This window comes from Chiloscyllium punctatum, chromosome 30 (genome assembly GCF_047496795.1).
Source record: "Chiloscyllium punctatum isolate Juve2018m chromosome 30, sChiPun1.3, whole genome shotgun sequence".
Taxonomy (NCBI): domain Eukaryota; kingdom Metazoa; phylum Chordata; class Chondrichthyes; order Orectolobiformes; family Hemiscylliidae; genus Chiloscyllium; species Chiloscyllium punctatum.
The window spans coordinates 39,142,353-39,214,441 of NC_092768.1; the positions used below are offsets into that span (position 1 = coordinate 39,142,353).

Consider the following 72,089-nt stretch of genomic DNA (forward strand, 5'->3'; position numbering starts at 1 on the left):
GGTGTTCTGCAGTTTAATTATAGCCTGCTAGCTGTCTCACACTCGGTGTTCTGCAGTCCAACTATGGCCTGCGAGCTGTCTCACACTCGGTGTTCTGCAGTATAACTATAGCCTGCTAGCTGTCACATCCTCGGTGTTCAGCAGTATAACTATGGCCTGCGAGCTGTCTCACACTCGGTGTTCTGTAGTATAACTATAGCCTGCTAGCTGTCACATCCTCGGTGTTCAGCAGTATAACTTTGGCCTGCGAGCTGTCTCACACTCGGTGTTTTGCAGTATAACTATGTCCTGCTAGCTGTCCCACACTCGGTGTCCTGCAGTATTACTATGGCCTGCTAGCTGTCTCACACTCGGTGTTCTGCAGTATAACTATGGCCTGCTAGCTGTCTCACACTCTCTGTTCATGCAATATAACTATAGCCTGCTCGCTGTCTCACACTCGGTGTTCTGCAGTATAACTATGGCCTGCTAGCTGTCTCACACTCGGTGTTCTGCTGTATAACTATAGCCTGCTAGCTGTATCACACTCAGTGTTCAGCAGTATAACTATGGCCTGCTAGCTGTCTCACACTCGGTGTTCTGCAGAAAAAACAATGGCCTGCTTGCTGTCTCACACTTGGTGTTCTGCACTATAACTATAGCCTGCTAGCTGTATCACACTCGGTGTTCAGCAGTATAATTTTAGCCTGCTACATGTATCACACTCGTTGTTCTGATGTATAACTACGGCCTGCTAGCTGTCTCACACTCGGTGTTCTGCAGTATAACTATAGCCTGCTAGCTGTCTCACACTCGGTGTTCTGCAGTATAACTTTAGCCTGCGAGCTGTCTCACACTCGGTGTTCTGCAGTATAACTATGGCCTGCTAGCTGTCTCACACTCGGTGTTCTGCTGTATAACTATGGCCTGCTAGCAGTCTCACCCTCGGTGTTCTGCAGTATAACTATAGCCTGCTAGCTGTCTTACCCTCGGTGTTCTGCTGTTTAAATATAGCCTGCTACCTGTCTCACACTCGGTGTTCTGCAATATAACTATTGCCTGCAAGCTGTCTCACACTTGGTGTGCTGCTGTATAACTGTAGCCTGCTAACTGTCTCACACTCGGTGTTCTGCAGTCCAACTATGGCCTGCTAGCTGTCTCACCCTTGGTGTTCTGTCATAAAACTAGAGCCTGCTTGCTGTCTCACACTCGGTGTTCTGCAGTACAACTATGTCCAGCTAGGTGTCTCAACCTCGGTGTTCTGTAGTATAATTATAGCCTGCTAGCTGTCTCATCCTCGGTGTTCTGCAGTATAACTTTGGCCTGCTAGCTGTCTCACACTCGGTGTTCTGTCGTATAACTGTAACCTGCTAGCTGTCACATCCTCGGTGTTCTGCAGTATAACTATGGCCTGCTAGCTGTCTCACCCTTGGTGTTCTGTCGTATAACTATAGCCTGCTTGCTGTCTCACACTCGGTGTTCTGCAGTATAACTATACCCTGCTAGCTGTCTCACACTCTCTGTTCTGCAATATAACTATAGCCTGCTAGCTGTCTCACACTCGGTGTTCTGCAGTATAACTATGGCCTGCTAGCTGTCTCACACTCGGTGTTCAGCAGTATAACTATGGCCTGCTAGCTGTCTCACACTCGGTGTTCTGCAGAAAAAACTATGGCCTGCTTGCTGTCTCACACTTGGTGTTCTGCACTATAACTATAGCCTGCTAGCTGTATCACACTCGGTGTTCAGCAGGATAACTTTAGCCTGCTACATGTATCACACTCGTTGTTCTGATGTATAACTATGGCCTGCTAGCTGTCTCACACTCGGTGTTCTGCAGTATAACTATAGCCTGCTAGCTGTCTCACACTCTGTGTTCTGCAGTATAACTATGGCCTGCTAGCTGTCTCACACTCGGTGTTCTGCAGTATAACTATAGCCTGCTAGCAGTCTCACCCTCGGTGTTCTGCAGTATAACTAAAACCTGCTAGCTGTCTTACCCTCGGTGTTCTGCTGTTTAAATATAGCCTGCTACCTGTCTCACACTCGGTGTTCTGCAATATAACTATTGCCTGCAAGCTGTCTCACACTTGGTGTGCTGCTGTCGAACTGTAGCCTGCTAACTGTCTCACACTCGGTGTTCTGCAGTCCAACTATAGCCTGCTAGCTGTCTCACACTCGGTGTTCTGCAGTATAACTATGTCCTGCTAGCTGTCTCACACTCGGTGTTCTGCAGTATAACTATAGCCTGCTACATGTCTCACACTCGGTGTTCTGCTGTATAACTATAGCCTGCGAGCTGTCTCACACATGGTGTTCAGCAGTATAACTATGGCCTGCTAGCTGTCTCACACTCGGTGTTCTGCAGTATAACTATGGCCTGCTAGCTGTCTCACACTCTGTGTTCTGCAATATAACTATAGCCTGCAAGCTGTCTCACACATGGTGTTCAGCACTATAACTATGGCCTGCTAGCTGTCTCACACTCGGTGTTCTGCAGTATAACTATGGCCTGCTAGCTGTCTCACACTCTGTTTTCTGCAATATAACCATAGCCTGCAAGCTGTCTCACTCTCCGTGTACTGCTGTATAACTATAGCCTGCTAGTTGCCTCACCCTCGGTGTTCTGTAGTATAACTATGGCCTGCTAGCTGTCCCACACTCGGTGTTCAGCAGTATAACTTTAGCATGCTAGATGTCTCACACTCGGTGTTCTGCAGTAAAACTATGGCCTGCTAGCTGTCTCACCCTCGGTGTTCTGCTATATAACTATGGCCTTCTAGCTGTCCCACACTTGGCGTTCAGCAGTATAACTGTAGCCTCCTAGCTGCCTCACACTTGGTGTTATGCAGTATAACTATGGCCTGCTAGCTGTCTCACACTCGGTGTTCTGCAGAAAAAACTATGGTCTGCTTGCTGTCTCACACTTGGTGTTCTGCACTATAACTATAGCCTGCGAGCTGTCTCACACTCGGTGTTCAGCAGTATAACTTTAGCCTGCTACATGTATCACACTCGTTGTTCTGCTGTATAACTATGGCCTGCTAGCTGTCTCACACTCGGTGTTCTGCAGTATAACTATAGCCTGCTAGCTGTCTCACACTCGGTGTTCAGCAGTATAATCGTGGCCTGCTAACTGTCCCACACTCGGTGTCTGCAGTTTAACTATGGCCTGCTAGCTGTCTCACACTCGGTGTTCTGCAGTATAACCATGGCCTGCTAGCTGTCCCACACTCGGTGATCTGCAGTATAACTATAGCCTGCTAGCAGTCTCACCCTTGGTGTTCTGCAGTATAACTATAGCCTGCTAGTTGCCTCAAACTCGGTGTTCAGCAGTATAACTATGGCCTGCGAGCTGTCTCACCCTCGGTGTTCTGCAGTATAACTATAGCCTGCTAGCTGTCACATCCTCGGTATTCTGCAGTATAACTATGTCTTGCTAGCTGTCCCACACTCGGTGTCCTGCAGTATAACTATAGCCTGCTAGCTGCCTCACACTCTCTGTTCTGCAATATAACTATAGCCTGCTAGCTGTCTCACACTCGGTGTTCTGCAGTATAACTATGGCCTGCTTGCTGTCTCACACTCGGTGTTCTGCTGTATAACTATAGCCTGCTAGCTGTATCACACTCGGTGTTCAGCAGTATAACTATGGCCTGCTAGCTGTCTCACACTCGGTGTTCTGCAGTATAACTATAGCCTGCTAGCTGTCTCACACTCGGTGTTCTGCAGTATAACTTTAGCCTGCTACATGTATCACACTCGTTGTTCTGCAGTATAACTATAGCCTGCCAGCTGTATCACACTCAGTGTTCAGCAGTATAACTATGGCCTGCTCGCTGTCTCACACTCGGTGTTCTGCAGTATAACTATAGGCTGCTCGCTGTATCACACTCGGTTTTCAGCAGTATAACTTTAGCCTGCTACATGTATCACACTCGTTGTTCTGATGTATAACTATGGCCTGCTAGCTGTCTCACACTCGGTGTTCTGCAGTATAACTATAGCCTGCTAGCTGTCTCACACTCGGTGTTCTGCAGTATAACTATAGCCTGCTAGCTGTCTCACACTCGGTGTTCTGCAGTATAACTATAGCCTGCTTGCTGTCTCACACTCGGTGTGCTGCTGTATAACTATAGCCTGCTAGTTGCCTCAAACTCGGTGTTCTGCAGTATTACTATGGCCTGCGAGCTGTCTCACCCTCGGTGTTCTGCAGTTTAACTATAGCCTGCTAGCTGTCTCACACTCGGTGTTCTGCAGTCCAACTATGGCCTGCTAGCTGTCTCACCCTCGGTGTTCTGCAGTATAACTATGGCCGGCTGGCTGTCTCACACTCGGTGTTCTGCAGTATAACTATGTCTTGCTAGCTGTCCCACACTCGGTGTCCTGCAGTATAACTATGTCTTGCTAGCTGTCTCACACTCGGTGTTCTGCAGTATAACTATAGCCTGCTTGCTGTCTCACACTCGGTGTTCTGCAGTATAACTATGGCCTGCTAGCTGTCTCACACTCGGTGTTCTGCAGTATAACTATAGCCTGCCAGCTGTATCACACTCAGTGTTCTGCAGTATAACTATGGCCTGCTAGCTGTCCCACACTCGGTGTTCAGCAGTATAACTTTAGCCTGCTACATGTATCACACTCGTTGTTCTGCAGTGTAACTGTGGCCTGCTCGCTGTCTCACACTCCGTGTTCTGCAGTATAACTATAGCCTGCTAGCTGTCTCACACTCCGTGTTCTGCAGTATTACTTTAGCCTGCTACATGTATCACACTCGGTGTTCTGCAGTACAACAATGGCCTGCTAGCTGTCTCACACTCGGTGTTCTGCAGTATAACTATGGCCTGCTAGCTGTCTCACACTCGGTGTTCTGCTGTATAACTATAGCCTGCTAGCTGTCTCACACTCGGTGTTCTGCAGTATAACTTTAGCCTGCTAGATGTCTCACACTCGGTGTTCTGCAGTATAACTATGGTCTGCTCGCTGTCTCACACTCGGTGTTCTGCAGTATAACTATGGCCTGCTAGCTGTCTCACCCTCGGTGTTCTGCAGTATAACTCTGGCCTGCTAGCTGTCTCACACTCGGTGTTCAGCAGTATAACTATGTCCTGCTCGCTGTCTCACACTCAGTGTTCTGCAGTATAACTATGGTCTGCTCGCTGTCTCACACTCGGTGTTCTGCAGTATAACTATGGCCTGCTAGCTGTCTCACACTCGGTGTTCTGCAGTATAACTCTGGCCTGCTAGCCGTCTCACACTCGGTGTTCAGCAGTACAACTATGTCCTGCTCGCTGTCTCACACTCGGTGTTCAGCAGTACAACTATGTCCTGCTCGCTGTCTCACACTCGGTGTTCAGCAGTATAACTATGTCCTGCTCGCTGTCTCACACTCGGTGTTCAGCTGTATAACTATGGCCTGCCAGCTGTCTCACACATGGTGTTCAGCAGTATTAATGTAGCCTCCTAGCTGTCTCACACTCGGTGTTCTGTTGTATAACTGTAGCCTCCGAGCTGTCTCACACTCGGTGTTCTGTTGTATAACTATAGCCTGCTAGCTTTCGCTTCCTGATGAAGAAGCAGCACTTTCAATTCACTTCCCACAGCATCGTCTACTGCATTCCCTGCTCAGTATTTGCTCTCTCCCCTACACTTGGGGGTATGAAGCATAGACTGATGACCGCTTGACAGAATACTTGCACTCTGTTCACAGTGAAGGCCCTGAACATCCTGCCACATTAACACCCCACCCTGTTCCCTGGCCAACGTCTCTGTCTCAGTCACATCCTTTACAGATTTTAAGGAAGGTTGAACAGCCTACAAGGAGGTGTGACAAACCACAATTGGTCACAGAATTTAAATAAAAACAGGAAGTTCAGGGAAAACTCAGCATGTCTGGCAGCAGTTCTTAATATTTCAAGTTCAATATCACCCTTTGGAATGTGAGGTTGTGTAGGGATGGAACATGAGAACAAGGGTAGACATGCTGTTATCCTGGGAGGGATGGAGGGATGGGATAAGTGCAGAAATTCAGAAAATGGATCATACATGATTGAGGCCCCTGTCAACCACAAGCTTGGAGGAAAATTCATGGTTGAGGAAAAAGAACTAAATGACAGAGGCACCTCTGTGGAATGTGGCATCAACAGAACAGATGCAGTGGAGGTAGAGACTGGAATGGAATGGAATCCTTGCAGGAAGCAGTGTTCCGGGAAATGCAGTCGAGTTAATTATGGCAGTGGGTGGGCTTGTTATGGATATAGATGGAAAATTTCCCTTCAGAAATAGAAACATAGAAGTCCACCAAAGGAAGGGAAGAGTCAGAGATGTGTGCGGAAAGAGTGAGAGAATGATGGAATCGGTTACAAAAGTAATGAACTTTTCTAACTTCAGACAAAAGCAGGAAGCAACATCAAATATATCGTCAACGTCTCAAAGAAGGAATTTGGGTGGGGACTCAAATCGGACTGTGAAAAGGGAATGTTTCACATCACCCACAAGGAGCCAGCCAGTTGTGGCCAAACCTTTCACTTGGAGAAAGTGAGATGAATGAAAAGGGAACTTGTTCACACACAATGATCTCTGCCAGGTGAAGGAGCCTGGAGGTGGGTGACACAAATTGGGTGCATGGTCTGTCTTTACAGCTCAGATTCTATTTTGAAACAATCAATAATTAACACCGATACAGGACACTCTTTTGAATGGGAATCAGATCAGTCACAAACACAATGATTTCCAGTAAATATTGTGAGTTCAATTTGTGACATGATCAGTTTCATTCCACAAACTGGTCAATAAACAAACCTATGATAAAGGGATTGGATTTTGGTCAGTCTGACAGTTCCAGGGGTTTGAATTAGGAACCTGGAAGCAAACAAAACAGCAGCTGCTCCTGTCAGTATTATTGGTCTTAAAAAGGAAACAGAATCTCCAGCTGAAAGAACAAAAACCGAAAGAAACGTGGATGCAGGAAATCAGAAACAAAAACCAGAGATTGCTGGTAAAGGTCAGCAAGTCTGGCAGCATCTGGGAGAGTCATCAGAGCTAATGATTCAGGACCAGGGACCCTTCCTCTGAACTAATGGTAGTGAGGAAAATATTGGTTTTTATGCAGAAGATGGGGTGGGGGAGAAGGTAAGGATTAAAAACATGTGGAGAGAGAGCCTAAAGAGAGAAACAGTTGGACAGCCAAAGGACTGTATAGCAGTCAGCTTAGGAAACTGAATATCTATAAAGAGGGACTGTTAGTGGTTAAAAATAGGTTGTGTGTAATAGCAGACCATGTGATAACAAGGCCTGGTATGTTCTCCCTGGCCTGGGGCTGGGGGAAGACATAGGAGAACCTAAAACCTGGAAATCGTTGAACTCAGTATTGAGTCCAGAAGGCTGCAGGTCCCTAAGTGGATAAGGTGGTGTTGTTCTCCCAGCTTGCACTGAGCTTCACTGGAGCACTACAGCAAACCTGAGACAGATGTTGGCCAGGGAACAAGGCGGGGTGTTGTAATGGCAGGCAATTGGAAACTCAGACTCTTATTTTGCCGACAGAGCATAGGTGTTCTGCAAAGCAAGCACCCAGGCTGAACTTCATTTCCCACTCCATGCTTTATTTCCTCAGTGCAGTAGAGACCACACTGTGAACAACATATATACTCGGCTAGTTTGAATCCAGCACAGGTAAATCGCTACTTTACCTTGAAGGTGTGTTTCGGGCCTTGGATAGTGAGAAGGGAGGAAGTAAATGGGCAGGTGTTACACCTTCTGCAGTGACAGGAGAAGGTTCCATGGGTGTGTGGAAGGCCAGTGTTGAGAGTGAAGGTGGAATGAGCCAGGGTGTCCTGGAGGGAATGGGCCTTGGGGAAGGCAGATGACAGAGAGGGGGGCAATATGTGTCTGGTGGCAAAATCTGACTGGTACTGGTGGAAATAGCAGCTAATGATCCTTTGGATGTGGTTGCTGGTGGGATGCGAGGTGACAACAAGGGGATTCTTATTGCTGTTGTTCGTCAGAAGAGATAGGGTGAGGGCCAAAGTGTGGGTCAGACTTGGCTGAGGGTCCTCTCAACCATGGTGCTGAGGAATCAGTGCTCAGTTCAGGAATTAGGTGGATATTTTGGAGGCCACCTTATCAAAGCTGGCATCGACAGAGGAACTGGGAGAATGGAACAGAATCTTTACAAGAAGCAGGATGTGAGGATGTCTAGTCAAAGTAACTGTGGGAGTCGGTTGGTTTGAGGTGGATCTTGGTGTCCAGCTTATCACCAAACATGGAAACAGAAATGTGGAAAGACGGAAAGGGAGGAGTCAGTGAAAGACCAGAGGAAGGTGAGGACATGGTGGAAATAGATAAACATTTCCAATTTTAGATGAGAGCAAGAAGCAGCACCAATAACATTACTGATATACCGGAGAAAGAGTTGTGGGTGGGGGCTGGAATAGGAACATTCCTCAAACTCCATAAGGATACAGATATAACAGGGGCCCTAATGGGTACACCTCTTCCCTGAAAAAGTGAGAGGAGTAAAAGGAGAAGTTGCTCAGGGTGAGAACAAGCTGGGCCAGGCAGAGGGGAGTGATGGTGGATGGGGACAGTACCGGCCTTTTTTCCAGGAAGAGGTGCAGATCCCTGAGACCATCCTGATGGGGGATCGGCGTGGAAAGGGGTTGCTGCATCCCATGAATGGAAATTCCAAAACTGATGTAAAGTCTGCGAAAAATCGGGGATATAAGTGGGCAGGATCTGGACAAGGGAAGAAAAAAACTCAAATCGATGTCGGAAGAGATGAGTTCAATGGGACAGGAGCAGGTATTAACTCTGGGTCTGCCAGAGCAGTTCTGTCTATGGATTTTGCAAAGGAGACAGAAGCGAGCTGTGCAGAGTTGGGAGACAATGACTTTGGAGGTAGTCGTGGGAGGTGATCACTAGATGAAATGAGATTAGTGATTGAATCATAAAATCCTTATGGAAGCAGGCCATTCAGCCCATCGAATCCACACTTATCCTCTGAAGAGCACCCAACCTAGACCAACCTGCTTGCCACATTCCTGTAACTCTGCCTTTCCCGTGGCCAATCCAACTATCCTTACATTTTGAGGGCAGATTATGCATTATGGGAGAAACCGGAGCACCCGGAGGAAACATACACAAACACAGGGAGATTGTGCTCTCTCCACACAGACAGTCACCTGAGTGTGTAACTGAAGCCGGCCCGCTAGCATTGTGAGGGAGCAGTGCTAACCACTTGGCCACTGTGCTGCCCAACTATTGTGGAGACGGTAGCCTGATGTTCCATGTCGGGGTCATGGTCCAGGGGGCATTCAGAGGGAGCTTCATAATGTTGAGATCCATGTGCCAGGCAACAACACCACCACCCTTGTTAGCAGCCTTGAATACAAAGTCAGGGCTGGATCTGAGAGCATGGAGTGCCATCAGTTCAGAGGGAGAGAGGTTGGAATGAGCAAGGGGGCTGAAAAATTGCAGCACACAATGTCACATCAACAGTTCTTGATGAACAAGTGTAGGTAATAGACAAGACAGAGGGATTTAGGGGAAAGGAAAGTGTTGGAGATGAGTGAAAGGATCTGTGCGATGGGGACAGGACTCTTGTCCAAAGAAATGGGCACGAAGTTGAGGATGACAGATGAGGAATTTAATATCATGCTCGTGTCTGAAATTCATTAAGGTAGGGACTCAGAGGGATAAAACTGAGACCTTTGCTGAATACATAACACTCAGCAGAGAGTGAAAGGTCTGGTGGGACTCATAATTTGTAATAAACTTTTTATTCAGAAGTATTGTAATTATAATGAGCTATTCTGTGCTGACATCAGTGACACAGTTTTAATCAATGGGTGGGAATCAGGAAGCTTTTTAATCAAGCCTGGCAGGAAGCAAGAGAAGTCGAGGTTAAATTGCATTTATTGTAATGCCAGAGGCCTAAAAGGTAAGACAAATTAACTCAGGGCATGGATGGATCATGGGACTGAGATATTTTCGCCATTACAGAAACATGGCTGAGGGAGGGCATGACTGACAGCTCAATGTTCCATGGTACAGACATTATCGCAGGGTTAGAGGAGAGGCAAGAAAGGAGGAGGAATTGCACTTTTGATTCAGGAGATCAGCACAGCAATGCTGACAGATGACATTCTTGAGGGTTCATCCTCTGAGTTTATATGTGTAGACTTGACAAATAAAAAGGTGGAGATCACTTTCATGGCATTGTACTGTACGCTTTCCAAAGGTCAGCAGAAGATTGAGGAGTAAATATGTAAGGGGTCTGGTGATAGCTGCAAGAGTAATAAGGTTGTAATCAATGGGAATTTTAACTTTTGCATCATTGACTGGGACTGTTATAGTTTTAAAGACTTGGATGGAGAGAAATTTGTTGAGTTCATTCAGGAAGACTTTCCCATGTTGTATGCAGATAGCCCTACTAGAGAAGGGGCAAAACTTGACCTCCTTTTGGGAAATTATACATGGCAAATGACTAAAGTGTTAGTGGGGAAGCACCTTGGGACCAATGACCATAACTCCATCAGTTTTAAATAAGTTCTGCAAAAGAATAGGTCTGGACCACAAGTTAAAGTTCTAAACTGGGCCAACTTTGATGGTCTTAGACAGGAACTTCCAAAAGTTGATAGAGGGAGGCTGTTCACAGGCAAAGGGACTGGTTAGTGGGAGGCTTTCAAAAGGGAGGTAAGGAGAGTTCAGGGCTAACATGTTCCTGGGAGAGTGAAGGGTAAGGCTGGCAGGAGTAGGGAACACCGGATGACTAGAGTTATTGAGATCCTTGTCAAGGAAAGGGAGGAGGAATATGACAGCTATAAGCAACTGAGATCAACTTATTTCCTTGAGGAGTTTAGAGGGTGCCAGAGTACACTTTAGAGAGAAATCAGGATGGTTAAAAGGAGACATGAGAGGCCTTTGGTAGATAAGGTAAGAGAGAATCCAAAGGGACTCTACAAGTACATGAGGACAAAATAGTAACGAGGGAGAGAATAGGACCTCTTAAAGATCAACAAGGTTGTCTTTGTGTGGAGCCACAAGAGATTCTCAGTATTTCCCATCAAGAAAGACATGGATGCGAGGGAACTTGGGGGATTAAACATTGATGCTTTGAAGAGAATCCACTTTACAGAAGAGGAGATGCTGTAGTTCTTAAAATGCATTAAGGTAGATAACTTCCCAGGAGCTGATAAAGTGCATCTGAGGACTTTGTGGGAAGCGAGCGAGAAAATTGTGGGGCCCTTAGCAGAGATATTTGTCACATTGACAGCCACAGGAGAAGTGCTTGACGATAGGAGTTTGACTAAATTTGTCATTATTTAAGAAAAACCACAGGGAAATGCCTGGAAACTACAGATTGGTGAGCCTAACATCTGTGGCATTAAATGTTAGGTGAAATTCTAAGAGTCAGGATCTCCAGGCATTTGGAGAGGCAAGGACTCATTTGGGATAGTCAGCATGGCTTTGTGCATAAGAAATCATGTCTCACAAGTTTGATTGAGTTTTTGAACGGGTGATCAAGGAAGTGGATGAAGGACAGAGAAGGACGGCACGGTGGCACAGTGGTTAGCACTGCTGCCTCACAGCGCCGGAGACCCGGGTTCAATTTCCGCCTCAGGCGACTGACTGTTTGGAGTTTGCACATTCTCCCCGTGTCCATGTGGGTTTCCTCCGGGTGCTCCGGTTTCCTCCCACAGTCCAAAGATGTGCCGGCCAGGTGAATTGGCCATGCTAAATTGCCCGTAGTGTTAGGTAAGGGGTAGATGTAGATGTAGGGGTATGGGTGGGTTATGCTTCGGCGGGGCGGTGTGGACTTGTTGGGCTGAAGGGCCTGTTTCCACACTGTAAGTAATCTCATCTAATCTAAAGACAGTGCAGTGGACGATGTTTCTCCACTGTGAAATTTGAGTTAAAACCAAACTTTCAGCATTTCCCAGAAACAGTTTCATTGTGGAGAACTGGAACTGAACAAGTGAAAGTGAAATGGTTTGAAACCCCAATGCTGACTTCTATACAAGGTCAGAATTTTATGATCTGGCAAAGAAAGTATCAGTGCCCACAGTAACTAATCCTTATCTATATCGGATTGCAGCTTTATTCCAGATATAAATACCTGTTAACACAAGACTTGTAGCTACTGAAACAATCAGAAACTAACTTCATCTCCCACGACGGATGAGAGTCTTCAGCAGTATTTCTGTTTTCCAGCAAGTGCCGTTGTTCCTGTATCTGAGATCTTCGTGAAAACTCTGGTCCATCCAGTCCCAATAGTGACTCCCCCAAAGCTAGAACACAGACAGTTCATGTACAGGTCAGTAAAACAGATTCATGTGGGAAAGAACCTGCAAGTGTGAGTTTAACTGTTTGTATATATGAGTGTGAGGATGGTCTTTGACATTACTGTGAGACAGTGAGAGGGTGGCCGAATAGTGTGAAATACTATTTGGAGGTGTGTGAATGTAAAATATTTGTGAGCATGTGTATAAGCATGTGTGATTGAGATAATCACAAGGGAAAAAAAAACAATAAAACTGGTCAATGAGACAGACTGGTCAGACTTATCTTGTATACCTCCAAGTAAAGGTTAGTACATCCAGCTCATTTCCTTTGTGACTGTCTTTTTATTGATTGATTCCTTGCTTGAGTTACACTCGTTATACTGTAACATCCATTTCTGTCTTGGGGTTGTTGTATTGTGATATCAAGTACATTGGATCAATCCACTGCTCTTCACTGACCAATGGGATTGACAGGCTTCAGTCTTCTGCTTGGGCTGTGACTTTCAATGTGTTCGACATTTTTCTCCTTTCACTGTTCCAAAACAGAGTATCATCTTTCTGGTGCTGTTGGATTTTATAATGTATTCCAACTCTATTGTGTTTTGCAACTGAATGACAACATTCAGAGTCAGAAAATTCTGATCGTTTTCTTTTCACATAACAAGTGCTGTCAATGCAGGAGAAGAGATCTTACTGAAACCACTGCTGTCTCCACACATTGCAGCGATTCCCCTACAACTGGAAAACAATTTCATTTCAAGGAGACCTTTAGAACGTGAGATTATCTATTTGTGTGTCTGAGTATAAGCGGGGCTGGAGTATTATTATGAGACAGCAAAGTTGTGGATAGGTGTGACAATGGTTGTGTTAGCATTACAGTAATTCCATAAGTATTTAAAATGTCTGTGAATTTGCCACATTTGTGTTTTTAGAACTATGTCTGACTACAAAAGATGATACTGTACTGTACTTTAGGGAGGGTGAAGGCCCTGCAGTATTATTATTTGACTATTAATCCAGAGACCAAGGTAATGTCCTTGGCACCTGCAGAGCAAACAGTAGAACATGAATTCCATTCAAATCTGGAATTAAGAGACCATAAATTCATTGTCAATTGTCAGAAAAAAATAATCTGGTTTGCTAATGTCCCTTAAGGAAGGGAATTGCCATCCTTACCTGGTCTGGTCTGGTCTGGTCTACATATGACTTCAGACCCACGGCAATGTGTTTGATTCTTAATGCCCTCTGGGCAATGAGAGATGGGCTATAATTGCTGACCTCGCCGGCAATGCCCTCATCCCATGAATGAATCATTTTTTAAAAATTTGCATATGTGTTCAAAATGTGTTAAGAAATTAGGAAGTTGTGCTTTGGTTATAAAGCGCATTGGTGAGACCACACCTGCTGTTCTGTGTCCAGTAGTGGTCTTGTTATTTACGAAAGAATGGAAAGAAACTGGAAGTTGTTCAGGGAAGGTTTAAAGAGTAGTATCTGGAATGGCCAGGTCACCTGATGAGGAAAGTTTGACACGTTATGTTTGTAAATGCTGGAGTTTAGATCTGTCTACAGCAGTGACTTGATTGAAACACACAAGTTGGAGTTAAGGTGGGACTTGGTCACACAGTCATGAGTGTACAGGGAGTATACTAAGGGGATGAGTGCACAGCCTTGCAGGGCAGTGGTATTGAGGATTATTGTAGAGGAGATATTGTTCCTTATTCTTACTGATTGCAGCTTGTGTGTCAGGGAGTCGAGGGTCCAGTTACAGAGTGGGGGTTGCTCAGACCTAGGTCTTGGAGTTTAGAAATGAGTTTGGTTGGTTTTGTGGTGTTGAAGACAGTTATGTTGTCAGTAAGTAGTCGTCTGATGAAGAAAGGCATCTGGATGAACTGACCCTTGTCTGTTCCAGAATTCGACATTGGACCTGTGCCACAGACCTACCCCGTGATGTGCTGTTCTTCATTCTGGGCTGCCTCAGACATATCTTCCCAGTGTCTTTTGGATGGCTAATGCTGAACTCTCTCCACTTTCCCTACCACACAGACACACCTTGGCACAATGTTCTGCCCACAAGCAACGGATATCCCCAGTGGACGGCAATCTACAAAGGTGTTGCTCCCTCTTACATCAGGGATCTGAGTGCAGAGTGTTGCATGTGGTGTCCATGCAACCAGCAACTAAGCAAATTTATCGGGTGCCACACCATGGGCAAATTCTGTGGCCTGGAGGAGATGTTTCATATTTATGTAGAGAGAGTCTAGTCCTTTTGGTTGGTTGAGGGAGCTGGTCTTAAAAGTGTAGTTCCCCCGATATTAGCCCCAGCCTCCCGATCCATGGACACCCGATGTGATACCGATGGACAAGTATACAAGTCTTCTCATGGTTTTGCTCCTGAGCCTGTTTAAGATGACCATTCGCAGCATACTGAGGAGGGGCTCATTGTTCCTGACTGTCTGCCCCATTTTCACCGTTCCATCTGAATTCAGGTGCCCCTGGAGTGGGAGCATGCAGTGTTCACTGGCACAGTGGAGGCCTCTCATGACCAATGGCACCCACAGGGATGGAGAGCATGATTAGCCTGGATAAGGATATTATGATTTAGTTCATCTTTCTTTGTTTCTGTAGTACAAGTTTCCTTTTGATCTTGAGCTTTGTATTTGTTTTGATTTAATCCATTTTGAGGGCTGTTTTATTTCCCTTTGTTTTGATTTTGGATCCCTTCAAAGAGGGTTTTTTTACTTTAGCCCCACGTTGTCCCTGTCCCATCTGCAGCCTGGCAGACAAGGCATTCAGCCCCAACACCACATGTGCACTCAAGGTGGTTCAGGCGTGTGGTGGGCATCCAGACGAACTGAGCCCTGTCTGACTGGATGTCGATATTAGTTCTGCACCATGGACCCTCGCTTGTGACAATCTGAGCCATCTCAGGGATATCCTCCTGGTGCCCCTTTCTGATAGCACAGAGGCACTATCTGTATAAGCTGATGCTGTACACTCTACCCTGTGATGTTATCAACCAGCACCCACACATACCCTGGCATAATATTCTCAGGCAGTGGAGGGTCCTCTACAAAGGGTTCCTCCCCTCTTACTTGGGGGATCAGGGGTGGAGAGTGCTGCACACGGTGGGCCCGTGTAACTGGTGAATCAGATTTACTGGGTGCCAGACCACATGCACGTTCTGTAACCTGGAGGAGATGGTGTTGCACATTTATGTTGAGAGCAACTATTTGCATATCCTTTTTGGCTTTATTTGAAGGGGCTGCTGTTAAAACTTTGGTTGCACTTCAGCCCCACACTCTTGATCTACAGGTACCTGATTCGGGGAGGGGCTGACAAGTCTACAGACCCTCCCATGCCTTTACGCCCGGGCCTGGCCAAGATGGCCATTAACAGTTGCAGACATGGTGCTGAGGAGGATCTTATCATTCCTGACCTACTGCTTCTCTTTCACCTTTCTCTTATATCTGCACTCGGGTGTCCATGGAGCGGGAGCAGATGGTGCTCAGTGGCACAGTCACAACCTTCCAAGACTCCTCGGTGCCGCATGCTCTAGAAGATATTATCAGTCTGAATAACAATATTCTGAGTTAGTTAGTTTTATGGTTGTTTCCATTTGATTTTGAGTTTATACCTGTTTTTGATTTGTGCCCCAGGAAGTGTCCTATGGTATCAACATGCAGTTCCTATCCATGGAGAGGTACTCCCCTCCTAAATCAGGGATCTGGGGTGGACAGGGCTGCATTGTTGGTCCCGTGCAAATGGCTAACGAGTTAATTTACCGGGTGACAGACCATGGCCATAGTCTGGGCCTGGAGGGGATGGTGTTTCAGATTTACATTGAGCGTGTCCATTTGCAGTCTTTTTTCAGTTTTTGAAGGGTCTCCTGTTGAAGTCTTGTTTGCATTTCAGCCTCACACTCGTGATCTTTGGATACTTGGTGCAGGGGAGGTGTAGCAGGTCTCTGATACTATTCATGGCTGTGGTCTTGACCATGATGGAGATGAACAGGTACAGGTAGCAGGCTGAAGAGGGTCTCGTTGATACTGACTGTCTATCCCTCTCTGAGGGTGACTTCCACACTCAGGTGGAGAGGGAGCATACGGAGATCAGTGGAGCCTTTCGTTACTGATGGGTGTCACTGGAGCTGGACAATGATAGGTTAGCCTGGACAATGATATTTCAGCCTGGACAATGATATTTCAGCCTGGACAATGATAGTTTAGCCTGGACAATGATATTTCAGCCTGGACAATGATAGTTTAGCCTGGACAATGATAGTTTAGCCAGGACAATGATAGTTTAGCCTGGACAATGATATTTCAGCCTGGACAATGATAGTTTAGCAAGGACAATGATAGTTTAGCCTGAACAATGATAGTTTAGACTGTACAATGATATTTCAGCCTGGACAATGATAGTTTAGCCTGGACAATGATATTTCAGCCTGGACAATGATAGTTTAGCCTGGACAATGATAGTTTAGACTGGACAATGATATTTCAGCCTGGACAATGATAGTTCAGCCTGGACAATGATAGTTTAGCCTGGACAATGATAGTTTAGACTGGACAATGATAGTTTAGCTTGGACAATGATATTTCAGCCTGGACAATGATAGTTTAGCCTGGACAATGATATTTCAGCCTGGACAATGATAGTTTAGCCTGGACAATGATAGTTTAGACTGGACAATGATATTTCAGCCTGGACAATGATAGTTCAGCCTGGACAATGATAGTTTAGCCTGGACAGTGATAGTTCAGCCTGGACAGTGATAGTTCAGCCTGGACAATGATAGTTTAGACTGGACAATGATAGTTTAGCCTGGACAATGATAGTTTAGCCTGGACAATGATATTTCAGCCTGGACAACGATAGTTTAGCCAGGACAATGATATTTCAGCCTGGACAATGATAGTTCAGCCTGGACAATGATAGTTTAGCCTGGACAATGATATTTCAGCCTGGACAACGATAGTTTAGCCTGGACAATGATAGTTTAGCCTGGACAATGATATTTCAGCCTGGACAATAATATTTTGATTCCGTAACTTTTTTTCATTTCCATAGCATAGGTATCCATTTTGCCTTTAGAGTTTGTGCTTGTTTTTGATTTTCTGCCCTGGGAAGAGGTCTGTTTTATTTCCCTTTGTTTCAGTTTTGGACCCTTTGAAAGGCCAAGGAGTCTTTATCTATTCCCTTTGATAATGGATGCCAATTTCTTGTGATTCACGTACTAGGACTCCCTTGTTCTGTCAGTTTCTAGAGTCTTTCTCCAGTTAAATAATATTTAGCTCTTTCATGTAGAATTATAGAATCATAGAAACCCTACAGTGTGGAAACAGGCCCTTCAGCAGATCAAGTCCACACTGACCCTCCAAAGAGTAACCCACCCAGACCCATTCCCCTCTCCTATTATCCTCCATTTACCCCTGAATAATGCACCTAATCTACTTATCCCCGAAAACTATGGGCAATTTAGCATGGTCAGTTCACCGAAACTGCACATCTTTGGATTATAGAAGGAAACCAGAGCACCTGGATGAAACCCACGCAGACATGGGGAGAATATGCAAACTCCACACAGACAGTCGTCTGAGACTGGAAACAAACCCCGCTGTGAGGCAGCAGTGCTCACCACTGAGCCACCCTACCGTGTGAAAACTGTGATCACAGTTTTTTTAAAAATGTCTTCGCCCTTCACAAAAGCAATGAAGCAAGGGGGGAACACAATACACAAAAAAGCCCTCAAGAACACCAGTTTGCAAAGTAATGCAAAGCCAAGAGATGTTCAAAGGAAGGGGGAGGGTAACCACAGCACAACTGTCACATTTCCCTTTCCACATTTATATATTTTGTCGAGGTTGACACAAACTCTGAAACATGTCATAACAATAGCAAATAAACCTCAGAAATTCAATTCACTGTTTTAAAACACAAGTTGTTTGCAAACACAGTCCATGTGAAAACACTACATTTTCTTACCATAATGATAAAAAATTTAAATTATTTCCTGAATAATTACAACCACATCTAATTTTGCCTGTGGGTGACACAGTGTGAAATATCCATTCTAACTAACAAAAATATCTGCAAGTTATTTCATCTTCCTTTTCTCCAGCCAATGTGCATAATCTCACATTTTCCCACACATATTCTATCTGCCACGTTTTTGCCCACTCACTTAACCTGAATATATCCTCTGTGGACTTTTTGTGTCATCCTCACTACTTACCCTCCCATCGATGCTCATGAAACTCACAAACTTGACAATAGTATCTTCAATTCCCCATCCAATTGCCGAATATATTGTAAATAATTGTGGCCCCTGCACCAATTCCAGTTGCATGCTGAGTTACACATTGCCAACATGAAAATGTTGACTTTATTCCAATGCTCTGTCTTCCATTAATTAGTCAATACTCTATCTAAACTAAGACATTATCTCCAACATCATGGGCTTTTATCAAATGGCCTAATATGAGGCACCTTCATCAAATTTGGAATTTCAAAGACCAAGTATATTACATGCTGGTTCCTCTTTACCTGTTTTGCTTGTTACTTCAAGAATTTTTAAAAAATTGTCCATCATGATGTCATCATGGATGTCTTGTTGGGCTTATACAGGATATTAGGGAGGCTTCTTCTCGAGTACCTGTACCTCTACCAATGTCATCTACTGCATTCGTTGCACCCAGTATGGTCTCCTGTACATCGGAGAGACAGGACGCCTTCTTGCGGATCTTTTCAGAGAACATCTTTATGTCACCCGCACCCACCAACCCCACCGCCCCGTTGCTGAACACTTCCACTCCCCCTCCCACTCCGATAAGGACATGCAGGTCCTGGGCCTCCTCCACTGCCAAACTATTCCCACACAATGCCTGGAGGAGGAACGCCTCATATTCTGCCTTCGGACCCTGCAACCACACCATCAACAATGTGAATTTCAACAGCTTCCTCATTTCCCCTCCCCCCACATTATCCCATTCCCAAGCCTCCAAGTCGGCACCACCCTCCAGATCCGTCCATCACTCGCTCCTTTGACCTCCCTCACCTTCATCCACCTATCACTTTTCCAGCTACCTTCCCACCAACCCACCCCTTCCAATGTATCTTTCAGCCCTGACCCACAAGCCACATTCCTGATGAAGGGCTTTTGCCCAAAACATCGATTATCTTCCTCCTCGGATGCTGCCTGATCCAGCTTTTCCAGCACTACACCCTTGACTTCTTCTGGAGTCCTGTCCAGTGCTGGTTGCCCTGTTGTAGGAAGGGTATTATTAAGCTGGAGAAGTTTCAGAAGTGATTTACCAAGACTTTACCAGGAATGGAGTGTCTGAGCATTTGGAGATGCTGGATAGGCTGGGATCTTTTCACTGGAGTGTAGGGGGTTGAAGGGTGACCTTGTAGAGGTTTTTAAAGCATGAGAGGTATAGATAAGGTGCATGATAGGAGTTCTTTCCCTAGGGTGGCAGAGGTGGGTGCAGTATTTGAGACTGAATGGCATATTTTGAAGTGACAGGAGAAAGATTTCAAAAAGTCACGAGGAATAACTGACGGAAGCTTATAATACATCATCTGCAGATCCCAAATTGGAGCCAAGTTTGTGACTGATTGCAGCAGCTCACAGAGTGGGACTGGCAGCAGTTAATAAAGCAATTCAGTGTCATGTAATGTAAAACCACATTCTGCATGTACATCAGGAAGGTAAGATCAATGGTGCCAAGGTTTCTTGCTGTCCAGGTACACTGATATCTAAGAAGCGATATGTAGAAAACAGGAGAGCAATTATTTTCTTCTTGATACAAAGAAAATAATATTGATGAAAAAACACATTTTGTCAAAGATTTTTGTCTTACAAATATGAAGACGCTTTGCATGTGAACAAATTCAAAGGGAAAACCAACATTTCTCCGACATTAAAGAAGGGTCATGATTGGTCAACAAGTGGAATCTGTACTGAAAATAACAAATGCTGGAGATCACAGTGGGTTAAGCAGCATCCATGGAGAGACAGCAAGCTCATGTTTCAAGTCTAGATGTCTCTTGGCTGTGTTGAACCCAATAATGATGATCGACAGTTAACAGCCAGGCTTTGTTAAAGTTTAAATCAGGCAGGTTAACACTGATTGGTCTTTGAGTTGGTATTCATGATTGCCTCACCTTCCTTGTATCCTTATGAATGCAGGGCCCAAACATCTTTGAAAAATTGAGACTTTGTTCTGTAATATTCAAGTTCTGTACAAGAAATGACGATAGAAAACAATATGAAAACAATAGGCAGAGTGACACCAAGGGAATTTGGGAATGAGAGTGAATTCATGAGCTGGGGGCTTTGGCCAGAGTTGGCAGGTGCAGAGTGTAAGGTGATAGGAGAACAAAGCAGTATAATTCTGTTTTTTACAGCGCTGTTTGAATTACTGGCTGAATAATGTTGAACAAATAATTTAATATGATATCTTTCTTAGTTTCAGCACAGCCAGAGCCTGATCTCTCTCTGCACCATCGGGAAGCCATGAATACTGAGGTAGAACAGATGATAACTGAATCTAACTCACAGTTCACAATAAAGCCTGTTCTGGGAGAATCCGAACACAGCACAGGATCACATAACTCAGTGGAAGGAAACAAAACCACAACTGAACAAGAACAGAATTCAGTCCAAAGAGATAATTCAGTTTCTGAAAACAATTATTGTGATACTAGTCATGGAAAATCTAATACAGGAAACAATATTCCCAAACTCCTCATGGAATTAGCATATCAAAGTAAGAAGCTGCTCCTGAGTGACATTCTCAGCGTAAATACAGAAACACTTCAAAATCAATCACCTGATTCACCTCAGGAAATACCAGGATATTTTCTCCGGAATTTAATGATGGTCCATTCCAGGGCAAGAAATTTTAATTATGAACCAACTAAGACACAAAATCAGTCAGAATCAGAAAACTTGGATTTTCTATCTCAGGATGAACACAGTGAAGGTCTATACCATCCCCTGGATATCATTGTGTCTGTTTTCCTGTGTGCTGACCCGTTCGTGCAGCAGGAGCTGATGGTAAAGATGTCTCTGTGCCAGTTTGCATTGCCACTGTTACTGCCTGCTGGCAACAAGGGCTGCACCCTCCTACTGTGGGCCCTGCGCTCCATTGTGAAGAAGTGGTGCCCACTCTCACTCCGAGATAGTGCAGGCTTTAAGGAAACAAACATGGTGACTGCCATCATTCCCATCTTTTCCTTCATTCGACTCGGTTCCTGCTCCATCTCCAAATCAATGATTCTAAATGAAGTCCTCAGCCCCTCCCAGCAACATCACAATTTCTTCATCCATCACAATATGGAGGGCGGTGATATCCCTCGCAGAATTTCTGATGGTCTTGTCGAGTTGTGCTGGTACCTGCCCAGTGGGAGTGAGGAATTGGATCTTTTTCCAGAGCCAATGACCATATTAAACCTTCGAGGTGATGGTAAAGAGTTCCACAAACAGGTTCAGATTCTGACAACCATATCTTCAGCTGTTTTTATTTGGATTGATAATGTTGACAGTGGCTCAAGCAAAACCCTGAAGTCCCTCGCCCAGTCTCCAGCGAGTACGTACATAGTGCTCACTGGGAGCAGTGTGAGCAGTGAGACTAAAGGGCATTTAGAGGAATTCATTACATCCTCATTGTTTAAAAAGGAACAAATATTCTTTCAAGGAAAAAGAAACAATGCAGAGTTTACTAAGACACTGCGCTCCACATTGAAAAAGGCCTTGGAAATAACCCATCAAAATAATATTCGGGACCCCAGCCATTTGGAGTCATTGGCAGTAACTGCAAGGGAGATGGGGATTGCAATAGATGAGGATGACCAGCTGTGTTTACAGGGTAAAGAAAAATCTGGTAACATTTATAACCTTATTAATGGAGAGACCATTAGCCAATACAAATCAAAAAACATGTCTTTTCAGGGTTTCACTTGGCAACAAGTTTCCAAAATAGAAAAAGAACAATGTCGCCTAAAACAGGGAAAGGAGAGTTCACCACAAAAATATTGGAATGACCTTGAGGAAGAGAAGAGGAAACTCCTAAAGCAGCAGCGAGAGAAAGGTATATCGGCTGATATGAAAGGTTTTATCACAGCCCTGACAGACAGGGATGAGAGGACACATTTCCTGCAGTGGATGAAATTCCGGTTGGATTCCAGATCGAGAGATACTCTCTCTGTTTTACGTGAACAGTATAAAGCTTTGTATGAGAAATCTCAGGGACAGTCAACAGAGCAGAAAGACCCTACAATCAACAAACAGTTACAGGAATTAGACCGACAGATAACTGCCAGCTCCCTTGGACTTGAACAATTCATGCGAGAAATCGGACTGATCTATGAAACACTGATAAAGCAGGAGAACCGTAATGAGGAAGAGAGAGACACAGTGCAAATATTACCCCACTTTGCTGCTGACCTGATGTTGGACGGATTCCCTCTGGAGCTCATTGATGGAGATGTTTCCAACATCCCTTTACAGTGGGTCACTGATGTACTGAAGGCAGTTGAAGCCAGGATTGGCAGAGAGACCCATGTGTTTGTGCTGACGGTGCTGGGTGTGCAGAGCACAGGCAAGTCCACACTTCTCAACACCATGTTTGGTTTGCAGTTTGCTGTGAGCAGTGGGCGCTGTACCCGTGGGGCCTTCATGCAGCTCATTAAGATTACAGGAGATCTACAGATGGAGCTGGGCTGTGGGTATATCATGGTGATCGACACTGAGGGGCTGAAAGCACCAGAACTGTCAGACATTGACGGCAGCTATGAACATGACAATGAGCTCGCCACCCTGGTGATCGGGTTAAGTGATGTCACCTTGATAAATATGGCCATGGAGAACTCCACCGAGATGAAGGACGTGCTGCAGATAGTGGTCCATGCATTTATACGAATGAGAGAAGTGGGGAAAAGGCCAGTTTGTTACTTTGTTCACCAGAACGTGAGTGACGTGGCTGCTCATGATCAGAATATCAGAGGCTGCAAACATCTGCTGGAACAGCTGGATGTGATGACACAGGCAGCAGCTAAAATGGAAAAACGAGATGGACAGTTCAGCAAATTCTCCGATGTGTTAGAGTATGATCCGATGGAGAATAACTGGAATATCCCAGGCCTGTGGCACGGGAATCCACCCATGGCAGCTGTTAATACCAGCTACAGCCACAAGGTGTTTGAGCTGAAGAAAAGGCTTTTTCAGAATCTGAAAGAGAAGAGAAGTAAAGGGAGACTGTCGACCATCTCTGAGTTTATCGAATGGACTAAATCCCTGTGGAACGCAGTGAAATATGAGAATTTCATCTTCAGTTTCCGGAACAGTCTGGTAGCCGAAGCTTATAAAGAACTCTCTGTCACATACACCGACCTGGAGTGGGAACTGAGGAAAGAGATACACTCCTTCCTACAAAAGGCACAGAACAGAATCTTTAATACAAAACAGGATCCAGAAAGGGAAGCTCAAAGTTTGAAAAGTGAACAGATTGCATTGCTCAATGATCAGAAAGAAAATGCTCTCCGAAAATTAGAGGAATATTATTCCACCGACAATAACTCAAACCTTGTCGAAAAATACAGGGAGGATTTTGTCGGAAGCATCAATTCTCTGATCATTGAACGTGGGATGTACATGGACAGAAAGTGTAATGAAGCAGTGCAAAGAAAGAGAGCTTTGCAGAAGGTGAATGAGATTAAGGAACAATATCAGAGTCAGATTGAAGAACAGGTCAATAATCTCCTACAGCAGTGCAGACAGGAAAACAGGGAAATGGATGAAACACAACTGGAGAGCGCGTTTGAGAAAATGTGGCAAGAGACAATTTCAATGTTTAACTATTCACCACCACCAAAAGCCAATATAATGAAGGACATGGAACAAAGTCTACAGCAGAACATGCCTGCGAATACCAAACTCCTCAACGAGCAACTTAGCAAGAAAACCCTGTGTCAACTGAGTGATGTAAAACTCCAAGTAAATGACAGCCATATTCAGAAATGTGGTTGGAAATATGTTACTAAAATGAAGGATCTTATTCTTGGTAATAAAGATAAACAAAGAGCCCAGGAGCTGTGTGCTCAGTGGGTGAGGGAGTGTAAACAGTTTGTGAATCAGACAGTGAACCAGGAACAGGATTATGATTCTAATCATTGCAGAGAACTCCTGAGAGTCATTGATGGGAAAATCCAGACACACCAGGATCAGAGATTCACTTTTACTCAACAATTCAGTGTGGATTTTAAACTTCATATCTGTGGATTTGCCATTAAAAAATATGAAGAAGTGCAGGAAAACTTCCTGAAGAAACACAATCCTGTGGAGCAGTTACAAAAGGAGAAAGCAGCTTACTGCCAAAGCTTTAAGGATACCTACCAGGAGAAAGATCAAACTAAACGGAGAGCAGAACTGTTCTGTGAAAATTGCCTGATTCCAGCCATAATCCAAGCTGTGGAGAACAAACTGGGATCGAATATTGCTCATCATATGAGGTACAACTGCAAGGGAGGGAAATTCATGTACCGGAAAAACTTCCAAGTGGCTCTGATGCTTCACTTGAAGGAGAGAGATACTTTTGAAGAATATTACCGATATATAAAACACACCATGTCATTCGAAAAAGATTGGCTGAAAGAACAAGTTGTCCTTTATTGTACAGCCACAGATGATGAACATGTTCCTCTGCTGTGCTCTCAAGCACTCAATATTCTGTCTGGGGTTATCACCTGGGTAAGGGGAACTCTGAAAGATATAACACCTCCAAATAATGAGCAATCAGTTACTGGGATCATTCAGACATTTCGGGCAAAACTGGGGGATGAGATACAGATTCCACAAGAGACACTGGGGTCTGTTACTTTTCAGTCTGAAAAGATTAACGCTCAGAACTTCAAACAAGAAATTGAAAGCTTTATCAGTACTAATGATCTGAACGAAAGGGTTAAAGATTGGGGGAAGGATATTGCTGGGAAAATCTCTGCACTCCCCACAGATCCATCCAGTGAATTGTATGCAATGTTATGTGGCTGTGGGGAGCAGTGTCCCTTCTGTGGGGTCCTGTGTGATTGTACAAGCAGGGAGCACTCACAGCACAGCACTGAATATCACCGGAGCGAAGGGCTGAATGGATGCCGTTACATCACTACTGAGATATTGGCGTCAGAGAATTGTACAACAAGTGTTGCAGGTGATAGCAGCTTTCAAAATAAAGACACGGATGGAAATTTCTTTCCTTACAAAAACTACAGGGATCTCAATGATCAGTATAGTCGCTGGAATATTCTGCCTGATACCAGCATTGAAACATCAGCCTTTTGGAAATGGGTTTTCTACAAATACAACACTGAATTTGCTGATAAATACTCAGCAAAACCAGCAGACAGCATTTCTAGTTGGAATATATCTTGGGAACAAGTTGAAAAAGACATTGAAGATAAATACAAATTAACAGTTAGTGAGTTAAAATAGCTTGCTAACTTCAAAAGCACAGAGCCTGAGAAGCCCCTTTTCCTCTTTGCCCCCATCCATACCATCCCACTTACTCTCGGAAGCTGTCTGCCTCTTCCTCTTCGCTCCCCCCCCCCCCCGTTATGATACTTATCTCCAGAAATCTGCCAGCCCCACTTCCCACCTTCATTCCAAAGTGCTTTATTGGTATCTCTTCAGCTCACACCCTGTCCTACCGGAAGGTCATGGAGTGGCAGAGACAGCAGCTCTGAGAAATTTCCAGCCGATTTACCAGGTTTGAAAGAGTTTCTAAAGATGCAACTGATGGTTAGCAGGTGGAAAAAGTAACCCATTCCCACATGTGAATAATTGACCAGAAAATTAAATTTGGGGTAATTGTTTCTTCACCTTTGCGTAATTTCTACAATGCCTACAAACCAGAGTGAGGCAGGCATCTGATTGGGTCTCCTGCTTTATTGCCAGGCAGGAAGTTGAAACTCCTCTTCTTAATGTCACTAAAAGGATCTCATCTGAAAAGGGAAGCTGCCTTTCTGTTCTTCCAGGTATCTGTCATGAATTCACCTGATATTCTGTTTTGAACTGTCTCTTTGAAAGTCAAATAAGACTGTCATTGCTGAATCATTGTAACTGATGTCACAACAATATGGATTATTCAGAATAAAGGGGTAATTGTAACAGGTTTCTAATTCTGTGAAGCAGAAATAATAAACATGTTATTAACAAACACGATTATTCCTTTAGGTTTTGGTGTTTTATTATTATCAATACTTTCCTTAAATAATTAAATAACAGATGACAAATTTGTTGTTGTTTCCTATCAATTATTAGAGAAAATATGATTCCTGGCAATATTATCCCAATAGAATATTAAAATTTTCATCCAAACAATACCAATTAAGATGGTATTCTGAAATTCTTCACTGGTGATAGTTTGAAATTGTATCCAAACAATCTGTATTCTGCTCTACAGTTTTGAATGTAATTGAATTTCCTATAAAGATATTCCTCAATTCAAATAGTCAAACTTTTTTCATGAAATATAAACTTTAATCAGCTATCACCTCCTTGTCAATAAAACAAATGATTTAATCCAGCTTAGTGTTGCCTTTAATAAAAAATAAATAGTTGGACTAATCTGTGTAGAAAGTAACTGAGTAGAGGATAGATTTCTATATATTATCTGTTAAGGGCTTGACCTGTTTTAATGAAATATTTTCCTCATATCCCTTAATGATATCTCCTCATCCAATGTTTTTAAAGCTCAGTTGGAGAATCTTTTGAACAGTAAATGAATTAAGGGATATAGTGAGAGGGTGGGGAAGTGGAGCCGAGGCCAGGGAAAGATCAGCCACGATCTTATTGAAGGGTGGAGCAGGCTCAAAGGGCCAGATGGCCGACTCCTACTCCTAAGGCAAAAGTGAGGACTACAGATACTGGAGATCAGAGTCGAGAGTGTGGTGCTGGAAAAGCACAGCAGGTCAGGCAGCATGCAAGGAGCAGGAATATCGACATTTTGGGCAAAAGCCCTTCATCAGGAATCCATATCTCATCCCTACCCTGCTACGGTATCTATACATCAGAGGCTGTCTGTAAATGTTTCATACCTTATATTTGCGGAGACATGATGCCAATGTTTTTCATTTCGCACTCATCAGAACAAATGTAAAAATGCCAAATTCCAAATGATGACAACAATAATTGACCAAGAGAAGAGGTTCTGATTGGTTGAAAAGTAAACCTAATTGGTCAAAGAATTGCTATGTAGAAAGGAATGGGTAACTAACACCCCAAAACATTTGGAAATTTAAAAAATAATATTTATGATCATCCTAATTTTGTTCTTGGTCTAGGTTTTCTTCACTACAGTAAGAGCAGACTAATCAGAGAATCACATTTAGCAGTAGATTTAAACATCTCAAAGACGAAGCCAGCCCAGTCCCTCTGTTACTGTGCAGTAACAACGTGAGTGGTATTCTGCACAAACAGGATTTTCCTTAGGACATTCAAAAAGATGTTCTGCCTCCCACACAACTGAGCAATGCTTTGTATACATTTCCGTGAGAGTGTGATGCTAGATATGTGGTAATATATCCCACCGATAGGCTGATTGACTCAATCAGTATGTTCCTTGTTTCATAACAGCAGAATGCAGACCATAATTAACCAACCGAAGCCTGCAAAAACTGAAACAAAACATCTATTGTGCAATCTCTTCAACAATCAGACATTTGCTGAACAATCTTGAGTGTACTGGGAGTATCATTTGAAAAGAAAACTTGAGGTAGTCAGATAAGTTCATTATGTGGTTGATTGACCCTTGATAGAAGACACATCCATATGTTGGGATCCCTTCTCTGCAACCAAAATTAATATGTTTAACCTCACTTTTTCTTAAAATAGCTGAGATATTGAGGAGCCTATATATCCTCTCTTTTTATGGCAATGGCTCAGTGAATCAGTCATCTTGTCCCAAAAAATAAGCACACTTTTCTGGTGGAGAAATATCTGTATTCTTTTGATATTCCTGTGTGTGTCCTGATGAGAACAAATTGAAACTCTTTGAAGAAATGTCTCAACTTTCAGTAATTTCCAAATTCTGAAGAGCCAAAAAAAACCTGGTAATATCTGATGACATAGGCTGGAACAGAAAGTGAATAAAATCTCTTATTCTGACCTTCAGCATATTATACAATCCCTGAGCATTAAATATTGGTGGAATATTGATTGAATTGCCTTTAGTTGCAAAGGATCTAAGATCTGGAAATCCATCTCTAATAGTGTACATTTCTCAATCTCTCTTTCTTCTTTGCAATTTGATGACAACCAGGGAACACAGATTTAAGGTAATGGGAAAGAAAAATAACAAGGAGCTCTGACTATCCTCAGTGGCACAGAAAAGGGAGTAAGTTGGCAACTCTCCCCACTGCAGGAGATGATCCAGTTCTGCCATTGAGCTGAGTGCTGAAGCCTTTCATCTGATGGAATGGGTTTCAGACCTTTATGGAAAAGGGAGTTAGATAGGTTCAAGTACAGTATTGAGTTTGAAAATGGTGATGGTGGTAGGGTGGAGAGACAGGCATCAGCTCCATGGCAGCTCAGAGGCTGGAAAAAGACCCACCACCAGAAGGACATCAGGCCATGCAGCCATACTTGCAGAATCTCTACTGGATGTAAATGATAATCTGACCCACTACATCATTGCTATCAGCTCATCAAGGGAGAACAGTGGCAGTGGCACACAACATGAGGAGCCATTCCTGGTCAACAAACCATTATCCTCAGGATCCAAGGAGGAGGTCACCTGATCACCAGGTAGACTTCAGCAGGCTCACCCACCTGGAGATGTCGGAAAACCAGGGAAAGGCCAATCTCTGGATGCTCTCCTTAATAAGAGATTGTCAGCTTAAACAACACATTGACAGATCCTGTCAATAACACTGGAGTAGCCAGGATCATGAGAATGGGAGCAATAGTAGGTCATTAGCCCCTGGAGTCTGCCTTCACTCTTCAATAAGATCATGGTGAGTCTGATTATGACCTGAACTCTGCTCTGCTGCTTGTTCCCCATCATGCTTAAATCCCCAAGGTAAAGTCCTTATCTTTTTATTCTTGCACTTTTTAAAATTGTGGACTTAAATAGCAGGATTTAATTTCAAACACGAGTGAGTTACAAAGATGCTGTATGGTTTGAAAAGTAAGCAACCTCACAGACATGGCAAACATTGTGTAAACAGCCGTTTGAACAAGTGGCAAGTGAAGTTTAGATTGTAGACAGATTGAATCCGAGGGTATGTACAGATATAGTTCTTGTTTACAACAAGATGCTGACTGGTCTATGGACTAGTGACCAGTTGTAGATAACAGATCATATGACCTTTTGCCTGCCCAAAACTGTGATTGGTTCTCAGGGAACAGTGCAGTTTCAAACTGGGAATAAGTTACAGAAAGAGAGAGAGAGAGGTGTTCAGTTCTCCCGACTTCAGCAGCTGTCTGTCTGTTATGTGCGATCAAAACTCATTGCAAACCTGAAGAGTACAAGGCAACATTTCCTTCAGCTGTTGTTGTACTTTCAATTGATAAGGTAGAGACCTTTTATCTGTGAACCAGGCATTGTATGTCCCTTGCAACCTATTAGAATACAACCCAGTATTGGGAGCAATGACTTAAAACATTCCCAAGTAGATAAACCCAGACATATCAGAACCTCTGACTTTATGACCCCTCTGGAAAAAAAACAGTTAAAGGCTAGTATCCTACATGCTTTCTCAATTACCATCTATCTGCCTTGCTACCTTCAGGCTCTACGGATGTGCACACTAAGATCACTCGGACCTTCAGTACTTTCATTGTCCTGCTCTTCATCACTGCTCCTTTCACCCTCCAATATCTACCATGTGCTGCTGTAAAATTACTTCTCCCAACTCTCAGTTTCCTGTTATTTAGCCAGTCCTGTAATCATGCCAATGTATTATCCTCGACATTATGTGCCTTTCATTTCATCTAGCATATTTTTATGTGACACCATTCTATCTCTGTTTACAAATAATGTGAAAAAGAAACAGAATCCACTCACCACTCACCCATTTGATCACCTAAATAATGTTTCCAGTCTTCAGCTCGCATATCCCACTGCTCATCTCTGTCACTCCTCTCTCTTTGGTCCTCTCCTTTTATGTTAAGGATTAGAATTGTATTTCTGCCCTCACTGCATTGAATTCTGCCCCCCCCCCCATGTTTCCATTCTCACACTCTATTTCAAAATGCTCTCAGTGATCAGCTGCTATCATTCAATTGTTCAGGAAGATCTTTTTTGAAATACTTGTTGAAATTTCGCAGAGATGATGTGTCACTGCTGGCAAGAGAACACTTCTAGACAGTGATTTAATTCACGACACAAAGTTGTTCTTCATAACATAGCAAATATATCCTTGACTAAGACTGAGATAAACCAAACTTCTACATTAAATTGTCATTCAATACTAAATTCAAATTTGACTTGATTTTATTAATTAACCTTCAGATTAGATTAGATTAGATTTATTGTTACATGTATTGGAATACAATGTAAGTGTAAAGAGTTTCCATTCTTCAACGTCTTTTGAACAGAACAAAAAAAAAGCAAGAAACTAAAACAAAGATTTTGAATTTTGTCCATTTTAATGCTGGCTAAGGGTTTGGCTCCAACTTGCCTGCGTGGTTGTGATTCGGTTTGGCTATCCTTCCCGATGCTGGAAATTGGCGAGGTCTCCACTGCCACAACTGGCTATCCTGCAGGCATGTCTGAGCTGGAGCCAGTCATGGGCCTGGGCCTGGGCCTGGGCCTGGGCCTGAGCCTGAGCCTGGGCCTGTGCTGGGACCAGTGGGGTCTTGGTTCAGGATTCCACCACCGCAGCTGCGGCCGAGCTGAACTTAGAGTTAACTTCCAAGGTTTCCCCACTCACCAATTCACAAGCTCACACTCTGTCTTAAACGACACTCAGTCACAGTTACAAGAGGATTTCTGTGGTGAATAACTTACGTCCTAACTCTGCCACGACAGTCCACTATCTAAATGCACAAGTCAGGAGTATGATGGAATGTTCGACACTTGCCAAGACAACAACACATAAGGAGCTTAACACCATGCAGGTCAAAACAGCCTGCTTGATTGGTACCACATTCACAAATATGCATTCCTTCAAGCACGGGTGCTCAATAGGAGCAGTGTGCGCCATCCACAGCGGTGGGGGGTGCACATCAGAAACTCATCAATGATCCTGAAACACCACCTTTCAAACCTACAATGACTACCATCTAGGAGGTCAAAGGCAGAAGACAAATGAGAACACCATCATCCTGCCTTGGAAATATATCACGGCTTCGTCACTGACATTTGGCCAAATACCTGGAATTCCAGCCCTGAATTATGAACACTGAATTTGCAAGTTTGCAATCATTCCTTAATGCTTAGAACCATTCCCTGTCCACCCTCCACCTCTAATCCTCCCTCCTTGTTCCCACATCCACATCGCCTGCAGGTAGAGAAAAGATAGCTCCACCCATGGCCATTAGCTTGCACTGCACATGCTCCAAGTACAAGGTGACACTGTGTCTGTGCACTGTTCTCCTGTGGTTTGGATAGTGGTTTTCTACACCACAGGGACTGCTGAGCAACGAATCAGCCATTATATGATGTGAAGTGCGAATGGGGGAAGAGTGGTGAAATCAATTAATTCAGAACCAAGTTAGGAAAACTGGCGATTATAAAGAGGAGACATTGCTCTTTGGAATGAGAAGGGCTACATGTTATAGGGAATGATACATTGGATGGTGAGCATTGTAACATGAAGTCTCTGCTAACTATGGAATAGGAACATTGAACAATCCAAAGTAAGAAGTGAGCTTGTAAACAGAAAGGTCCAGTGTTTCAATATATGCCGAGAGAACTGGTGTAAAGGGAGGGTATAAGAGCATAAGAACTAGGAGCAGGAGTGGGCTGCCTGGCCCTTCAAACCTGCCCCACCATTCAATAAGATCATGGCTGATCTTTTCAAGGCATCAGCTCCACTTACCCACCCTCGGACTGTGTCCCTTAATTCCTTTATTTTTCAAAAAAAATCTATCTTAGCTTAAAAATATTTACTGAAGTAGCATCAACTACTTTACTGGGCAAGGAATTCGACCGATTTACGACCCTCTGGGAAGGTATCAGACTTCAGAGCAATTCAACTTCATTCTTGGATAGGTAAGACTTTTTGTGACCAGAACTGATATCCTTGCATAGAGATGTGCTTGTGCTGTTGGAATGGAATTAAAAAATAGGTTCCCATCCTCCTGACAAGCTGAGGTGAACCCAAATTGCAAGGAAGTAAAGATAGCACCAGGAAGTCAAAAGATGCCAGGGAGACAAGAAGGCAGAGAAAACAGTAAGTTTTAAAATTAGAAAGCTCAGGGCACTTCATCTGAATGCACACAGCATTTGCAAGAAGGTAAGCAACTTGGAGGCAATAATAAAGGATAGAAAATTGCCATTCCAGAAACAATAGTTGCATCATAACCAGCCCTGGGAACTGAATATTCCAAGTTTAGGAAGGGTGTTAAATTTGAATAGGGGAAATTGTAAAGGCATTAAGCTCAAATTGTTTGAGGTGAAGTGTGAAAATACAATAAAACAAATGTCTCTATACAATAATGAATAGTTTTCGGTAACAGTTGCATGATCGACAGCAAGAATGCATTTTTCAAAGAACAAAAATTCAAGAAAGGTCAATCAACCATGACCAACAAAGGAAGTTGAGAATTCCATATGGTTAAAAGAAAAGATCCATAATGTTGTCAGGAATATCAGGAATTCTTGGGAAGTTCACAGAATACAAAGGAGGACTAAGCAAGGGGGTATGGGGAATAGAATATGAGAGGTATGTCGCAAAAACACAGTACTGTAATTGCTTTTATAGGAAAGCATTTAACCAAAATGAAACGAGGTCAACTAAAAGGACTGTCTGAATAATTTGTATTGGGGAATACAGAAATGGCAGAGAAGGTAAATGATTCCTTTGTGCTCATATTTAATGAATGTAGATCTGAATGATTAGGGAGAATGAAGAGCTGAAGGAGATATGATTTGATCAGATAAAGCTGCTGAAGTTATAGAGGCTTAATGCTTTACATCTCAGGTCCACACTGTTGAGTGAGATACTTGCAGAAATATTTGATGATTCCCATGGATTGGAAGGTGATAAATGCAAACCAATAAGTCAAAAAAAGTTGCAAGAGAGAACACAGAGAACGACAGACCTTTTTGCCTCACATTAGGGTTAAAGTAAATGTGAGAATCTATTATAAATTATGGGTTAATTAGGTACCTGACTAATAATACTCTGATTGGGTATCATCAGCATGGATCTGTGAATAAAGATCTTATTTGATGCACAGAGATATGTACATAGACACACACATACACACACAGCCACATACTGACACAAAGTCCGATACAGAAACATGAATAAAGGTTTAGAGGCACAAAAGGCTCCTGAATTACAAATGTGGGTCTTGTTGGTTGTGAATTGCAATCTTGAATTAGTGTTTCAATTGATTCTTGGCTTTTTGTCTAAGATCAAATGTAAGTTCAGAGTTGAGAATCATCACAGGGTCTCAAGAGCATTACTGGATTGTGATTCAACTTTGGGAGATCAGCATTTGAGCTGAGGTGCAGTTGGTGTACCTTTATGCTGGCTTCAGCCGAACACCAATTCAATGTCCAGTCAATCAGAGCAAGCACCCAAACTCCAGGCCAGTGGAGTAGCTGGAATACATTCGAGGGTAACTGTGAAGGTATGCTGATCGACTGGAAGGTTTTTGAGAAGAGAATCTATCGGGGTTGCTCTGGGTTTCATGCAGTAGATATTTTCTCCATGTAGGATTTTCCCAGTGAGGGATACTTCGACATGACCCCTGGGAGTATGTAATAATGTCAACCTCTCCCAACAATATTTGAAGAAAAGGTAGGTGAGGTCTCCTCTCCATTCTGTCTGTCTGTCTGTTTGTCCTCCCTACACTGGTTACATTTGACACACATAACCCCCATGTCCCAGCAGCTGTTGCCCTGCGCTTCCTGGGAAAGTATGTATAATTGGAAAGAGGCAACACTGATATGGTAGACCCCTTCAGAATGTGGAGCAACAAATGCGGGCAAGATGACCCTGAAGGTCGATGTCAGTGGGGCCATGCAGCACAGAAACAAAAACCTTCGGACTAACCCGTCCATGCTGGCCAAGTTTCCTGAACTAAATTAGTCTCATTTTGCTGTGTTTGGCCCCTATCTCTCGAAACCTTTCCTATTTATGTATCTGTTGAAATGTCTTTTTAAATGTTGTGACTGTATCAATATCGACATCATCCTCTGGCAGTTAATTCCAAACGTGCCCTTCAGGTCCCTTTTAAATCTTTCTCCTCCCACCTTAAAATTATGCCCTTTACCTTTGAATTCCTCAAAGTCCTTCCTCCTCTCACATTTTGTGAACGAGCTTTCGGATTGAAAGAGCAGTTCCCAAGAGGCAGGACGGGGTGCACCAAGGTGTCGGGCCATTAGGCACAGTGAAGGAAGAGATCATCATGTCACTTTATGTCAGAGAAGTTAAAGCCTGTGAAAATTGGATTGTATTCACAGGGAGTTCCCAAGACATTTACAACGAGACTACCCCATAAAGTCAACTGAAATCTGTACAAAAACAAGGAGTTATCCAAAAGCATCACAGGTTCAAAACTCTCAAACCAACTTCATCGGAAAGTTTAACAAGTGTGTTTTTTTATATGCGGGACAGAAAAGATGTCGTGGAAAGGTGTTGTGGCTTGTACTCAAAACATAGATAAACATTTTGGAAGATATCCAATTTGAACTCAGAATTTGGAATGAGAAATGTTTTACCTGTTAATGGGGCAGCCCTTGGTCAGAGGTGGGACATTATGGTCACCCGTTGGCATTAATATAACTGCAGTAAGAGTATTCGCTTGGCTGATGCTGCATTAAAGTGAGGTCACATGTTAGCACAATGGTAGCTTTGAGAAGGAGTTATCCCAAGGTAACAGGGTCAACTTTAAACAAAGAATCTTACCAATTAATACACAGGGAGTTGTGTAAAAATAATGCCTATAAGAGACAGTTTGTTAAGAGATGTATGAAAACAGACAGCTTGATGATTGTAGCAAGCATGAAAAATAAAAATAGGGTCCCACAATAACAGAGATAAACGATAAATGTGGGATTATTCCTGATGAAGAAATTATGCTCGAAATTTCAACTCTCCTGCTCCTCGGATGCTGCCGGACTGGCTGTGCTTTTCCAGCACCACACTCTTCGCCTCTGATCTCCAGCACCTGCAGTCCTCACTTTCTCCTAAGGTTGGGATTATGTCTCATAAAAACGAAGCAGTTCTGCCAAGTTGGTTGAGCTGTGAAAGTGATTGAGTTTTAGACTTATTAATGAAAAAGGTATTGTCTTATTAGGTGAATGTTAGTCAGAGTAGGGGCAGTACATTTCAAGTGACTAGAATGAGTTATGATGCAGCTGCAAGATAGAGGGGAGAGTCGAACTGGGCAGCCTGCTCGCTCTCACACTCGGTGTTCCGCATTATAACGATGTCCTGCTAGCTGTCTCACAGTCAGTGTTCTGCAGTATAACTCTGGCCTGCTCGCTGTCTCACACTCGGTGTTCTGCAGTATAACTCTGGCCTGCTAGCTGTCTCACACTCGGTGTTCTGCAGTATAACTATGTCCTGCGAGCTGTCTCACACTCAGTGTTCTGCAGTATAACTCTGGCCTGCTAGCTGTCTCACACTCGGTGTTCTGCAGTATAACTCTGGCCTGCTAGCTGTCTCACACTCGGTGTTCTGCAGTATAACTATGTCCTGCTAGCTGTCTCACACTCGGTGCTCTGCAGTATAAGAATGGCCTGCCAGCTGTCTCACACTCGGTGCTCTGCAGTATAACAATGGCCTGCCAGCTGTCTCACACTCGGTGCTCTGCAGTATAACTATGGTCTGCTAGCTGTATCACACTCGGTGTTTTGCAGTATAACTATGTCCTGCTAGCTGTCTCACACTCGGTGTTTTGCAGTATAACTATGTCCTGCTAGCTGTCTCACACTCGGTGTTTTGCAGTATAACTATGGTCTGCTAGCTGTATCACACTCGGTGTTCTGCAGTATAACTATGTCCTGCTGGCTGTCTCACACTCGGTGTTCTGCAGTATACCTATGGCCTGCTAGCTGTCTCATCCTCGGTGTTCAGCAGTATAACTATGTCCTGCTGGCTGTCTCATCCTCGGTGTTCAGCAGTATAACTATGTCCTGCTAGTTGTCTCACACTCGGTGTTCTGCAGTATACCTATGGCCTGCTAGCTGTCTCATCCTCGGTGTTCAGCAGTATAACTATGGCCTGCTAGCTGTCTCACACTCGGTGTTCTGCAATATAACTATGTCCTGCTAGCTGTCTCACACTCGGTGTTCTGCAGTATAACTATGTCCTGCTAGCTGTCTCACACTCGGTGTTCTGCAGTATAACTATGTCCTGCTAGCTGTCTCACACTCGGTGTTCTGCAGTATAACTATGTCCTGCTAGCTGTCTCACACTCGGTGTTCTGCAGTATAACTATGTCCTGCTAGCTGTCTCACACTCGGTGTTCTGCAGTATAACTATGTCCTGCTAGCTGTCTCACACTCGGTGTTCTGCAGTATAACTATGTCCTGCTAGCTGTCTCATCCTCGGTGTTCTGCAGTATAACTATGTCCTGCTAGCTGTCTCACACTCGGTATTCTGCAGTATAACTATGGCCTGCTAGCTGTCTCACACTCGGTGTTCTGCAGTATAACTATGGCCTGCTAGCTGTCTCACACTCGGTGTTCAGCACTATAACTATGTCCTGCTAGCTGTCTCACACTCGGTGTTCTGCAGTATAACTATGTCCTGCTAGCTGTCTCACACTCGGTATTCTGCAGTATAACTATACCCTGCTAGCTGTCTCACACTCGGTATTCTGCAGTATAACTATGTCCTGCTAGCTGTCTCACACTCGGTATTCTGCAGTATAACTATGGCCTGCTAGCTGTCTCACACTCGGTGTTCTGCAGTATAACTATGTCCGACGAGCTGTCTCACACTCGGTGTTCTGCAGTATAACTATGTCCTGCGAGCTGTCTCACACTCGGTGTTTTGCAGTATAACTATGGTCTGCTGGCTGTCTCACACTCGGTATTCTGCACGATAACTATGGCCTGCTCGCTGTCTCACACTCGGTGTTCTGCAGTATAACTATGGACTGCGAGCTGTCTCACACACGGTGTTCTGCAGTATTACTATGTCCTGCTAGCTGTCTCACAGTCGATGTTCTGCAGTATTACTGTAGCCTGCTAGCTGAGAAAGGGCCACTTGACCTGAAACGTTAACTCTGATTTCACTCCATAAATGCTGCCGCATCTGCTGTGCTTTTCCAGCACCACACTCTCGACTCTGATCTCCAGCATCTGCAGTTCTCACCTTCTTCAATTTTGTTCTGGGTTTAGCTTGACTTTTGGCACCAAATTTCCTGCAGACACGTGCCCACTGTCCCTTAGTGGCACATCCTTTACAGATTTTAAGGAAGGTTGAACAGCCTACAAGGAGGTGTGACAAACCACAATTGGTCACAGAATTTAAATAAAAACAGGAAGTTCAGGGAAAACTCAGCATGTCTGGCAGCAGTTCTTAATATTCCAAGTCCAATATCACCCTTTGGAATGTGAGGTTGTGTAGGGATGGAACATGAGAACAAGGGTAGACATGCTGTTATCCTGGGAGGGATGGAGGGATGGGATAAGTGCAGAAATTCAGAAAATGGATCATACATGATTGAGGCCCCTGTCAACCACAAGCTTGGAGGAAAATTCATGGTTGAGGAAAAAGAACTAAATGACAGAGGCACCTCTGTGGAATGTGGCATCAACAGAACAGATGCAGTGGAGGTAGAGACTGGAATGGAATGGAATCCTTGCAGGAAGCAGTGTTCAGGGAAATGCAGTCGAGTTAATTATGGCAGTGGGTGGGCTTGTTATGGATATAGATGGAAAATTTCCCTTCAGAAATAGAAACATAGAAGTCCAGCAAAGGAAGGGAAGAGTCAGAGATGTGTGCGGAAAGAGTGAGAGAATGATGGAATCGGTTACAAAAGTAATGAACTTTTCTAACTTCAGACAAAAGCAGGAAGCAACATCAAATATATCGTCAACGTCTCAAAGAAGGAATTTGGGTGGGGACTCAAATCGGACTGTGAAAAGGGAATGTTTCACATCACCCACAAGGAGCCAGCCAGTTGTGGCCAAACCTTTCACTTGGAGAAAGTGAGATGAATGAAAAGGGAACTTGTTCACACACAATGATCTCTGCCAGGTGAAGGAGCCTGGAGGTGGGTGACACAAATTGGGTGCATGGTCTGTCTTTACAGCTCAGATTCTATTTTGAAACAATCAATAATTAACACCGATACAGGACACTCTTTTGAACGGGAATCAGATCAGTCACAAACACAATGATTTCCAGTAAATATTGTGAGTTCAATTTGTGACATGATCAGTTTCATTCCACAAACTGGTCAATAAACAAACCTATGATAAAGGGATTGGATTTTGGTCAGTCTGACAGTTCCAGGGGTTTGAATTAGGAACCTGGAAGCAAACAAAACAGCAGCTGCTCCTGTCAGTATTATTGGTCTTAAAAAGGAAACAGAATCTCCAGCTGAAAGAACAAAAACCGAAAGAAACGTGGATGCAGGAAATCAGAAACAAAAACCAGAGATTGCTGGTAAAGGTCAGCAAGTCTGGCAGCATCTGGGAGAGTCATCAGAGCTAATGATTCAGGACCAGGGACCCTTCCTCTGAACTAATGGTAGTGAGGAAAATATTGGTTTTTATGCAGAAGATGGGGTGGGGGAGAAGGTAAGGATTAAAAACATGTGGAGAGAGAGCCTAAAGAGAGAAACAGTTGGACAGCCAAAGGACTGTATAGCAGTCAGCTTAGGAAACTGAATATCTATAAAGAGGGACTGTTAGTGGTTAAAAATAGGTTGTGTGTAATAGCAGACCATGTGATAACAAGGCCTGGTATGTTCTCCCTGGCCTGGGGCTGGGGGAAGACATAGAAGAAGCTAAAACCTGGAAATCGTTGAACTCAGTATTGAGTCCAGAAGGCTGCAGGTCCCTAAGTGGATAAGGTGGTGTTGTTCTCCCAGCTTGCACTGAGCTTCACTGGAGCACTACAGCAAACCTGAGACAGATGTTGGCCAGGGAACAAGGCGGGGTGTTGTAATGGCAGGCAATTGGAAACTCAGACTCTTATTTTGCCGACAGAGCATAGGTGTTCTGCAAAGCAAGCACCCAGGCTGAACTTCATTTCCCACTCCATGCTTTATTTCCTCAGTGCAGGAGAGACCACACTGTGAACAGCATATATACTCGGCTAGTTTGAATCCAGCGCAGGTAAATCGCTACTTTACCTTGAAGGTGTGTTTCGGGCCTTGGATAGTGAGAAGGGAGGAAGTAAATGGGCAGGTGTTACACCTTCTGCAGTGACAGGAGAAGGTTCCATGGGTGTGTGGAAGGCCAGTGTTGAGAGTGAAGGTGGAATGAGCCAGGGTGTCCTGGAGGGAATGGGCCTTGGGGAAGGCAGATGACAGAGAGGGGGGCAATATGTGTCTGGTGGCAACATCTGACTGGTACTGGTGGAAATAGCAGCTAATAATCCTTTGGATGTGGTTGCTGGTGGGATGCGAGGTGACAACAAGGGGATTCTTATTGCTGTTGTTCGTCAGAAGAGATAGGGTGAGGGCCAAAGTGTGGGTCAGACTTGGCTGAGGGTCCTCTCAACCATGGTGCTGAGGAATCAGTGCTCAATTCAGGAATTAGGTGGACATTTTGGAGGCCACCTTATCAAAGCTGGCATCGACAGAGGAACTGGGAGAATGGAACAGAGTCTTTACAAGAAGCAGGATGTGAGGATATCTAGTCAAAGTAACTGTGGAAGTCGGTTGGTTTGAGGTGGATCTTGGTGTCCAGCTTATCACCAAACATGGAAACAGAAATGTGGAAAGACGGAAAGGGAGGAGTCAGTGAAAGACCAGAGGAAGGTGAGGACATGGTGGAAATAGATAAACATTTCCAATTTCAGATGAGAGCAAGAAGCAGCACCAATAACATTACTGATATACCGGAGAAAGAGTTGTGGGTGGGGGCTGGAATAGGAACATTCCTCAAACTCCATAAGGATACAGATATAACAGGGGCCCTAATGGGTACACTCTTCCCTGAAAAAGTGAGAGGAGTAAAAGGAGAAGTTGCTCAGGGTGAGAACAAGCTGGGCCAGGCAGAGGGGAGTGATGGTGGATGGGGACAGTACCAGCCTTTTTTCCAGGAAGAGGCAGAGATCCCTGAGACCATCCTGATGGGGGATCGGCGTGGAAAGGGGTTGCTGCATCCCATGAATGGAAATTCCAAAACTGATGTAAAGTCTGCAAAAAATCAGGGATATAAGTGGGCAGGATCTGGACAAGGGAAGAGAAAAACTCAAATCGATGTCGGAAGAGATGAGTTCAATGGGACAGGAGCAGGTATTAACTCTGGGTCTGCCAGAGCAGTTCAGTCTATGGATTTTGCAAAGGAGACAGAAGCGAGCTGTGCAGAGTTGGGAGACAATGACTTTGGAGGTAGTCGTGGGAGGTGATTACCAGATGAAATGAGATTAGTGACTGAATCATAAATTCCGTATGGAAGCAGGCCGTTCAGCCCATCGAGTCTACACTTATCCTCTGAAGAGCACCCAACCTAGACCAACCTGCTTGCCACATCCCTGTAACTCTGCCTTTCCCGTGGCCAATCCAACTATCCTTACATTTTGAGGGCAGATTATGCATTATGGGAGAAACCGGAGCACCCAGAGGAAACATAGACAAACACAGGGAGATTTTGCTCTCTCCACACAGACAGTCACCTGAGTGTGTAACTGAAGCCGGCCCCCTAGCATTGTGAGGGAGCAGTGCTAACCACTTGGCCACTGTGCTGCCCAACTATTGTGGAGACGGTAGCCTGATGTTCCATGTCGGGGTCATGGTCCAGGGGGCATTCAGAGGGAGCTTCATAATGTTGAGATCCATGTGCCAGGCAACGTCAGCACCACCCTTGTTAGCAGCCTTGAATACAAAGTCAGGGCTGGATCTGAGAGCATGGAGTGCCATCAGTTCAGAGGGAGAGAGGTTGGAATGAGCAAGGGGGCTGAAAAATTGCAGCACACAATGTCACATCAACAGTTCTTGATGAACAAGTGTAGGTAATAGGCAAGACAGAGGGATTTAGGGGAAGGGAAAGTGTTGGAGATGAGTGAAAGGATCTGTGCGATGGGGACAGGACTCTTGTCCAAAGAAATGGGCACGAAGTTGAAGATGACAGATGAGGAATTTAATATCATGCTCGTGTCTGAAATTCATTAAGGTAGGGACTCAGAGGGATAAAACTGAGACCTTTGCTGAATACATAACACACAGCAGAGAGTGAAAGGTCTGGTGGGACTCATAATTTGTAATAAACTTTTTATTCAGAAGTATTGTAATTATAATGAGCTATTCTGTGCTGACATCAGTGACACAGTTTTAATCAATGGGTGGGAATCAGGAAGCTTTTTAATCAGGCCTGGCAGGAAGCAAGAGAAGTCGAGGTTAAATTGCATTTAATGTAATGCCAGAGGCCGAAGAGGTAAGACAAATTAACTCAGGGCATGGATGGATCATGGGACTGAGATATTTTCGCCATTACAGAAACATGGCTGAGGGAGGGCATGACTGACAGCTCAATGTTCCATGGTACAGACATTATCGCAGGGTTAGAGGAGAGGCAAGAAAGGAGGAGGAATTGCACTTTTGATTCAGGAGATCAGCACAGCAATGCTGACAGATGACATTCTTGAGGGTTCATCCTCTGAGTTTATATGTGTAGACCTGACAAATAAAAAGGTGGAGATCACTTTCATGGCATTGTACTGTACGCTTTCCAAAGGTCAGCAGAAGATTGAGGAGTAAATATGTAAGGGGTCTGGTGATAGCTGCAAGAGTAATAAGGTTGTAATCAATGGGAATTTTAACTTTTGCATCATTGACTGGGACTGTTATAGTTTTAAAGACTTGGATGGAGAGAAATTTGTTGAGTTCATTCAGGAAGACTTTCCCATGTTGTATGCAGATAGCCCTACTAGAGAAGGGGCAAAACTTGACCTCCTTTTGGGAAATTATGCAGGGCAAATGACTAAAGTGTTAGTGGGGAAGCACCTTGGGACCAATGACCATAACTCCATCAGTTTTAAATAAGTTCTGCAAAAGAATAGGTCTGGACCACAAGTTAAAATTCTAAACTGGGCCAACTTTGATGGTCTTAGACAGGAACTTCCAAAAGTTGATAGAGGGAGGCAGTTCACAGGCAAAGGGACTGGTTAGTGGGAGGCTTTCAAAAGGGAGGTAAGGAGAGTTCAGGGCTAACATGTTCCTGGGAGAGTGAAGGGTAAGGCTGGCAGGAGTAGGGAACACCGGATGACTAGTGTTATTGAGATCCTTGTCAAGAAAAGGGAGGAGGAATATGACAGCTATAAGCAACTGAGATCAACTTATTTCCTTGAGGAGTTTAGAGGGTGCCAGAGTACACTTTAGAGAGAAATCAGGATGGTTAAAAGGAGACATGAGAGGCCTTTGGTAGATAAGGTAAGAGAGAATCCAAAGGGAATCTACAAGTACATGAGGACAAAATAGTAACTAGGGAGAGAATAGGACCTCTTAAAGATCAACAAGGTCATCTTTGTGTGGAGCCACAAGAGATCCTCAGTATTTCCCATCAAGAAAGACATGGATGCGAGGGAACTTGGGGGATTAAACAGTGATGCTTTGAAGAGAATCCACCTTACAGAAGAGCAGGTGCTGTCGTTCTTAAAATGCATTAAGGTAGATAACTTCCCAGGAGCTGATAAAGTGTATCTGAGGACTTTGTGGGAAGCGAGCGAGGAAATTGTGGAGCCCTGAGCAGAGATATTTGTCTCATTGACAGGGGAAGTGCTTGACGATAGGAGTTTGACTAATTTTGTCATTATTTAAGAAAAACCACAGGGAAAAGCCTGGAAACTACAGATTGTTGAGCCTAACATCTGTGGCAGTAAATGTTAGGTGGAATTCTAAGAGTCAGGATCTACAGGCATTTGGAGAGGCAAGGACTCATTTGGGATAGTCAGCATGGCTTTGTGCATAAGAAATCATGTCTCACAAGTTTGATTGAGTTTTTGAACGGGTGATCAAGGAAGTAGATGAAGGACAGTGCAGTGGACGATGTTTCTCCACTGTGAAATTTGAGTTAAAACCAAACTTTCAGCATTTCCCAGAAACAGTTTCATTGTGGAGAACTGGAACTGAACAAGTGAAAGTGAAATGGTTTGAAACCCCAATGCTGACTTCTATACAAGGTCAGAATTTTATGATCTGGCAAAGAAAGTATCAGTGCCCACAGTAACTAATCCTTATCTATATCGGATTGCAGCTTTATTCCAGATATAAATACCTGTTAACACAAGACTTGTAGCTACTGAAACAATCAGAAACTAACTTCATCTCCCACGACGGATGAGAGTCTTCGGCAGTATTTCTGTTTTCCAGCAAGTGCCGTTGTTCCTGTATCTGAGATCTTCGTGAAAACTCTGGTCCATCCAGTCCCGATAGTGACTCCCCTAAAGCTAGAACACAGACAGTTCATTTACAGGTCAGTAAAACAGATTCATGTGGGAAAGAACCTGCAAGTGTGAGTTTAGCTGTTTGTATATATGAGTGTGAGGATGGTCTTCTACATTACTGTGAGACAGTGAGAGGGTGGCCGAATAGTGTGAAATACTATTTGGAGGTGTGTGAATGTAAAATATTTGTGAGCATGTGTATAAGCATGTGTGATCGAGATAATCACAAGGGGAAAAAAAACAATAAAACTGGTCAATGAGACAGACTGGTCAGACTTATCTTGTACACCTCCAAGTAAAGGTTAGTACATCCAGCTCATTTCCTTTGTGACTGTCTTTTTATTGATTGATTCCTTTCTTGAGTTACACTCGTTATACTGTAACATCCACTTCTGTCTTGGGGTTGTTGTATTGTGATATCAAGTACATTGGATCAATCCACTGCTCTTCACTGACCAATGGGATTGACAGGCTTCAGTCTTCTGCTTGGGCTGTGACTTTCAATGTGTTCGACATTTTTCTCCTTTCACTGTTCCAAAACAGAGTATCATCTTTCTGGTGCTGTTGGATTTTATAATGTATTCCAACTCTATTGTGTTTTGCAACTGAATGACAACATTCAGAGTCAGAAAATTCTGATAGTTTTCTTTTCACATAACAAGTGCTGTCAATGCAGGAGAAGAGATCTTACTGAAACCACTGCTGTCTCCACACATTGAAGTGATTCCCCTACAACTGGAAAACAATTTCATTTCAAGGAGACCTGTAGAACATGAGATTATCTATTTGTGTGTCTGAGTATAAGCGGGGCTGGAGTATTATTATGAGACAGCAAAGTTGTGGATAGGTGTGACAATGGTTGTGTTAGCATTACAGTAATTCCATAAGTATTTAAAATGTCTGTGAATTTGCCACATTTGTGTTTTTAGAACTATGTCTGACTACAAAAGATGATACTGTACTGTACTTTAGGGAGGGTGAAGGCCCTGCGGTATTATTATTTGACTATTAATCCAGAGACCCAGGTAATGTCCTTGGCACCTGCATAGCAAACAGTAGAACATGAATTCCATTCAAATCTGGAATTAAGAGACCATAAATTCATTGTCAATTGTCAGAAAAAAAAAATCTGGTTTGCTAATGTCCCTTAAGGAAGGGAATTGCCATCCTTACCTGGTCTGGTCTGGTCTGGTCTACATATGACTTCAGACCCACAGCAATGTGTTTGACTCTTAATGCCCTCTGGGCAATGAGAGATGGGCTATAATTGCTGACCTCGCCAGCAATGCCCTCATCCCATGAATGAATCATTTTTTAAAAATTTGCATATGTGTTCAAAATGTGTTAAGAAATTAGGAAGTTGTGCTTTGGTTATAAAGCGCATTGGTGAGACCACACCTGCTGTTCTGTGTCCAGTAGTGGTCTTGTTATTTACGAAAGAATGGAAAGAAACTGGAAGTTGTTCAGGGAAGGTTTAAAGAGTAGTATCTGGAATGGCCAGGTCACCTGATGAGGAAAGTTTGACACGTTATGTTTGTAAATGCTGGAGTTTAGATCTGTCTACAGCAGTGACTTGATTGAAACACACAAGTTGGAGTTAAGGTGGGCTTTGGTCACACAGTCATGAGTGTCCAGGGAGTATACTAAGGGGATGAGTGCACAGCCTTGCAGGGCAGTGGTATTGAGGATTATTGTAGAGGAGATATTGTTCCTTATTCTTACTGATTGCAGCTTGTGTGTCAGGGAGTCGAGGGTTCAGTTACAGAGTGGGGGTTGCTCAGACCTAGGTCTTGGAGTTTAGAAATGAGTTTGGTTGGTTTTGTGGTGTTGAAGACAGTTATGTTGTCAGTAAGTAGTCGTCTGATGAAGAAAGGCATCTGGATGAACTGACCCTTGTCTGTTCCAGAATTCGACATTGGACCTGTGCCACAGACCCACCCCGTGATGTGCTGTTCTTCATTCTGGGCTGCCTCAGAGATATCTTCCCAGTATCTTTTGGATGGCTAATGCTGAACTCTCTCCACTGTCATGCTTTTCCCTACCACACAGACACACCTTGGCACAATGTTCTGCCCACAAGCAACGGATATCCCCAGTGGACGGCAATCTACAAAGGTGTTGCTCCCTCTTACATCAAGGATCTGAGTGCAGAGTGTTGCATGTGGTGTCCATGCAACCAGCAACTAAGCAAATTTATCGGGTGCCACACCATGGGCAAATTCTGTGGCCTGGAGATGTTTCATATTTATGTAGAGAGAGTCTAGTCCTTTTGGTTGGTTGAGGGAGCTGGTCTTAAAAGTGTAGTTCCCCCGATATTAGCCCCAGCCTCCCGATCCATGGACACCCGATGTGGTACCGATGGACAACTGTACAAGTCTTCTCATGGTTTTGCTCCTGAGCCTGTCTAAGATGACCATTCGCAGCATACTGAGGAGGGGCTCATTGTTCCTGACTGTCTGCCCCATTTTCACCGTTCCATCTGAATTCAGGTGCCCCTGGAGTGGGAGCATGCAATGTTCACTGGCACAGTGGAGGCCTCTCATGACCAATGGCACCCACAGGGATGGAGAGCATGATTAGCCTGGATAAGGATATTATGATTTAGTTCATCTTTCTTTGTTTCTGTAGTACAAGTTTCCTTTTGATCTTGAGCTTTGTATTTGTTTTGATTTAATCCATTTTGAGGGCTGTTTTATTTCCCTTTGTTTTGATTTTGGATCCCTTCAAAGAGGGTTTTTTTACTTTAGCCCCACGTTGTCCCTGTCCCATCTGCAGCCTGGCAGACAAGGCATTCAGCCCCAACACCACATGTGCACTCAAGGTGGTTCAGGCGTGTGGTGGGCATCCAGACGAACTGAGCCCTGTCTGACTGGATATCGATATTAGTTCTGCACCATGGACCCTCGCTTGTGACAATCTGAGCCATCTCAGGGATATCCTCCTGGTGCCCCTTTCTGATAGCACAGAGGCACTATCTGTATAAGCTGATGCTGTACACTCTACCCTGTGATGTTATCAACCAGCACCCACACATGCCCTGGCATAATATTCTCAGGCAGTGGAGGGTCCTCTACAAGGGTTCCTCCCCTCTTACTTGGGGGATCAGGGGTGGAGAGTGCTGCACAAGGTGGGCCCGTGTAACTGGTGAATCAGATTTACTGGGTGCCAGACCACATGCACGTTCTGTAACCTGGAGGAGATGGTGTTGCACATTTATGTTGAGAGCAACTATTTGCATATCCTTTTTGGTTTTTTTTGAAGGGGCTGCTGTTAAAACTTTGGTTGCACTTCAGCCCCACACTCTTGATCTACAGGTACCTGATTCGGGGAGGGGCTGACAAGTCTACAGACCCTCCCATGCCTTTACGCCTGGGCCTGGCCAAGATGGCCATTAACAGGTGCAGACATGGTGCTGAGGAAGATCTTATCATTCCTGACCTACTGCTTCTCTTTCACCTTTCTCTTATATCTGCACTCGGGTGTCCATGGAGCGGGAGCAGATGGTGCTCAGTGGCACAGTCACAACCTTCCAAGACTCCTCGGTGCCGCATGCTCTAGGAGATATTATCAGTCTGAATAACAATATTCTGAGTTAGTTAGTTTTATGGTTGTTTCCATTTGATTTTGAGTTTATACCTGTTTTTGATTTGTGCCCCAGGAAGTGTCCTATGGTATCAACATGCAGTTCCTATCCATGGAGAGGTACTCCCCTCCTAAATCAGGGATCTGGGGTGGAGAGGGCTGCATTGTTGGTCCCTTGCAAATGGCTAACGAGTTAATTTACCGGGTGACAGACCATGGCCATAGTCTGGGCCTGGAGGGGATGGTGTTTCAGATTTACATTGAGCGTGTCCATTTGCAGTCTTTTTTCAGTTTTTGAAGGGTCTCCTGTTGAAGTCTTGTTTGCATTTCAGCCTCACACTCGTGATCTTTGCACACTTGGTGCAGGGGAAGTGTAGCAGGTCTCTGATATTATTCATGGCTGTGGTCTTGACCATGATGGAGATGAACAGGTACAGGTAGCAGGCTGAAGAGGGCCTCGTTGATACTGACTGTATATCCCTCTCTGAGGGTGACATCCACACACAGGTGGAGAGGGAGCATACGGTGATCAGTGGAGCCTTTCGTTACTGATGGGTGTCACTGGAGCTGGACAATGATAGTTTAGCCTGGACAATGATATTTCAGCCTGGACAATGATAGTTTAGCAAGGACAATGACATTTCAGCCTGGACAATGATAGTTTAGCCTGGACAATGATAGTTTAGCCAGGACAATGATAGTTTAGCCTGGACAATGATATTTCAGCCTGGACAATGATAGTTTAGCAAGGACAATGATAGTTTAGCCTGAACAATGATAGTTGAGACTGGACAATGATATTTCAGCCTGGACAATGATAGTTTAGCCTGGACAATGATAGTTTAGACTGGACAATGATATTTCAGCCTGGACAATGATAGTTCAGCCTGGACAATGATATTTCAGCCTGGACAATGATAGTTTAGCCAGGACAATGATAGTTTAGCCTGGACAATGATATTTCAGCCTGGACAATGATATTTCAGCCTGGACAATGATAGTTTAGCCTGGACAACGATAGTTTAGCCTGGACAATGATATTTCAGCCTGGACAATGATAGTTCAGCCTGGACAATGATAGTTCAGCCTGGACAATGATAGTTTAGCCTGGACAATGATATTTCAGCCTGGACAATGATAGTTTAGCCAGGACAATGATAGTTTAGCCTGGACAATGATATTTCAGCCTGGACAATGATATTTCAGCCTGGACAATGATAGTTTAGCCTGGACAACGATAGTTTAGCCTGGACAATGATATTTCAGCCTGGACAATGATAGTTCAGCCTGGACAATGATAGTTCAGCCTGGACAATGATAGTTTAGCCTGGACAATGATATTTCAGCCTGGACAATGATATTTCAGCCTGGACAATGATAGTTTAGCCTGGACAATGATATTTCAGCCTGGACAATGATAGTTTAGCCTGGACAATGATAGTTTAGCCAGGACAATGATAGTTTAGCCTGGACAATGATATTTCAGCCTGGACAATGATAGTTTAGCAAGGACAATGATAGTTTAGCCTGAACAATGATAGTTTAGACTGGACAATGATATTTCAGCCTGGACAATGATAGTTTAGCCTGGACAATGATAGTTTAGACTGGACAATGATATTTCAGCCTGGACAATGATAGTTTAGCCTGGACAATGATAGTTTAGCCAGGACAATGATATTTCAGCCTGGACAATGATAGTTCAGCCTGGACAATGATATTTCAGCCTGGACAATGATAGTTTAGCCAGGACAACGATAGTTTAGCCTGGACAATGATATTTCAGCCTGGACAATGATAGTTCAGCCTGGACAATGATAGTTCAGCCTGGACAATGATAGTTTAGCCTGGACAATGATATTTCAGCCTGGACAATGATATTTCAGCCTGGACAATGATAGTTTAGCCTGGACAATGATATTTCAGCCTGGACAATGATAGTTTAGCCTGGACAATGATAGTTTAGCCAGGACAATGATAGTTTAGCCTGGACAATGATATTTCAGCCTGGACATTGATAGTTTAGCAAGGACAATGATAGTTTAGCCTGAACAATGATAGTTTAGACTGGACAATGATATTTCAGCCTGGACAATGATAGTTTAGCCTGGACAATGATAGTTTAGACTGGACAATGATATTTCAGCCTGGACAATGATAGTTTAGCCTGGACAATGATAGTTTAGCCAGGACAATGATATTTCAGCCTGGACAATGATAGTTCAGCCTGGACAATGATATTTCAGCCTGGACAATGATAGTTTAGCCAGGACAATGATAGTTTAGCTTGGACAATGATATTTCAGCCTGGACAATGATAGTTTAGCCTGGACAACGATAGTTTAGCCTGGACAATGATATTTCAGCCTGGACAATGATAGTTCAGCCTGGACAATGATAGTTCAGCCTGGACAATGATAGTTTAGCCTGGACAATGATATTTCAGCCTGGACAATGATATTTCAGCCTGGACAATGATAGTTTAGCCTGGACAATGATATTTCAGCCTGGACAATGATAGTTTAGCCTGGACAACGAAAGTTTAGCCAGGACAATGATAGTTTAGCCTGGACAATGATATTTCAGCCTGGACAATGATAGTTTAGCAAGGACAATGATAGTTTAGCCTGAACAATGATAGTTTAGACTGGACAATGATATTTCAGCCTGGACAATGATAGTTCAGCCTGGACAATGATAGTTCAGCCTGGACAATAATATTTTGATTCCGTAACTTTTTTTCATTTCCATAGCATAGGTATCCATTTTGCCTTTAGAGTTTGTGCTTGTTTTTGATTTTCTGCCCTGGGAAGAGGTCTGTTTTATTTCCCTTTGTTTCAGTTTTGGACCCTTTGAAAGGCCAAGGAGTCTTTATCTATTCCCTTTGATAATCGATGCCAATTTCTTGTGATTCACGTACTAGGACTCCCTTGTTCTGTCAGTTTCTAGAGTCTTTCTCCAGTTAAATAATATTTAGCTCTTTCATGTAGAATTATAGAATCATAGAATCCCTACAGTGTGGAAACAGGCCCTTCAGCCCATCAAGTCCACACTGACCCTCCAGAAGAGTAACCCACCCAGACCCATTCCCCTCCCCTATTATCCTCCATTTACCCCTGAATAATGCACCTAATCTCCTTATCCCCGAAAACTATGGGCAATTTATCATGGTCAGTTCACCGAAACTGCACATCTTTGGATTATAGAAGGAAACCAGAGCACCTGGATGAAACCCACGCAGACACGGGGAGAATGTGCAAACTCCACACAGACAGTCGTCTGAGACTGGAAACAAACCCCGCTGTGAGGCAGCAGTGCTCACCACTGAGCCACCCTACCGTGTGAAAACTGTGATCACAGTTTTTTAAAAAATGTCTTCACCGTTCACAAAAGCAATGAAGCAAGGGGGGAACACAATACACAAAAAAGCCCTCAAGAACACCAGTTTGCAAAGTAATGCAAAGCCAAGAGATGTTCAAAGGAAGGGGGAGGGTAACCACAGCACAACTGTCACATTTCCCTTTCCACATTTATATATTTTGTCGAGGTTGACACAAACTCTGAAACATGTCATAACAATAGCAAATAAACTTCAGAAATTCAATTCACTGTTTTAAAACACAAGTTGTTTGCAAACACAGTCCATGTGAAAACACTACATTTTCTTACCATAATGATAAAAAATTTAAATTATTTCCTGAATAATTACAACCACATCTAATTTTGCCTGTGGGTGACACAGTGTGAAATATCCATTCTAACTAACAAAAATATCTGCAAGTTATTTCATCTTCCTTTTCTCCAGCCAATGTGCATAATCTCACATTTTCCCACACATATTCTATCTGCCACGTTTTTGCCCACTCACTTAAGCTGAATATATCCTCTGTGGACTTTTTGTGTCATCCTCACTACTTACCCTCCCATCGATGCTCATGAAACTCACAAACTTGACAATAGTATCTTCAATTCCCCATCCAATTGCCGAATATATTGTAAATAATTGTGGCCCCTGCACCAATTCCAGTTGCATGCTGAGTTACACATTGCCAACATGAAAATGTTGACTTTATTCCAATGCTCTGTCTTCCATTAATTAGTCAATACTCTATCTAAACTAAGACATTATCTCCAACATCATGGGCTTTTATCAAATGGCCTAATATGAGGCACCTTCATCAAATTTGGAATTTCAAAGACCAAGTATATTACATGCTGGTTCCTCTTTACCTGTTTTGCTTGTTACTTCAAGAATTTTTTAAAAATTGTCCATCATGATGTCATCATGGATGTCTTGTTGGGCTTATACAGGATATTAGGGAGGCTTCTTCTCGAGTACCTGTACCTCTACCAATGTCATCTACTGCATTCGTTGCACCCAGTATGGTCTCCTGTACATCGGAGAGACAGGACGCCTTCTTGCGGATCTTTTCAGAGAACATCTTTATGTCACCCGCACCCACCAACCCCACCGCCCCGTTGCTGAACACTTCCACTCCCCCTCCCACTCCGATAAGGACATGCAGGTCCTGGGCCTCCTCCACTGCCAAACTATTCCCACACAATGCCTGGAGGAGGAACGCCTCATATTCTGCCTTCGGACCCTGCAACCACACCATCAATAATGTGAATTTCAACAGCTTCCTCATTTCCCCTCCCCCCACATTATCCCATTCCCAAGCCTCCAAGTCGGCACCACCCTCCAGATCCGTCCATCACTCTCTCCTTTGACCTCCCTCACCTTCATCCACCTATCACTTTTCCAGCTACCTTCCCACCAACCCACCCCTTCCAATGTATCTTTCAGCCCTGACCCACAAGCCACATTCCTGATGAAGGGCTTTTGCCCAAAACATCGATTTTCTTCCTCCTCGGATGCTGCCTGATCCAGCTTTTCCAGCACTACACCCTTGACTTCTTCTGGAGTCCTGTCCAGTGCTGGTTGCCCTGTTGTAGGAAGGGTATTATTAAGCTGGAGAAGTTTCAGAAGTGATTTACCAAGACTTTACCAGGAATGGAGTGTCTGAGCATTTGGAGATGCTGGATAGGCTGGGATCTTTTCACCGGAGTGTAGGGGGTTGAAGGGTGACCTTGTAGAGGTTTTTAAAGCATGAGAGGTATAGATAAGGTGAATGATAGGAGTTCTTTCCCTAGGGTGGCAGAGGTGGGTGCAGTATTTGAGACTGAATGGCATATTTTTAAATGACAGGAGAAAGATTTCAAAAAGTCACGAGGAATAACTGACGGAAGCTCCTGAAAGACCCATTTTGAATTTTTGCTGATAATACATCATCTGCAGATCCCAAATTGGAGCCAAGTTTGTGACTGATTGCAGCAGCTCACAGAGTGGGACTGGCAGCAGTTAATAAAGCAATTCAGTGTCATGTAATGTAAAACCACATTCTGCATGTTCATCAGGAAGGTAAGATCAATGGCGCCAAGGTTTCTTGCTGTCCAGGTACACCAATATCCACAAAGTGATATATAGAAAACAGGAGAGCAATTATTTTCTTCTTGATACAAAGAAAATAATATTGATGAAAAACATTTTGTCAAAAATTTTTGTCTTATAAACATAAGACGCTTTGCATGTGAACAAATTCAAAGGGAAAACCAACATTTCTCCGACATTAAAGAAGGGTCATGATTGGTCAACAAGTGGAATCTGTACTGAAAATAACAAATGCTGGAGACCACAGTGGGTTAAGCAGCATCCATGGAGAGACAGCAAGCTCATGTTTCAAGTCTAGATGTCTCTTGGCTGTGTTGAACCCAATAATGATGATCGACAGTTAACAGCCAGGCTTTGTTAAAGTTTAAATCAGGCAGGTTAACACTGATTGGTCTTTGAGTTGGTATTCATGATTGCCTCACCTTCCTTGTATCCTTATGAATGCAGGGCCCAAACAACTTTGAAAAATTGAGACTTTGTTCTGTAATATTCAAGTTCTGTACAAGAAATGACGATAGAAAACAATATGAAAACAATAGGCAGAGTGACACCAAGGGAATTTGTGAATGAGAGTGAATTCATGAGCTGGGAGCTTTGGCCAGAGTTGGCAGGTGCAGAGTGTAAGGTGATAGGAGAACAAAGCAGTATAATTCTGTTTTTTACAGCGCTGTTTGAATTACTGGCTGAATAATGTTGAACAAATAATTTAAAATGATATCTTTCTTAGTTTCAGCACAGCCAGAGCCTGATCTCTCTCTGCACCATCGGGAAGCCATGAATACTGAGGTAGAACAGATGATAACTGAATCTAACTCACAGTTCACAACAAAGCCTGTTCTGGGAGAATCCGAACACAGCACAGGATCACATAACTCAGTGGAAGGAAACAAAACCACAACTGAACAAGAACAGAATTCAGTCCAAAGAGATAATTCAGTTTCTGAAAACAATTATTGTGATATTAGTCATGGAAAATCTAATACAGGAAACAATATTCCCAAACTCCTCATGGAATTAGCATATCAAAGTAAGAAGCTGCTCCTGAGTGACATTCTCAGCGTAAATACAGAAACACTTCAAAATCAATCACCTGATTCACCTCAGGAAATACCAGGATATTTTCTCCGGAATTTAATGATGGTCCATTCCAGGGCAAGAAATTTTAATTATGAACCAACTAAGACACAAAATCAGTCAGAATCAGAAAACTTGGATTTTCTGTCTCAGGATGAACACAGTGAAGGTCTATACCATCCCCTGGATATCATTGTGTCTGTTTTCCTGTGTGCTGACCCGTTCGTGCAGCAGGAGCTGATGGTAAAGATGTCTCTGTGCCAGTTTGCATTGCCACTGTTACTGCCTGCTGGCAACAAGGGCTGCACCCTCCTACTGTGGGCCCTGCGCTCCATTGTGAAGAAGTGGTGCCCACTCTCACTCCGAGATAGTGCAGGCTTTAAGGAAACAAACATGGTGACTGCCGTCATTCCCATCTTTTCCTTCATTCGACTCGGTTCCTGCTCCATCTCCAAATCAATGATTCTAAATGAAGTCCTCAGCCCCTCCCAGCAACATCACAATTTCTTCATCCATCACAATATGGAGGGCGGTGATATCCCTCGCAGGATTTCTGATGGTCTTGTCGAGTTGTGCTGGTACCTGCCCAGTGGGAGTGAGGAATTGGATCTTTTTCCAGAGCCAATGACCATATTAAACCTTCGAGGTGACGGTAAAGAGTTCCACAAACAGGTTCAGTTTCTGACAACCATCTCTTCAGCTGTTTTTATTTGGATTGATAATGTTGACAGTGGCTCAAGCAAGACCCTGAAGTCCCTCGCCCAGTCTCCAGCGAGTACGTACATAGTGCTCACTGGGAGCAGTGTGAGCAGTGAGACTAAAGGGTATTTAAAGGAATTCATTACATCTTCAGTGTTTAAAAAGGAACAAATATTCTTTCAAGGAAAAAGAAACAATGCAGAGTTTACTAAGACACTGTGCTCCACATTGAAAAAGGCCTTGGAAATAACCCATCAAAATAATATTCGGGACCCCAGCCATTTGGAGTCATTGGCAGTAACTGCAAGGGAGATGGGGATTGCAATAGATGAGGATGACCAGCTGTGTTTACAGGGTAAAGAAAAATCTGGTAACATTTATAACCTTATTAATGGAGAGACCATTAGCCAATACAAATCAAAAAACATGTCTTTTCAGGGTTTCACTTGGCAACAAGTTTCCAAAATAGAAAAAGAACAATGTCGCCTAAAACAGGGAAAGGAGAGTTCACCACAAAAATATTGGAATGACCTTGAGGAAGAGAAGAGGAAACTCCTAAAGCAGCAGCGAGAGAAAGGTATATCGGCTGATATGAAAGGTTTTATCATAGCCCTGACAGACAGGGATGAGAGGACATATTTCCTGCAGTGGATGAAATTCCGGTTGGATTCCAGATCGAGAGACACTCTCTCTGTTTTACGTGAACAGTATAAAGCTTTGTATGAGAAATCTCAGGGACAGTCAACAGAGCAGAAAGACCCTACAATCAACAAACAGTTACAGGAATTAGACCGACAGATAACTGCCAGCTCCCTTGGACTTGAACAATTCATGCGAGAAATCGGACTGATCTATGAAACACTGATAAAGCAAGAGAACCGTAATGAGGAAGAGAGAGACACAGTGCAAATATTACCCCACTTTGCTGCTGACCTGATGTTGGACGGATTCCCTCTGGAGCTCATTGATGGAGATGTTTCCAACATCCCTTTACAGTGGGTCACTGATGTACTGAAGGCAGTTGAAGCCAGGATTGGCAGAGAGACCCATGTGTTTGTGCTGACGGTGCTGGGTGTGCAGAGCACAGGCAAGTCCACACTTCTCAACACCATGTTTGGTTTGCAGTTTGCTGTGAGCAGTGGGCGCTGTACCCGTGGGGCCTTCATGCAGCTCATTAAGATTACAGGATATCTACAGATGGAGCTGGGCTGTGGGTATATCATGGTGATCGACACTGAGGGGCTGAAAGCACCAGAACTGTCAGACATTGACGGCAGCTATGAACATGACAATGAGCTCGCCACCCTGGTGATCGGGTTAAGTGATGTCACCTTGATAAATATGGCCATGGAGAACTCCACCGAGATGAAGGACGTGCTGCAGATAGTGGTCCATGCATTTATACGAATGAGAGAAGTGGGGAAAAGGCCAGTTTGTTACTTTGTTCACCAGAACGTGAGTGACGTGGCTGCTCATGATCAGAATATCAGAGGCTGCAAACATCTGCTGGAACAGCTGGATGTGATGACACAGGCAGCAGCTAAAATGGAAAAACGAGATGGACAGTTCAGCAAATTCTCCGATGTGTTAGAGTATGATCCGATGGAGAATAACTGGAATATCCCAGGCCTGTGGCACGGGAATCCACCCATGGCAGCTGTTAATACCAGCTACAGCCACAAGGTGTTTGAGCTGAAGAAAAGGCTTTTTCAGAATCTGAAAGAGAAGAGAAGTAAAGGGAGACTGTCGACCATCTCTGAGTTTATCGAATGGACTAAATCCCTGTGGAACGCAGTGAAATATGAGAATTTCATCTTCAGTTTCCGGAACAGTCTGGTAGCCGAAGCTTATAAAGAACTCTCTGTCACATACACCGACCTGGAGTGGGAACTGAGGAAAGAGATACACTCCTTCCTACAAAAGGCACAGAACAGAATCTTTAATACAAAGCAGGATCCAGAAAGGGAAGCTCAAAGTTTGAAAAGTGAACAGATTGCATTGCTCAATGATCAGAAAGAAAATGCTCTCCGAAAATTAGAGGAATATTATTCCAACGACAATAACTCAAACCTTGTCGAAAAATACAGGGAGGATTTTGTCGGAAGCATCAATTCTCTGATCATTGAACGTGGGATGTACATGGACAGAAAGTGTAATGAAGCAGTGCAAAGAAAGAGAGCTTTGCAGAAGGTGAATGAGATTAAGGAACAATATCAGAGTCAGATTGAAGAACAGGTCAATAATCTCCTACAGCAGTGCAGACAGGAAAACAGGGAAATGGATGAAACACAACTGGAGAGCGCGTTTGAGAAAATGTGGCAAGAGACAATTTCAATGTTTAACTATTCACCACCACCAAAAGCCAATATAATGAAGGACATGGAACAAAGTCTACAGCAGAACATGCCTGCGAATACCAAACTCCTCAACGAGCAACTTAGCAAGAAAACCCTGTGTCAACTGAGTGATGTAAAACTCCAAGTAAATGACAGCCATATTCAGAAATGTGGTTGGAAATATGTTACTAAAATGAAGGATCTTATTCTTGGTAATAAAGATAAACAAAGAGCCCAGGAGCTGTGTGCTCAGTGGGTGAGGGAGTGTAAACAGTTTGTGAATCAGACAGTGAACCAGGAACAGGATTATGATTCTAATCATTGCAGAGAACTCCTGAGAGTCATTGATGGGAAAATCCAGACACACCAGGATCAGAGATTCACTTTTACTCAACAATTCAGTGTGGATTTTAAACTTCATATCTGTGGATTTGCCATTAAAAAATATGAAGAAGTGCAGGAAAACTTCCTGAAGAAACACAATCCTGTGGAGCAGTTACAAAAGGAGAAAGCAGCTTACTGCCAAAGCTTTAAGGATACCTACCAGGAGAAAGATCAAACTAAACGGAGAGCAGAACTGTTCTGTGAAAATTGCCTGATTCCAGCCATAATCCAAGCTGTGGAGAACAAACTGGGATCGAATATTGCTCATCACATGAGGTACAACTGCAAGGGAGGGAAATTCATGTACCGGAAAAACTTCCAAGTGGCTCTGATGCTTCACTTGAAGGAGAGAGATACTTTTGAAGAATATTACCGATATATAAAACACACCATGTCATTCGAAAAAGATTGGCTGAAAGAACAAGTTGTCCTTTACTGTACAGCCACAGATGATGAACATGTTCCTCTGCTGTGCTCTCAAGCACTCAATATTCTGTCTGGGGTTATCACCTGGGTAAGGGGAACTCTGAAAGATATAACACCTCCAAATAATGAGCAATCAGTTACTGGGATCATTCAGACATTTCGGGCAAAACTGGGGGATGAGATACAGATTCCACAAGAGACACTGGGGTCTGTTACTTTTCAGTCTGAAAAGATTAACGCTCAGAACTTCAAACAAGAAATTGAAAGCTTTATCAGTACAAATGATCTGAACGAAAGGGTTAAAGATTGGGGGAAGGATATTGCTGGGAAAATCTCTGCACTCCCCACAGATCCATCCAGTGAATTGTATGCAATGTTATGTGGCTGTGGGGAGCAGTGTCCCTTCTGTGGGGTCCTGTGTGATTGTACAAGCAGGGAGCACTCACAGCACAGCACTGAATATCACCGGAGCGAAGGGCTGAATGGATACCGTTACATCACTACTGAGATATTGGCGTCAGAGAATTGTACAACAAGTGTTGCAGGTGATAGCAGCTTTCAAAATAAAGACACGGATGGAAATTTCTTTCCTTACAAAAACTACAGGGATCTCAATGATCAGTATAGTCGCTGGAATATTCTGCCTGATACCAGCATTGAAACATCAGCCTTTTGGAAATGGGTTTTCTACAAATACAACACTGAATTTGCTGATAAATACTCAGCAAAACCAGCAGACAGCATTTCTAGTTGGAATATATCTTGGGAACAAGTTGAAAAAGACATTGAAGATAAATACAAATTAACAGTTAGTGAGTTAAAATAGCTTCAAAAGCACAGACCCTGAGAAGCCCCTTTTCCTCTTTGCCCCCATCCATACCATCCCACTTACTCTCGGAAGCTGTCTGCCTCTTCCTCTTCGCTCCCCCCCACCCCCGTTATGATACTTATCTCCAGAAATCTGCCAGCCCCACTTCCCACCTTCATTCCAAAGTGCTTTATTGGTATCTCTTCAGCTCACACCCTGTCCTACCGGAAGGTCATGGAGTGGCAGAGACAGCAGCTCTGAGAAATTTCCAGCCGATTTACCGGGTTTGAAAGAGTTTCTAAAGATGCAACTGATGGTTAGCAGGTGGAAAAAGTAACCCATTCCCACATGTGAATAATTGACCAGAAAATTAAATTTGGAGTAATTGTTTCTTCACCTTTAAGTAATTTCTACAATGCCTACAAACCAGAGTGAGGCAGGCATCTGATTGGGTCTCCTACTTTATTGCCAGGCAGGAAGTTGAAACTCCTCTTCTTAACTAAAAGGATCTCATCTGAAAAGGGAAGCTGCCTTTCTGTTCTTCCAGTTATCTGTCATGAATTCACCTGATATTCTGTTTTGAAATATCTCTTTGAAAGTCAAATAAGACTGTCATTGCTGAATCATTGTAACTGATGTCACAACAATATGGATTATTCAGAATAAAGGGGTAATTGTAACAGGTTTCTAATTCTGTGAAGCAGAAATAATAAACATGTTATTAACAAACACGATTATTCCTTTAGGTTTTGGTGTTTTATTATTATCAATACTTTCCTTAAATAATTAAATAACAGATGACAAATTTGTTGTTGTTTCCTATCAATTATTGGAGAAAATATGATTCCTGGCAATATTATCCCAATAGAATATTAAAATTTTCATCCAAACAATACCAATTAAGATGGTATTCTGAAATTCTTCACTGGTGATAGTTTGAAATTGTATCCAAACAATCTGTATTCTGCTCTACAGTTTTGAATATAATTGAATTTCCTATAAAGATATTCCTCAATTCAAATAGTCAAACTTTTTTCATGAAATATAAACTTTAATCAGCTATCACCTCCTTGTCAATAAAACAAATGATTTAATCCAGCTTAGTGTTGCCTTTAATAAAAAATAAATAGTTGGACTAATCTGTGCAGAAAGTAACTGAGTGGAGGATAGATTTCTATATATTATCTGTTAAGGGCTTGACCTGTTTTAATGAAATATTTTCCTCATATCCCTTAATGATATCTCCTCATCCAATGTTTTTAAAGCTCAGTTGGAGAATCTTTTGAACAGTAAATGAATTAAGGGATATAGTGAGAGGGTGGGGAAGTGGAGCCGAGGCCAGGGAAAGATCAGCCACGATCTTATTGAAGGGTGGAGCAGGCTCAAAGGGCCAGATGGCCGACTCCTACTCCTAAGGCAAAAGTGAGGACTACAGATACTGGAGATCAGAGTCGAGAGTGTGGTGCTGGAAAAGCACAGCAGGTCAGGCAGCATCCAAGGAGCAGGAATGTCGACATTTTGGGCAAAAGCCCTTCATCAGGAATCCATATCTCATCCCTACCCTGCTACGGTATCTATACATCAGAGGCTGTCTGTAAATGTTTCATACCTTATATTTGCGGAGACATGATGCCAATGTTTTTCATTTCGCACTCATCAGAACAAATGTAAAAATGCCAAATTCCAAATGATAACAACAAATAATTGACCAAGAGAAGAGGTGCTGATTGGTTGAAAAGTAAACCTAATTGGTCAAAGAATTGCTATGTAGAAAGGAATGGGTAACTAACACCCCAAAACATTTGGAAATTTAAAAAATAATATTTATGATCATCCTAATTTTGTTCTTGGTCTAGGTTTTCTTCACTACAGTAAGAGCAGACTAATCAGAGAATTACATTTAGCAGTAGATTTAAACATCTCAAAGACGAAGCCAGCCCAGTCCCTCTGTTACTGTGCAGTAACAATGTGAGTGGTATTCTGCACAAACAGGATTTTCCTTAGGACATTCAAAAAGATGTTCTGCCTCCCACACAACTGAGCAATGCTTTGTATAAATTTCCGTGAGAGTGTGATGCTAGATATGTGGTAATATATCCCACCGATAGGCTGATTGACTCAATCAGTATGTTCCTTGGTTCATAACAGCAGAATGCAGACCATAATTAACCAACCGAAGCCTGCAAAACCTGAAACAAAACATCTATTGTTCAATCTCTTCAACAATCAGACATTTGCTGAACAATCTTGAGTGTACTGGGAGTATCATTTGAAAAGAAAACTTGAGGTAGTCAGATAAGCTCATAATGTGGTTGATTGACCCTTGATAGAAGACACATCCATATGTTGGGATCCCTTCTCTGCAACCAAAATTAATATGTTTAACCTCACTTTTTCTTAAAATAGCTGAGATATTGAGGAGCCTATATATCCTCTCTTTTTATGGCAATGGCTCAGTGAATCAGTCATCTTGTCCCAAAAAATAAGCACACTTTTCTGGTGGAGAAATATCTGTATTCTTTTGATATTCCTGTGTGTGTCCTGATGAGAACAAATTGAAACTCTTTGAAGAAATGTCTCAACTTTCAGTAATTTCCAAATTCTGAAGAGCCAAAAAAAACCTGGTAATATCTGATGACATAGGCTGGAACAGAAAGTGAATAAAATCTCTTATTCTGACCTTCAGCATATTATGCAATCCCTGAGCATTAAATATTGGTGGAATATTGATTGAATTGCCTTTAGTTGCAAAGGATCTAAGATCTGGAAATTCATCTCTAATAGTGTACATTTCTCAATCTCTCTTTCTTCTTTGCAATTTGATGACAACCAGGGAACACAGATTTAAGGTAATGGGAAAGAAAAATAACAAGGAGCTCTGACTATCCTCAGTGGCACAGAAAAGAGAGTAAGTTGGCAACTCTCCCCACTGCAGGAGATGCACCAGTTCTGCCATTGAGCTGAGTGCTGAAGCCTTTCATCTGATGGAATGGGTTTCAGACCTTTATGGAAAAGGGAGTTAGATAGGTTCAAGTACAGTATTGAGTTTGAAAATGGTGATGGTGGTAGGGTGGAGAGACAGGCAACAGCTCCATGGCAGCTCAGAGGCTGGAAAAAGACCCACCACCAGAAGGACATCAGGCCATGCAGCCATACTTGCAGAATCTCTACTGGATGTAAATGATAATCTGACCCACTACATCATTGCTATCAGCTCATCAAGGCAGAACAGTGGCAGTGGCACACAACATGAGGAGCCATTCCTGGTCAACAAACCATTATACTCAGGATCCAAGGAGGAGGTCACCTGATCACCAGGTAGACTTCAGCAGGCTCACCCACCTGGAGATGTCGGAAAACCAGGGAAAGGCCAATCTCTGGATGCTCTCCTTAATAAGAGATTGTCAGCTTAAACAACACATTGACAGATCCTGTCAGTAACACTGGAGTAGCCAGGATCATGAGAGATGGGAGCAATAGTAGATCATTAGCCCCTGGAGTCTGCCTTCACTCTTCAATAAGATCATGGTGAGTCTGATTATGACCTGAACTCTGCTCTGCTGCTTGTTCCCCATCATGCTTAAATCCCCAAGGTAAAGACCTTATCTTTTTATTCTTGCACTTTTTAAAATTGTGGACTTAAATAGCAGGATTTAATTTCAAACACGAGTGAGTTACAAAGATGCTGTATGGTTTGAAAAGTAAGCAACCTCACAGACATGGCAAACATTGTGTAAACAGCCGTTTGAACAAGTGGCAAGTGAAGTTTAGATTGTAGACAGATTGAATCCGAGGGTATGTACAGATATAGTTCTTGTTTACAACAAGATGCTGACTGGTCTATGGACTAGTGACCAGTTGTAGATAACAGATCATATGACCTTTTGCCTGCCCAAAACTGTGATTGGTTCTCAGGGAACAGTGCAGTTTCAAACTGGGAATAAGTTACAGAAAGAGAGAGAGAGAGGTGTTCAGTTCTCCCGACTTCAGCAGCTGTCTGTCTGTTATGTGCGATCAAAACTCATTGCAAACCTGAAGAGTACAAGGCAACATTTCCTTCAGCTGTTGTTGTACTTTCAATTGATAAAGTAGAGACCTTTTATCTGTGAACCAGGCATTGTGTGTCCCTTGCAACCTATTAGAATACAACCCAGTATTGGGAGAAATGGCCACTCTCCTTTCATTGTACACGTGTTTTAAAAGAAAGACTTAAAACATTCCCAAGTAGATAAACCCAGACATATCAGAACCTCTGACTTTATGACCCCTCTGGAAAAAAAACAGTTAAAGGCTAGTATCCTACATGCTTTCTCAATTACCATCTATCTGCCTTGCTACCTTCAGGCTCTACGGATGTGCACACTAAGATCACTCGGACCTTCAGTACTTTCATTGTCCTGCTCTTCATCACTGCTCCTTTCACCCTCCAATATCTACCATGTGCTGATGTAAAATTACTTCTCCCAACTCTCAGTTTCCTGTTATTTCGCCACTCCTGTAATCATGCCAATGTATTATCCTCGACATTATGTGCCTTTCATTTCATCTAGCATATTTTTATGTGACACCATTCTATCTCTGTTTACAAATAATGTGAAAAAGAAACAGAATCCACTCACCACTCACCCATTTGATCACCTAAATAATGTTTCCAGTCTTCAGCTCGCATATCCCACTGCTCATCTCTGTCACTCCTCTCTCTTTGGTCCACTCCTTTTATGTTAAGGATTAGAATTGTATTTCTGCCCTCACTGCATTGAATTCTCCCCCCCACCATGTTTCCATTCTCACACTCTATTTCAAAATGCTCTCAGTGATCAGCTGCTATCATTCAATTGTTCAGGAAGATCTTTTTTGAAATACTTGTTGAAATTTCGCAGAGATGATGGGGCACTGCTGGCAAGAGAACACTTCTAGACAGTGATTTAATTCACGACACAAAGTTGTTCTTCATAACATAGCAAATATATCCTTGACTAAGACTGAGATAAACCAAACTTCGACACTAAATTGTCATTCAATACTAAATTCAAATTTGACTTGATTTTATTAATTAACCTTCAGATTAGATTAGATTAGATTTATTGTTACATGTATTGGAATACAATGTAAGTGTAAAGAGTTTCCATTCTTCAACGTCTTTTGAACAGAACAAAAAAAAAAGCAAGAAACTAAAACAAAGATTTTGAATTTTGTATAGTTTAATGCTGGCTAAGGGTTTGGCTCCTACTTGCCTGCGTGGTTGTGATTCGGTTTGGCTATCCTTCCCGATGCTGGAAATTGGCGAGGTCTCCACTGCCATAACTGGCTATCCTGCAGGCATGTCTGAGCTGGAGCCAGTCATGGGGCTGGGCCTGGGCCTGGGCCTGGGCCTGAGCCTGAGCCTGGGCCTGGGCCTGGGCCTGAGCCTGGGCCTGAGCCTGTGCTGGGACCAGTGGGGTCTTGGTTCAGGATTCCACCACCGCAGCTGCGGCCGAGCTGAACTTAGAGTTAACTTCCAAGGTTTCCCCACTCACCAATTCACAAGCTCACACTCTGTCTTAAACGACACTCAGTCACAGTCACATAGGAATTCTGTGGTGAATAACTTACGTCCTAACTCTGCCACGACAGTCCACTATCTAAATGCACAAGTCAGGACTATGATGGAATGTTCGACACTTGCCAAGACAACAACACATAAGGAGCTTAACACCATGCAGGTCAAAACAGCCTGCTTGATTGGTACCACATTCACAAATATGCATTCCTTCAAGCACGGGTGCTCAATAGGAGCAGTGTGCGCCATCCACAGCGGTGGGGGGTGCACATCAGAAACTCATCAATGATCCTGAAACACCACCTTTCAAACCTACAATGACTACCATCTAGAAGGTCAAAGGCAGAAGACAAATGAGAACACCATCATCCTGCCTTGGAAATATATCACGGCTTCGTCACTGACATTTGGCCAAATACCTGGAATTCCAGCCCTGAATTATGAACACTGAATTTGCAAGTTTGCAATCATTCCTTAATGCTTAGAACCATTCCCTGTCCACCCTCCACCTCTAATCCTCCCTCCTTGTTCCCACATCCACATCGCCTGCAGGTAGAGAAAAGATAGCTCCACCCATGGCCATTAGCTTGCACTGCACATGCTCCAAGTACAAGGTGACACTGTGTCTGTGCACTGTTCTCCTGTGGTTTGGATAGTGGTTTTCTACACCACAGGGACTGCTGAGCAACGAATCAGCCATTATATGATGTGAAGTGCGAATGGGGGAAGAGTGGTGAAATCAATTAATTCAGAACCAAGTTAGGAAAACTGGCGATTATAAAGAGGAGACATTGCTCTTTGGAATGAGAAGGGCTACATGTTATAGGGAATGATACATTGGATGGTGAGCATTGTAACATGAAGTCTCTGCTAACTATGGAATAGGAACATTGAACAATCCAAAGTAAGAAGTGAGCTTGTAAACAGAAAGGTCCAGTGTTTCAATATATGCCGAGAGAACTGGTGTAAAGGGAGGGTATAAGAGCATAAGAACTAGGAGCAGGAGTGGGCTGCCTGGCCCTTCAAACCTGCCCCACCATTCAATAAGATCATGGCTGATCTTTTCAAGGCATCAGCTCCACTTACCCACCCTCGGACTGTGTCCCTTAATTCCTTTATTTTTCAAAAAAAATCTATCTTAGCTTAAAAATATTTACTGAAGTAGCATCAACTACTTTACTGGGCAAGGAATTCCACCGATTTACGACCCTCTGGGAAGGTATCAGACTTCAGAGCAATTCAACTTCATTCTTGGATAGGTAAGACTTTTTGTGACCAGAACTGATATCCTTGCATAGAGATGTGCTTGTGCTGTTGGAATGGAATTAAAAAATAGGTTCCCATCCTCCTGACAAGCTGAGGTGAACCCAAATTGCAAGGAAGTAAAGATAGCACCAGGAAGTCAAAAGATGCCAGGGAGACAAGAAGGCAGAGAAAACAGCAAGTTTTAAAATTAGAAAGCTCAGGGCACTTCACCTGAATGCACACAGCATTTGCAAGAAGGTAAGCAACTTGGAGGCAATAATAAAGGATAGAAAATTGCCATTCCAGAAACAATAGTTGCATCATAACCAGCTCTGGGAACTGAATATTCCAAGTTTAGGAACGGTGTTAAATTTGAATAGGGGAAATTGTAAAGGCATTAAGCTCAAATTGTTTGAGGTGAAGTGTGAAAATACAATAAAACAAATGTCTCTATACAATAATGAATAGTTTTCGGTAACAGTTGCATGATGTACAGCAAGAATGCATTTTTCAAAGAACAAAAATTCAAGAAAGGTCAATCAACCATGACCATCAAAGGAAGTTGAGAATTCCATATGGTTAAAAGAAAAGATCCATAATGTTGTCAGGAATATCAGGAATTCTTGGGAAGTTCACAGAATACAAAGGAGGACTAAGCAAGGGGGTATGGGGAATAGAATATGAGAGGTATGTCGCAAAAACACAGTACTGTAATTGCTTTTATAGGAAGCATTTAACCAAAATGAAACGAGGTCAACTAAAAGGACTGTCTGAATAATTTGTATTGGGGAATACAGAAATGGCAGAGAAGGTAAATGATTCCTTTGTGCTCATATTTAATGAATGTAGATCTGAATGATTAGGGAGAATGAAGAGCTGAAGGAGATATGATTTGATCAGATAAAGCTGCTGAAGTTATAGAGGCTTAATGCTTTACATCTCAGGTCCACACTGTTGAGTGAGATACTTGCAGAAATATTTGATGATTCCCATGGATTGGAAGGTGATAAATGCAAACCAATAAGTCAAAAAAAGTTGCAAGAGAGAACACAGAGAACGACAGACCTTTTTGCCTCACATTAGGGTTAAAGTAAATGTGAGAATCTATTATAAATTATGGGTTAATTAGGTACCTGACTAATAATACCCTGATTGGGTATCACCAGCATGGATCTGTGAATAAAGATCTTACTTGATGCACAGAGATATGTACACAGACACACACATACACACACAGCCACATACTGACACAAAGTCCGATACAGAAACATGAATAAAGGTTTAGAGGCATAAAAGGCTCCTGAATTACAAATGTGGGTCTTGTTGGTTGTGAATTGCAATCTTGAATTAGTGTTTCAATTGATTCTTGGCTTTTTGTCTAAGATCAAATGTAAGTTCAGAGTTGAGAATCATCACAGGGTCTCAAGAGCATTACTGGATTGTGATTCAACTTTGGGAGATCAGCATTTGAGCTGAGGTGCAGTTGGTGTACCTTTATGCTGGCTTCAGCCGAACACCAATTCAATGTCCAGTCAATCAGAGCAAGCACCCAAACTCCAGGCCAGTGGAGTAGCTGGAATACATTCGAGGGTAACTGTGAAGGTATGCTGATCGACTGGAAGGTTTTTGAGAAGAGAATCTATCCGGGTTGCTCTGGGTTTCATACAGGAGATGTTTTCTCCATGTAGGATTTTCCCAGTGAGGGATACTTCGACATGACCCCTGGGAGTATGTAATAATGTCAACCTCTCCCAACAATATTTGAAGAAAAGGTAGGTGAGGTCTCCTCTCCATTCTGTCTGTCTGTCTGTCTGTCTGTTTGTCCTCCCTACACTGGTTACATTTGACACACATAACCCCCATGTCCCTGCAGCTGTTGCCCTGCCCTTCCTGGGAAAGTGTGTATAATTGGAAAGAGGCAACACTGATATGGTAGACCCCTTCAGAATGTGGAGCAACAAATGTGGGCAAGATGACCCTGAAGGTCGATGTCAGTGGGGCCATGCAGCACAGAAACAAAAACCTTCGGACTAACCCGTCCATGCTGGCCAAGTTTCCTGAACTAAATTAGTCTCATTTTGCTGTGTTTGGCCCCTATCTCTCGAAACCTTTCCTATTTATGTATCTGTTGAAATGTCTTTTTAAATGTTGTGACTGTATCAATATCGACATCATCCTCTGGCAGTTAATTCCAAACGTGCCCTTCAGGTCCCTTTTAAATCTTTCTCCTCCCACCTTAAAATTATGCCCTTTAGCTTTGAATTCCCCAAAGACCTTCCTCCTCTCACATTTTGTGAACGAGCTTTCAGATTGAAAGAGCAGTTCCCAAGAGGCAGGACGGGGTGCACCAAGGTGTCGGGCCATTAGGCACAGTGAAGGAAGAGATCATCATGTCACTTTATGTCAGAGAAGTTAAAGCCTGTGAAAATTGGATTGTATTCACAGGGAGTTCCCAAGACATTTACAACGAGAGTGCCCCATAAAGTCAACTGAAATCTGTACAAAAACAAGGAGTTATCCAAAAGCATCACAGGTTCAAAACTCTCAAACCAACTTTATCGGAAAGTTTAACAAGTGTGTTTTTTTATATGCGGGACAGAAAAGATGCCGTGGAAAGGTGTTGTCGCTTGTACTCAAAACATAGATAAACATTTTGGAAGATATCCAATTTGAACTCAGAATTTGGAATGAGAAATGTTTTTCCTGTTAATGGGGCAGCCCTTGGTCAGAGGTGGGACATTATGGTCACCCGTTGGCATTAATATAACTGCAGTAAGAGTATTCGCTTGGCTGATGCTGCATTAAAGGGAGGTCACATGTTAGCACAATGGTAGCTTTGAGAAGGAGTTATCCCAAGGTAACAGGGTCCCCTTTGAACAAAGAATCTTACCAATTAATACACAGGGAGTTGTGTAAAAATAATGCCTGTAAGAGACAGTTTGGTAAGAGATGTATGAAAACAGACAGCTTGATGTTTGTAGCAAGCATGAAAAATAAAAATAGGGTCCCACAATAACAGAGATAAACGATAAATGTGGGATTTTCCTGATGAAGAAATTATGCTCGAAATGTCGACTCTCCTGCTCCTCGGATGCTGCCGGACTGGCTGTGCTTTTCCAGCACCACACTCTTCGACTCTGATCTCCAGCACCTGCAGTTCTCACTTTCTCCTAAGGTTGGGATTATGTCTCATAAAAACGAAGCAGTTCTGGCAAGTTGGTTGAGTTGTGAAAGTGATTGAGTTTTAGACTTATTAATGAAAAAGGTATTGTCTTATTAGGTAAATGTTAGTCAGAGTAGGGGCAGTACATTTCATGTGACTAGAATGAGTTATGATGCAGCTGCAAGATAGAGGGGAGTCTCTAACTGGGCATTCAAGGTCAGGTGGGACAGGAACTGCTCACAATTCATGAGCTAAAGAATGCCCAACAGTAAGTGTGAAAACAAAACTTTACATAGAACTAACTTTATAGTCAAAATACTATCTTGCAAATATTGCAAATAATTAGCAAGAACTAACCTCCTTTTGTGCCTCCCATGACTTGGACAGTGAGAAATATAAGATGAGCGACAGAATTTGATGGGGATTGCATTAGAGACAATGAATAACAGAATTTGAGCAGCCCTTCAAGATAAGCAAATCTGGAAAACATTTAAAAGAGAGCATAAAGACTACCTTTAAAATGTAGATGGATGGTCTGATGATAATGGTGTCCGGTCAGCATCAGGATTGATTGATGCGTTATCATGTCCTGAAGTACAGTGAAAAGCTTTGCTTCCAAGCTGTACAGGCAAATCATAGTAAGCAGTGATGTACAGAGCAAAGAGACCTAGCCAGAGGCACACAGGTTATGGGCAACCTAGTGCTGTTCCTAGGGATGTCCATCATTGATCAGGTGGGTTCACAAGACTGGATGTATAAATGAAGGGGGAAGGAACAATGACAATGTTCCATGTAATGAGATTAGATTCCCTACAGTATGGAAACAGGCCCTTCAGCCCAACAACCCTCTGAGGAGTAACCCATCCAGACCCATTTCCCCTACATTTACCCCTGACTAATACACTTAACTTACACATCCCTGAACACAGTGGGTCAATTCACCTAACCTGCATATTTTTGGACTGTAGGAGGAAACCGGAGCACTCAGAGGAAACCCATGCAGACACAGAGAGAATGTGCAAACTCCACACAGACAGTTGCCTGGGGCTGGAACTGAACCCGGGTCTCTGGCACTGTGAGGCAGCAGTGCTAACCACTGTGTCACCATGCAGCCATAATCTCTCACATCATCATTTTATTCAACATTTCCCTCCCATCGGGTAACATCCAGTGCCCATCCACTGTCTTTGCAGCTCCTAAATCTTTGAGTATCTTTTCCTCCTTTGCAGTAAACAACGGGGTACCCTGAAGATCTGGAATTGTAGGTATTAGGGAGTATATCACTGCTCCCTGTGGATTCAGGACTGCTTCTTTAGCTACCTCATCAGCCAGTCTATTTCCCCTTCCTTCTGGGTCATTCCACTTCTGATGCCCATTTATATGAACTACCACTGTTTCTCTCGGGAGTAACAGGGATTCCAGCACTTGTTTTATCGATTCCTCATGTGCTAGTTCTTTCCTTCTGCTATTTATCAGTCCTCTTCCTTGCCAAATCTTTCCGAAGGTATGTACCAATCCAAACGCGTATTTGGAGTCTGTGTACACTGTTCCTTCCTTGACTTCTAAGTTAGAACATAGTACATAGAACATAGAACAGTACAGCACAGAACAGGCCCTTCAGCCCACGATGTTGTGCTGACCACTGATCCTCATGTATGCACCCTCAAATTTCTGTGACCATATGCATGTCCAGTAGTCTCTTAAATGTCCCCAATGGCCTTGCTTCCCCAACTGCTGCTGGCAACGCATTCCATGCTCTCACAACTCTCTGTGTAAAGAACCCGCCTCTGACATCCCCTCTATACTTTTCTCCAACCAGTTTAAAACTACTACCCCTCGTGTTAGTCATTTCTGCCCTGGGAAATAGTCTCTGGATATAGACTCTATCTATGCCTCTCATTATCTTGTATACCTCAATTAGGTCCCCTCTCCTCCTCCTTTTCCCCAATGAAAAAAGTCTGAGCTCAGTCAATCTCTCTTCATAAGATAAACCCTCCAGACCAGGCAGCATCCTGGTAAACCTCCTCTGAACCCTCTCCAAAGCATCCACATCTTTCCTACAATATGGCGACCAGAACTGGATGCAGTATTCCCCCGAGTGCGGTATAACCAAAGTTTTATAGAGCTGCAACAAGATCTCACGACTCTTAAACTCAATCCCCCTGTTAATGAAAGTCAAAACACCATATGCTTTCTTAACAACCCTGTCCACTTGGGTGGCCATTTTAAGGGATCTATGTACCTGCACACCAAGATCCCTCTGTTCCTCGACACTGCCAAGAATCCTATCCTTAATCCTGTACTCAGCTTTCAAATTCGACCTTCCAAAATGCATCACCTCACATTTATCCAGATTGAACTCCATCTGCCACCTCTCAGCCCATCTCTGCATCCTATCAATGTCCCGCTGCAGCCTACAACAGCCCTCTATACTGTCAACGACACCACCAACCTTTGTGTCGTCTGCAAACTTGCTGACCCATCCTTCAATCCCCTCATCCAAGTCATTAATAAAAATTACAAACAGTGGAGGCCCAAGGACAGAGCCCTGTGGAACACCACTCACCACAGACCTCCACGCAGAATATTTTCCTTCTAGTACCACTCGCTGTCTTCTGTTGGCCAGCCAATTCTGTATCCAGACAGCTAAGTTCCCCTGTATCCCATTCCTTCTGTCCTTCGGAATGAGCCTACCATGGGGAACCTTATCAAATGCCTTGCTAAAGTCCATATAAACCACATCCACAGCTCGACCCTCATCAACTTTTCTAGTCACATCCTCAAAGAATTCTATAAGGTTTGTGAGGCATGACCTGCCCATCACAAAGCTGTGTGACTGCATTTAATCACGCCATGCTCTTCCAGATGGTCATAAATCCTATCCCTCAGAATCCTTTCTAACACCTTGCAGACGACAGACGTGAGACTTACTGGTCTGTAATTGCCAGGGATTTCCCTATTTCCTTTTTTGAAGAGAGGAATTACATTTGCCTCTTTCCAGTCCTCAGGTACGACTCCAGTGGAGAGTGAGGATGCAAAGATCTTCGCAAGTGGCAAAGCAACTGCATTTCTCGTTGCCGAGGACAAATCTGGTCCGGGCCTGGCAACTTGTCAATCTTAATGTTTGACAAAATTTTCAGCACATCAGCTTCCTCTTTCTCTATCCATTCCGGCATGCACACCTGCTCTTCAAAGGTTTCATTCACTACAAAGTTCGTTTCTTTCGTAAAGACAGAAGCAAAAAACTCATTTAGGGTTTCCCCTACCTCCTCAGACTCCACACACAAGTTCCCTATGCTATCCCTGATCGGCCCTACTCTTTCTTTGACCATTCTCTTATTCCTCACCTAAGTGTAAAATGCCTTTGTGTTC

At 43.3% G+C, this 72,089-nt stretch overlaps 2 protein-coding genes across 7 annotated transcripts; both read left to right on the top strand.

The window, feature by feature from the left end:
- Nucleotides 1-6,542: 6,542 nt before the first annotated feature.
- Nucleotides 6,543-26,442, top strand: LOC140455420 (interferon-induced very large GTPase 1-like). Of its 4 annotated transcripts, none has more exons than XM_072550273.1 (3): nucleotides 6,543-6,581; nucleotides 12,190-12,292; nucleotides 20,735-26,442. In XM_072550273.1, the coding sequence occupies exon 3, from the start codon at nucleotides 20,782-20,784 to the stop codon at nucleotides 25,750-25,752; it is 4,971 nt and encodes a 1,656-aa protein (XP_072406374.1). In that variant the 5' UTR covers nucleotides 6,543-6,581; nucleotides 12,190-12,292; nucleotides 20,735-20,781; the 3' UTR covers nucleotides 25,753-26,442. The 4 variants fall into 4 exon arrangements, with proteins under 4 accessions (XP_072406374.1, XP_072406375.1, XP_072406373.1 ...); XM_072550274.1 differs by lacking the exon at nucleotides 6,543-6,581 and adding an exon at nucleotides 6,920-6,982; XM_072550272.1 differs by lacking the exon at nucleotides 6,543-6,581 and adding an exon at nucleotides 7,375-7,650.
- Nucleotides 26,443-34,163: 7,721 nt separating this feature from the next.
- Nucleotides 34,164-59,445, top strand: LOC140455421 (interferon-induced very large GTPase 1-like). 3 transcript variants are annotated; one of them, XM_072550276.1, is made up of 4 exons: nucleotides 37,866-37,889; nucleotides 38,456-38,667; nucleotides 43,820-44,038; nucleotides 53,771-59,445. In XM_072550276.1, the coding sequence occupies exon 4, from the start codon at nucleotides 53,818-53,820 to the stop codon at nucleotides 58,786-58,788; it is 4,971 nt and encodes a 1,656-aa protein (XP_072406377.1). In that variant the 5' UTR covers nucleotides 37,866-37,889; nucleotides 38,456-38,667; nucleotides 43,820-44,038; nucleotides 53,771-53,817; the 3' UTR covers nucleotides 58,789-59,445. The 3 variants fall into 3 exon arrangements, with proteins under 3 accessions (XP_072406379.1, XP_072406377.1, XP_072406378.1); XM_072550277.1 differs by lacking the exons at nucleotides 37,866-37,889; nucleotides 38,456-38,667 and adding an exon at nucleotides 39,458-39,736; XM_072550278.1 differs by lacking the exons at nucleotides 37,866-37,889; nucleotides 38,456-38,667; nucleotides 43,820-44,038 and adding an exon at nucleotides 34,164-34,235.
- Nucleotides 59,446-72,089: the final 12,644 nt, after the last annotated feature.

Coding starts and splice junctions, on each gene's coding strand:
- LOC140455420 (XM_072550273.1), top strand. CDS start 20,782: ATGAATACTGAGGTAGAACAGATGATAACTGAATCTAACTCACAGTTC.
- LOC140455421 (XM_072550278.1), top strand. CDS start 53,818: ATGAATACTGAGGTAGAACAGATGATAACTGAATCTAACTCACAGTTC.